This window comes from Corvus moneduloides, chromosome 2 (genome assembly GCF_009650955.1).
Source record: "Corvus moneduloides isolate bCorMon1 chromosome 2, bCorMon1.pri, whole genome shotgun sequence".
In the NCBI taxonomy this organism is placed as follows: domain Eukaryota; kingdom Metazoa; phylum Chordata; class Aves; order Passeriformes; family Corvidae; genus Corvus; species Corvus moneduloides.
The window spans coordinates 74,506,028-74,578,116 of NC_045477.1; the positions used below are offsets into that span (position 1 = coordinate 74,506,028).

Below are 72,089 nucleotides of genomic sequence, written 5' to 3' on the forward strand. Positions count from 1 at the left end.
ACATTTTTCCCATAGATTTTCAGCACAAACAGGATATCTATCTTTTGGAATAGCTGGACAGGAAGATGAATTAGTGCTGTGTGAAGTGCTAATGAACAGCAAACATAAAAAGGAAACTGACAGTCAGTGGAAATGGCAAGAAACCCCTACATAAATATAGGAGTGATGTTCTAAGATTTTTATAATCTGCTGAGATTCTACACCTCTATCTACATTACAATTTTTTTCTCTTCAGACACATTTTTCCTGAAAATTGGAATTTGAAGTGCCTCTGCAGTTCTTTTTTTTCCACCTGTCACAAAAAGTGAATCATGGCTGAATTAGATGTATTCTTTGGTCATAGAGATCACAGATAAATATATCAGACAATTGGGGTTTGTGTCCAAAAATATCCCAGCAGGGTAGCACATCAGAGAAACACACTAAACCTTCTCCATGAGTTTCAGAATGGATATATGAGAAAAAGTCTAGAAAATTGGAAAATTCAACATTCTAAAGAAATAGATAAATATCTTTAATAGAGAAATTTAAGGTCCAGACTGTGCCTATCATATATAGTCACACAAGAGAAAATACAACAGAATATAGTATAAAATAAAGAAAATATGAAAATGTGAATCTAGTGATATAAGAACTCAGCTTCAGCAGCAAGTGTAATGTTGTCAGATATCCCACAAGAAATGGTGTAGCACTCTGACTTGACACAAGTCAGCCAACTGAGTCAGAAAATAAAGCCAGTGAGATAAAACCAGGATTGATACTTCTACATTATTATATAATTTTCTTTTTATATGAATTATTATGATTATTATTATTATTATTATTATATTTTGCACTGGTTTCACCTTGTCCTGGGTAAAAAAAATCATTAAGGTATATTTAAATTAAATCCTTGATATAATTCCAGTTAGCTTACAGACATTATTGTGTTGTTCAGAGAAGCATGTATTTCTTAGAGATGATTATACAAACTGACCTTAATGAATTTCTCTCTATCCAAGCAGACTTATGCTACAATGATAAAAAGTTAATGGTAAGAGTATAATCATTAGCAAAAACTGTGGATATTTGTCTAAAGCACAAACTAGGAAAATAAAAGAGAAATGAATTCCTAAGTTCCTACATAGCCTAATATAATAGGATTTGGAGCCATATAGCTGTGCTCTGTATACCAATGAATCTATATATACTATTTCTGTGTATGAAGCACCACAAGGTTCATGGTTTTGTAAGAGTATTCAGTAGACCAAATCTAAGTGTTCATTGTAGACAATGGATTCAATTGTTATTCAGAAAATATGAACTTTTTTAAAAGTATTGAGATTATTTTTTTCCACTAAAACATTTAATCTCTATAAAAACTATTCCAATAGCAGAAAGAGGATCAAAATCAAGGATTATTTCCTTCACTTTTATTTATAATACAGAGGGAGAGAAGAACTAGAGGAAACTATTTCCTTCCCTTAGCAGATTTCATAATTAAAAATACTTACTTGGCCTTGCAAGGCAAATTGGCTTGTATCTTACAAGTCAAAGCTGTAATGCTTTAAAAAATGGTACAGGTTCCATCTGTGGTTTTGATTTTCTCTCTTCTAAAAAAATCTGTTGTGACTTCAATTTAGAATGTTGCCTTGCAATTTTATCACAAAATATTCACACAAAGCAGTCCTGTGTGTCAGTTAATTTATGCATACAGATGCTCGTGCATGCACACACACATACACACACATACACTGAGGCACATATTTTATACACTTCATCACATCTACAAGATAGGAATAAGAATTAATTTTGGCAATTATTTATCCCAAAGTGTAGGCTCAGACTTGTCACATATGGGATTTTGCATGTCTTCTTGGCTAGTGTCTTTCATGGCCAAAGCATTAATTTTCTATTCAACACTCAGCAATCAACAGGTTAGGGGAAGATTAAAAATAATGTTGTGAAAGGTGATTTTTAATCTTGTGTTTGGAAGATGAATTAATTTTACTGAAACTTCCACTTAAGAGAAAAGCATAGCACAGGTTTAATGAGTTCAATGTGTTGATGCATTGGGGATGCATTGCTTTCGTTTCGTAACTCTGATACCCCTTTGATGTATTATATGACCTGCAGAACTGACTTGCTGTTCTCCAGAATGTTTTATAATTAGAGAATATCCTCTATTTCAGGCTCACTGTTCTGGCAGTTGTACAGCATGTGTATGAGTGACACGTACACACATTTTTCATGGAGCTTAATAGACAAAAATATCAAAGCTTCATGCATGCATTCATGTGACTCAGGTGCAATCACCCATAACCATTTCCCACTTTGTGGTTTGTCATTGTTTCTGCCCTTCTTTTCACCTCTTATGAGATTAGATTCCATTTTACTCTCTTTAGTTCATCTTTCATACTCTAGATGTTCACTTCCTTTAATTACTATTATGGTGACACAACCATTTATTTTTCTTTTCAGCAGTAATTGGTCTCTATTACATTATAATTTTTCATTGGCTAAATCCACCTGTTTTATTAGACCTGTTTTATTTATTACAGTGAACTGATTTAACATCAGTGGAACACATTTAATACCAAGAAAAAAATATCTCCAGTGCTGGAAGCCAACATTTAAGATTTAGACATAAAAATCCTACAGCTGGGCACCTCCCTTACCCACTAAATTGATAAAGCTGCATTTAAACCTCGGAAACTGTGTACACGACAGATTGTTGCTATGGTAGTAATGCTATTCTTTCTCATCAAACCTTTCCCTTGAGTACTAGGTTGCACTTTGTTTGCAGTTTCTTCTATTTCTTTGTCAATTCTTGGCATTATGCAACAGTAAAAAAGAATTTTAATCAAGTTTTCCCACTGAATGGAATAGGGATGTATGTATTCTATATTGTAATTCTATTAGCAATTCTATTGACAATGAAAATTTCTGCATGTTTGTTCCTTGAATGTTAAAGCATTTTTCAACTCTCCCATGGTATTTTTTCCCCAGAAGACCAAAAATATTTTTTTTTTTCTAATTTGCAAATCAATCCCAAACTGGCAACACTGGGAAATCACAGAGCATGCCACAAATACAGATGGGGAGAGCTATTACAGAATGTTATAATCACAGACACCACCTTCCCAACTCCTTTCCTTTTTCTTCTATCATTTGAGTACAGAAGCCTCATCCTAAAGTAACACCAACATACTGTTTAAGTGTTTTTAAATGTAGGTTTTAAATGTAGTAATATTACTTAGGTGTCTATCCTCACTGAGTGCTTTCCAGATAAATACAAATCTTCATGAGGGGTAGTCACACAGGTGCAATAGACCACAACTGCCTTGCACATGCGTGTGACTTTGAGGCACAAGATAGGATTGCAGTTATCCATAGCAGGACATGAGTTTTCCCTTTCTAAGAGTTGATCACCATGATCTTTAGTGATCAAAGTCAAGAAATCCAGGAGAAGTAAATTTTAGTGGGATTTTTTTAGAAAATCAGCATAAATGGCATAAACTGAGCATTCACATAACATAATAACTCCTTCTAAATTACTCTGAAGAGTATCTTAAAGATACATTGCCTTTCATACAATAAATAGCTTATTAATGAACAACATTTTTAAAAAAATAGATACATTAAAGAAATATGATGACATTTTTGATAGGTTGACTAAAAAAACAGTCTCTCAGGCTATGTGTGCATAACCATCTGCAGGTCTTTTTCAAAAAGATTAGTCATAAGCAATTATCTGAAAAGCCTGACACTATAAAAAGTGTGTATGAATGTTTCTTCAAGTTTCACTCACAGTATGCTAAGTATCCTTATGTTGTCAAACCTTCATGGACTATCATGGTGATGCTCTCAGCTAACTGAAAATCTCAAAATCATTGTATTTTTCTAAAATTTTTCTTCTGAATTTCTTTTTTTGCTGATTTTTCTGCATTTGTCATGAACTGCTTTTTAATTCCTCTTCATCCAGATTTCCAGATTTCATCAAGAATGAAGTTCGTTTTCTTTTTCTTTCTTTCTTTTTCTTTCTTTCTCTTTCTTTCTTTCTTTCTTTCTTTCTTTCTTTCTCTTTCTTTCTTTCTCTTTCTTTCTTTCTTTCTTTTTCTTTCTTTCTTTCTTTCTTTTTCTTTCTTTCTTTCTTTTTCTTTCTTTCTTTCTTTTTCTTTCTTTCTTTCTTTCTTTTCTTTTTCTTTCTTTCTTTTTCTTTCTTTCTTTCTTCCTTTTCTTTTTCTTTCTTTCTTTTTCTTTCTTTCTTTCTCTCTTTCTCTTTCTCTTTCTCTTTCTCTTTCTCTTTCTCTTTCTCTCTTTTCCTTCCTTCCTTCCTTCCTTCCTTCCTTCCTTCCTTCCTTCCTTCCTTCCTTCCTTCCTTCCTTCCTTCCTTCCTTCCTTCCTTCCTTCTCGTTCTTTTGTTCTTTCTTTCTCTCTTCATGTTCAGTAGATATCAAAGCCAAAGAAATTTGAAAAAAATAAAGGAAATCTAATGATATTCTGCTTCTTTCACTTCTCAGGATTTAAGCCCAGATCCAACCACCTGGGAATATTAATTTCTTGTTTTCCTGTTATTGCAAAGATGAATATCAGTTATTAAATTATTAACTTAATTAAATCATTGGCTGCCTACAGGTCTGGATATACTGCACTATTTAGTTTGTGCTGTGCATACTTTTAACCTCTTCTCCAAAGTCACTTTAGGAAAACCATCCCCCTACGTAGGTGACAAAAATTTTATACTACTGAAATGGCATAAGAATTAAAATATTTACATATATATTTTACCTAGATTAGTAGTTTTTAAATTATTTTAGGTTTTTTATAGCTTTCACGTGACCCCCCCCCAACTTTTTTAACTTAGGGCATTTGCTGTAACTGTCCTGCAAGCAAAGAAAACAACCAGCCAAGACTCATGGTTATAGTGGAACACAATAATTCTTCCCATTTTTCCAGATGCAAAATGTAGAGTATACAGCAAAATCTCCTTCATTCATAAATCATACTTTTGGTTTGTTTCCATTCATTTTTCACACCAATGCATTTATTTTATTTAAAGCTATTACACAAGATAGCTGTCCGCTACTTCTAACTTAGGACAATGAAATGTAAAAATTTCTTTCAGTTCATCATACTATAACAATGGTAGCACATCTTTTAATGAATTAATTATGACACTGAAGACACTTAAAATGGGTACCACTTATACAGTTCTATCTTCTTTACACAGTCTTCTTGCATGCTTGAGTCATACTACATTATTCAGATGATAGTAAAGCCACTTTTTGCCATTTCTCCTTTTTAAATTATTGGTTTTGCCCATGAGCATTTTAAACATTTTTGAATGGTAGTCCTCTTGGGGGTATTCTAACTTTTTTTTTTTTTTTTTTTGCATTGAAAATTCAGCATTTTTTGTACCTCTGTTATTTCTATGAAGTCACCAATGTAACCAAGACATCAGGTTAAATTATCGATATATAGTTCAATGAACATCATCAACTATAAAACCAAGTTTACATTTGAGACGAGAGTGAAGATCCACTATTTTAAAAATAACATTACTTTCAGTTTCTTCTATTTTAGTGAAACTACTACATTGTCTCCTAGAAACAAAGCTCAAAACACTGAAATATCTTGCAAGCATTTTGTTAATTTCAGTAACAATATAAATTTGCAAAACCAATAATTTCCATGTGAATGTTTTTTTGCTTTCTGCTCCCTAGAATTTTGACACAAACTTTTAAAAGGATCGTTCCTCAAGTGTGTTGTTTTTGACATTTTCACTTCTATTCAAAGTGGTTTTTTTGAAAATGCTGACTGTTTCAACATTTTGACACAATGTATACACATTTACAGAGCCTTTTTTTATTCCTCTGGACGATGACCCACTCTTTCTTATAATTAATCTGTAAGGATCCTTAGGAGTGTTATTAAAGACTTCTGCTGATTTTGATCAGTCACTTAAATATATTAAAAAATAAAATAACTGGGTTTTTTTTTTTTCCATTTTTGTATATTAATTACAAGCTTCCTCCTCTTGAAGTAAATACTAAAGTACCTTCTGAATTTCTGGCAAACTTCTATCATACATAATTGAATTTAAAATGATGGGCTGATTGAGACACATTTCACATTACATTACAAAATGTACTCACTTCCCACATAATTCTACACAGTCATTCTTCCCATTGTAAATATTAGATTTCATTTTATCCTTAGTATATTTTAGCATGAGGCTCACAGTCTTCACTCTTTTATGGGTGTGTTACAGAGCTTCATAGTAATTCTTTCCTTTTTTGTATTTTATGAACAATTTGTCCTTGTTCAAGTAGTAGGAGATACAGCAAATTTCAGAAAGCAGAACAAACAAGGGGAACTCTAAGAGGGGAATCCAAGGACCCCCTGCTTCAAACTTTCACTGTATAGACTGACTATCGCATATCCACTAGTCTATCAAACTTCCATCTCTATCAAACTTCCATCTCTAGCAGCAGTTTTCAGGGGTTTTTCTCACTCAGATATGCACCACTATCACAAAATAGAAACTATTTTGTACTGGCAGCATCAAATTTACATCACGTGTATGGACAAAGTAAAACATACTTTGAGGCCCACATTTGCCTTCAAATCAAGAAGTGAAACCCCATCTCCTGATTCTTTTGTGAAATAGATCAGGAAATAGTGGATCCCTTTCTTATGACAACTTTTATTCTTGTTTTATAGAAAGGCTAAAGTGCACATTCATTATGAACATACCTTGGACTATGACCAAGTCAGTTGTTACTCTGGGCAAATTACATAGTCTGAATTACATCTGCTTTTCAATAGACAACATGTTTCCCAAATCCTATATCAGGCATTCGTATCAATATTTTCCATGGATACATTCTTTTAATAGCCTTTTGGTCAGTGGTCTGTTGACTTTTTTTTTTTTTTGCTTGTTTGTTTGCTTGGTTTTGTTTTTGTTTTTTACTTTCAGAATGTTTACTACTCATCCAGTTAAATATAAATATAAAATATTTTTTATCAAGATAACTGTAATTTTTTTGCCACATAACAAATTTATTTGCATATGTCCAGCGTATCTGAAGTATTAATGCCTTTCTTATTCCTTCTAACCTACTACTTCACTTCTTCTGAAGTACATATTAAGAATATTAAGAAATTAATGATTATTGACCTTGCTTCTGCTGCCCACAGAATTTTTTCCCCCACTGACAGTTTTTGCTGCCCTTATCTATAATTTAAGCTACACCTACAGAAAAGATATTGAATTATAAAATCACAGAAAAAAAACTGTTTGAAGGGGTCTACTGAAGGTAGTCCTCTCTTTGAACCTCCTGCTCAAAACCCAGCTAACATTAAGATTAAATCAGACTACTAAAAATCTTATCTATCTGTACGCTGAACACCTCCAAAGATGAAAATTCCACAGTATCTCTAGACAAACCATTCCACTGCTTAACCTTTTTATTGTGTTTTTTTGCTCTGTTACCCCCACCCTTTTATTTTATCACTTTCCCTTTGTATACCTTGTGGTCTTTGTCCCTCGTTCTTTCACTGTGCACCCCCAAAACGAGTCCAACACTGTTTTCTGTAACCTCTAAGTAGTACAAGACTATTATTAAATCACCCTTTAAATATCTTTTCCTCAAGCTGTTCAGCCACCCCTCATGTCCAGTGCTCTTTAGTGGCTCTTCAGTGGCTCTTCACTGTACTATCTCAGTTTGCCACTAACTTTGAGGCTTCAAATGTGACACAAAGCATAAATGTATTTCTTTTCTGCTTTGTTTGGTTTTCTATTTATGTTTTTCAGTTCAGATTCAGTTTAAACATTTAGTTTATCTTTCCTTTATAACATCTTTGCATGTTTCTCAGTCTTTCTTGTCACCACTTATACAGAATAACTGTTATAAACATACAAGCTTAATAAGTTGTATCATAGAATCATAGAATCATGGCTTGTGTAGGAAGGGACCTTTAAAAATCACCTAGTCAAACCCTCTCTGCCTTGGGCAGGGAGACCTTATACCTGACCAAGTTGCTCAAAGCCCCATCCCACCTGACCTTGAACAAATCCAGTGATGGGGCATCCACAGCTTCTCTGGGCAATCTACAGTTTGCTCAGTTCCACTGTCTCACCACAGTCTTCCTTTAAAAATTTTCTTCCATGTAACCAATCAAAATCAAACTTCTTTCAGTTTAAATTCCCTTGTCCTGTCACTATTGACCTTAGTAAAAAATTCTTTCTCATTTTTTCTTATAAATTCTCTTCCAGTATTGAAAGACTACAGTGAGGTGTCCCTGGACCCTCCTCCAGGTTAAACACCTCCAACTCTCTCAGCCTTTCTTCCTAGGATATGTGCTCCAGCCCTCTGATGATATTTATGGCCCTCCTCTCAACCTTCTGTAACAAGCCCATATATTTTTTGTACTGGGGGCCCCTGAACTGAATGAAGTCCTGTGGGTGGGGTCTCATCCTGTGGCTGGAGTAGAGGAGGAGGCCCTCAAACTGCTGGCCACTCTTCTGATGCAGCCCTGGATAGGATTGCCAGTGCTTCTGGGAATGGAAAGATGTTGTGCAACAGTTATTATTTGGGAAAAAAACCTAACTTATATTTATCAAGGGAATTTTTAATGACATGCCATCATTCCAAATTAAGTGTGATAGGCTGACTAGACAGTTTAAAGCAAAAACTCTTTGGGAAGAAAAAAAGGGCTAATCAAAAAACAATGTAGACTCAAATCTGGAAAGTCTTCTGATTCTTCAAATTCTTCTTTCCTAGATTCTCAGCTTTAACAACAAGGTCTTCCAAACCAGGAATTATGGCAATATGTGAAATAGAAGTTTGAGGTTTTACAGTTCTTTAGTTGGAAAGTGTCTAGAATTTTGGTTTTTATTGTAGTTTAACTGAAACATGGTCTAATTCCTCAGCAGGGAATATGAGGTAAAAGATAAGAAGCAGAACCATCACAGTCTTTCCAATTTCTTTTCTGACAGCTGCATTTCAGAAGGCAAATAGCAAGCACATATAATTCTTGAAAAAAAACTCTTCTATCCACTTATTTTTGTAATGGGGATCTGGACATAGTTGTACTGCTGCCTTACCTGAAATAGTCTGTGAGCAGTACCTGGAAAAGTCTCTGATTGCTCTCTTTTGATTTCTGGCTCTGCAGGTCTCTCTGAACAATTTTGCTTGCTTTTATATCTCAGCCTCAGCCACAACCTCAGGAAATCTCATAAACAGTAAAATCATATTCTAAGAGGTATAAAGAAAGCAGTGGGTTTTGACATCACTGTAGGAGTCCTCATGCAATATTTTTATTGCTTCTTCATCCTCATTGGTTCTTCTACCATTCTTGCTACCAGACAGAAGCTATCACTAGCACAAGTCTTTCTTCTCAGGTGTTATGCGTCCCTGACTGGCACTAACCTCCTTCAAGGGCGCATCTCACACCCACTCACCCCACCAACTCCTGGCTGCCCCTGGGGGTCAAGTGGGAGTGGTGGAAGTTTTCCCACCAGCCACATGACAGAAAGAGTTATTGTTCCCCCTCAGTCTCTCCAGCTACTGTCCCTGAGTAAGCAGCAGCTCCATCTGGGTGGGCAACAGTCACATGAGGACTGGGGGAACACACTCTAGTCATCTACAACCACCTCCAACTGGCCAGACTGCCCCAGCCAACTAAGAGAGGCTTCTTCTGCTTCTGCCAGGGCTGTTCTGAAGCCAGGGACTCCCAGGGACAGGGGACAGTATAAAATAAGTCCACACATATCTGTATACATAAAATATGCTCCAAGATAGAAGAATAATTTTAATGCCATAGTGTTTTAATTAGAAGCTACACACAGGCTGAACTGCTGGATCAGCCCTAGGACTTGTCAGTTTAGGATTTTTAAGCACCTGTAGTAACGCTTATTTCAGAGAGCATTACATGAGGCGTGTTGTAATCCCACATGAGACTTGCCAAAAGCTTGTCACTTTTCCTATTAAATTTCAAGTATAACATCTTCATTTTGCAAAGGGCCTAGGCATGGTACTGAGTCCACCAGAGTGTGTTATACCCCTACAATTAAAGTACACTATTTATTTCAGTATGTGAAACAGAAAAAGAGCTTGCAGCTTGTTTTCTGCTTAATTTTGTGAAGCAAAGGGAGGGAAAGCATTTGGAACCAGGACAGTGTTTTTATTTTTCAAATACTCATCCTGAATTTCCCAAGATGGGGGGGAGTGCATAGATAATCAGTTTCTTACCAAACCATGGACTTATTTTCCTTCAGTTCTGCCTTTAAGAAATCATAAGCCTTTAAGGTTTATATGCAGAAACACAATTTTCATAAAACAATGGTAATTGAAGCAAATTACATCATTAGTCTACATTCATCACCATAATATCTGACAAAGAAATAATTACTTTTATGTGGAGGTTCTAAGTAATGTTATTGACTTAATTATGTCAAAGCATCCTTGTGAGTAGTATTTTAGAAAATAAAGTAAATCACTTTTCCAAAAAGCCATGTTTTAATGACATCAGAAAATGAGCTTAGAATGTAACATCTGAGGCTTCAGAAGCTGCAATTTGTATTAATACTAATAGCACTAGTGCAGGTAGAAAGGCACTAACAGAACATTAAATATTCAAAAATGTTACTACATTTTTGAAAGAAAAGAAGATTTTTCCCTAGTGTTTGTTATATGCTTGTTTCTGGACTTTAAACTATTCAGTGTACTTGCCTATTTGCCTTTTATTTTTGTTTCATTGTGTTTTCTTTGTATGGAAAAAGAAATATTTCAAAATAAACATTCTATGGCTGAATTCTTAGCAGTTATAGAACATGTCAGAATGCACATTTTTATTCTTGTGTACTCTACTAAAGTGAAAGGGGGAAATGTTTTAATTTAATATAAGTAGAAGGTAATCAAAACATTTTTGATTCTTTGGTTATTTTTTATTTCTAAGGATCTCTTTGGAACTCTTACTCAAGGAAGATAGTAGACTAGGTGGAAGTCCCCTGTGGCTAGCATCCAGAACCTGAAAACTTTCTCTTGACAAGACCTTTGTAGGTGCTTACAGTGACATATGGAGTACACTCTTAAAACAAAACTACAGATAAAGGTAAGGAGGGCAGAATTTTACTGACATTGTGTAGCTAACAGTCTACTAAAGAAATGTGTTGAATGGAGCATAGAATAAGGTGATTCAGTTTGTTTCTCACCTTGAAAAACAAAAATGTCAAATAAAATAGCCACACTAGTTAGTTTTGGGGGAAAAAGGACCTCACTGGAAGTCCTACATGCTTTCTACTGAAACTAAATTGCTGTACAGCAAAATCCAGAGACAAAAGAAATAGATAAAAGGCATGATCTAGTAGTTATGTTATTCCACTCCAGTGGAAGAGGAAGACTTTGACTTCTCCAGCAGATTCTCTAGGGTTACTTTGTAGGGTTTTATTCCTCTTTAATTTTTGTTTTCATCCAGTTATTGCTTTATGTAAAATGCACTAATATTCTGAACAACATTATACTAACATCTGAAAACAGGTTTTGTTTCTTGTTATGAGATTGTGAACCTAGTACCTACAAGCTCAAGAATCCTCTCAACACTTGAAAACTGAGAAGGTTAATATCCTGCTGTTCTCATACTGAAATGAATATCTCAGTGAAATAGAGAACAGAATTTTAACATAAATAATTTTTTTTTAGTTAATGGATTGATAGTTCACCTACCACTGGAACAATTATGCAATTATTGCTCAAATTAACACTCAGAAAGCTATCACCCTGTTGGTTACACAGAGGAACTAATATTAAAGCTTCAAGGAATTCTAGCAACAAAATTTTCTTTTTGTTTTAAAAATAGAAAGATAAAAATGAAACAAGAAAAAAGCCAGAAGAGAATATCCTTCTTCTTCCCCTTCTGTCAATTATTTCAACATTGAAATATGCTGACAAGCAGATGACTTTAAAAGATTAAATTTCATGTAGGTAAATTATGTGTTTAAAGTCATAATTTACCAGAATTTTATTAGTATTAGTTTTATATCCTGAGAAATAAGATATTTTATGAGAAATGGAATACAATTTTATCTAAACGTTCCATAATTGGTCTAGAAATTCAACACTGAGTTAACTAATAAATAGTAGTTGAAATCTGATCCAATGTACACCATATTGCGTGGACCTGAGAACAAAAATTATTAATGAATATCCATGTATGTAAAAAGATCTCAGCTCTATGGTTCATCTAAAAAACAAAATAAACCTAAACCAAGTAACCCAAACTGATGAAACCCACAAAAACCAAGCAAACAAACAAAAACCCATCAAACCCAAGCCTGGTCAAGAATCACTATTTCTTCTTCATAAAATCTTCAAAAAAGATCAGGATTTCAAAAGAAGAAATGGGAGAGTGGTAAGGAAATATTTTATTTTAATGGTTGTCTTGCTTTCTCCCTATCCACATCTATTTTAAATAACAATAAAATAAATAAATTTCTCCCAGTATTTGGTAAACAGTCTCCAGTCTTTATTTCAGCCCAGAAGATTTTTCGTCCTATTTTCTGTCCCAGTCTCCCTAAAGGAGGGGAGTGAATGAATGCCTGGGTTGGTGTTTGGCTGTTAGTCAAGGCTAATGCATCAAAACAATAAAAATATTCTACTGAAATAGTCTTACAAGACAGGCTTAAACTTCTGCAGAATCAGTCACCACTGAGAGAAACACTGTTTAACCAAAAAATGGAAGTATTTGTCTCAGAATTAGTAAGAATTATACAACGTTTTACATTTTCCCTTATGATGACTCTGACTTTGATATATAACCCAAGTTCTGGAAACAGCAGAATTGAAAATACTTGCAGTGAATTATCGTCAATGACTGGCTTATTTCCAGAGAATGCATTACCACTGAAGTGATTTACCAATGTCTTTCACTACATATTACAACTACCTATCATTCATTTTTGCATTTGTAGCTGGAGACAGTTGTCACTGCCTCCTTCATATAGGTACAAACACACGCACAAACACATTATTGTAGCCTCTTTCTCTCATTGCCTGACTGTACTATTCATTTTTCTTCAGTGACATACAAGATATCTGCACAGGGGTTAAAAATGTAATAAATAATTAGGGGTTCTGTCACAGTTTTAGGTACCTCAAAGAGTCTAGAATGATACTCATAGTCTTAGCATATGAAGTTGAATTTATCTCTGGTATTTCTTTTGGTTTAGGGAAAGTAAGTGTAAATTCTCCTGTCTTATGTTACTGGGTTTTCAGTAATAAACTTTACCAGTTAGGTGGATTTTGAATTCCACACCACAACCACAATGAACACTCCCCACTACACTCTCTAAATGTGAGAAAGGAGAGTTAGTTCTTAGAAAGTGTTTTCTTTTAGGTGAAGTCACAAAAAACTCTGTTGAAGACCTGTATCTCCATGTCACATAAAGCTGTCCTGGTATTTCCAATAAACTCCAAAAAGAGACACATGCAAGAGACTGAAGAATTCCCAGTATGTTAAATATTTTAAATCTCTTTATCTGGAGGTGAAGAGTACAATGGCAAGCCAATTCCCACTCCAGGACTGCTGTTCAAGACCTGTTATTTCAGTGCTTGGCTAAATCTTTAAGTTTCACTCTGCTATAGAGAGGAATGGGAGCAGAGATTTGCTTTGAATTTACTCTTCAAAATTTGTCCAAAAATAAAAATGAAATCTGAAATATTTCAAATTTTGGGACTGTGAGAATGACTTTAGTTCACGCTCTACACGCACCAGAAGGAACAACTTGAATTGTCAGTGGATAAATATTGATTTTTACTACGATTATATTAATGACTTCAGTTAATATGAAAGCAGTTATAATTCAGAAATATTTTATATTTATCAGTTGTCCATTTCTATAGCATAAAACCAGATTAAATTAGTTAAAGTCTATGTTTTTCTTGACTAAAAATACTGCCAAACTGGGCCAAAAGGAAAATTATACATTTAACTGCTTATAAATAAACCACAATTTGTGATGAAATTTGAAAGTTTCTGACATAGTAGCCTGTTGAATTTGAAAAAATTACAGAGGCTGCAAACATTGCTATTCATTAAGTCCTACTGGTGGGTTCACAGTTACTCACATATCCAACTGTATTGTTTTCAATGCTGATAGTTCACAGTGGGTTTTCTTAATAGAAAAAAAAAAAATTAGATGTTAAACACCACCAGACAAAACACACATAAATAGTTAAATAACATAAAACTGACAAAAAATACATTATATATAAATATTTACCTGTAAATGTTAAAGCATTTACATATCTGTCACAGTGTTTTAAAAGAGATAAAATAGTCTGGTTTGAAACTTAAATAGTGTCAGCTATATTCAAGAACAACTCTGTGAGAGGACTAATGAGAAAAGGGCATCTGAGGATAGTAAAGAACTGTATTTGAAGCTAAAAATGTCAAGCCTAAGTGCTTATAAATTCATATTTAGACATCAGACATGAAGAACCACACCCTTATACTGTTCATCAACCACAAGCTTCCATGCAGATAATGAAAGGAAAAGGCCAGACTTTCAAAAATTACCATACAAAGCAAATCTTCTTGAGATCTCATAGGAATTTTTAGTGTAGAGACAGTTGATTTTTCATTAAAGTAGGTGCTCTTCCATTTTGCCTTTTACTAAACAGTACCGAGTTGAGCAAATGTGATAGACATAATCTTGTATGTTATGATGATTTAGAGGATATGTCTCATCTTTGTGTGTCCAGAAAACTGCCTGAATCAATGGCACACAAGGCCCTGCTTTCTCTCTGGCACAAGGGATACACGTAAGCAGTCCAGCCCAGACTCAGCAACAGAAGCAAAGAGAGCAATCAAGTGTGTCAATGAAGCATGATGCATGATGTTGACTCAGATTCAAAACACAGGTAGTCTGGAGAGTATGGCACTGCTGTGAGTCTCATTACACTACTCCCTAAATAATAAGTTCTGATACATTGCTAAATTCCTATAGATATGCTGCATTTAATTGGGAAGTTAGCTTTGTCAGCTTTACTAAGAAATCTTCATAAGAGGCCATAACATTTTAATACAGTTTTAAGATCTGATGGCTAAATTAATTATCTTGGGTTTGGAAAAAAAGTATTTCAAATCTCTGTAATGTGTATCTGTAGACAATTTGAATATAAAAATATCACACTTGCAATATCAATCAGCTTCAAATACATTTTGGGAGGGAAACTGAGTGCTGTGGGTTAGAAATGGTACTTCCCATTTTAACGCTCCCACTGAGATTTTCCAAATCACATCGTTGCTCTCTTGCTCCACCTCCCCCTCCCTCTTCCCCCTGGAGTGGGCTGGAGAGGAGAACTGGAGACAGAAAAGATAAAGATCATGGGCTGAAATAAGAAAAATTTACAGGAAACAGAACAGGATAAGAAGACAAACAGTGTCAGCAAAATTATTAAGAACAAAAGTGTACAAAAGAGAGAGTGTGATTCACATGGAAGATGCTCTCCCACAGTGCCCAACCTGACCACAGCCACACTACCCCAGCTGCTACCCCAGCTTGGAACCAGCATTCCCCAAACGCTCCATCAGGGTCAGAGCTGGCATTACCCCACCACTCCCTCTGCCACATTTATTCAACCGCAAGGAAACGCTTTTCCCCAGAAAGGACTCCCTTCCCCCTTGCCCCTGGCAATGATATGAGATGACACAGAATAACGTCTTGATCCTAGCTATTTTCCTGAGAAAAACAGCTTGTTTGTGATTATGGTTGTGTAACAATTTCTGCAGCTGGATACACACCCAGACTTTAGCTATTTGCCCTCTTCAACAGGACAGGATGAGAAAATTGGAAGAAAAAACTAAGGGGTCAAAATAAACATAGGCAGACTGCTTATTATTTACCATAAAAGACAAAACAAGCTCAGCTTGGGAAAAATTTATTTAATTTATTGTCAAGTAAAGTAGATTCAGGTAATGGGAAACAAAGGGTTCAAGTAATGGGAAACTCCCCAGAGTGGTCAAGGTGGGATGGGTGATTAAGTGTCATGAGCCCATATCAGCTCCTCTCTGCCTCTCATTCTTCCTCACAGTTTTCTCCTGCTTCAACGTGGGCTCTTTCACAGACTCAATTCCATTGCAGATCTATCAGGAACTGTCTGTCCCTGGCATTGGGCTGCTCCAACCTCTTCATACAAAGACCACCGCTGCAGCATCTCTGCTACCAAAACTTTGTCATGTACACCAAATATAGTGACAAAGCAGCATTGGGAGAACCCATTTCAACACCTGAATAAGGACCACTTATGTTCTTTCTGATTTTTTAAGAGAAAATCAAAATGTCATTGTCATTCTGATATCAGAAAGAATAGTTTTCACCAAGTGTCACTAAGAACATATATATGTACAAATGCATGTTGGCCAAACAGTCCTAATTTATTGAAAGACAGACTAGCATTACCCTTTCTGGCAATGTGAGAGTTTACATGAAGAGAAAGACAACACATCTTATTCCCTTCAAAAAAGAATTCTTCACTTAATCTGCATCTGCTCCAGAGGTATACGCTAGGAATTTCATCCTCCAGATGGGAATTGACAAATAAGCTTGTACAAATGATAGTATATCTGACTTTTCTTACCCGTCAATCTTAGAATGCCATCAAAGACTCTACAATGGAAGTACACATCTCACTCCTCTCACTGCAAAAATTTTATGACTTTTTCAGATTTAAATATCTAACTTTGATGCCTAAAGGAAGACAGATTATGTGTTTTATTCCTTGGATAAATTCTACAAGTAATGAAAAAAACCCCTTAGTTTTTGTGAAGTGCTATCATAAAGAAGGTTTTAGTTATCCAAAAAGCATCCACGTGTGCCTTTTCCAGTCTCTCTGTTACTGTGAAGGGATATGCTCAAGCCATGTAATACTTAGGGACACAGACTTCAGCTGTTAAAGAAGCCACAAGACACACACAAAAAGGGACCTATCTTAATCTCAGTGATGGTTTCAGTCCCTAGATGAGAGCTTCACTAAAAATGCATTTGTAATCATTTTTTCTTTTCATAACAAAACCAGATACTTGGTAGCTCTATGTGACTCATAATCTAAATACATCAAAGGGCAAGAATGACATTTTCTTACTGAGCTGAGGTTTTACACTATGACTCCAACAAGGAGTTTGGTGGAAGAATGAGATAAAAGAATTTGCTTTTCTTCACAGTGTCTAGCTACTTCGGCATATAAATTCTATAATTAAATCAATGCAGGGGATAAGGCAAAAAAGTGAGGTTAAATGTATAAGAATTGTAATGTAACTCTTTTCCACATTATGAGGAACTTGCTTTCCTTGAATGAAAAACTACGTTATACATGAAAATAAAATACCTCTGTTGTGGGAATTTTGAGCTAAACTTTATTTGCTCTAAAGAACACCAAGCTGAGGGATGCAGCTGATGCACTAGATGGAGGAAATGCCTTCCAGAGGGACCTTGACAGGCTTGAGGAGTGCATCCAGGTGAACCTCATGAAATTAACAGGGCAATGTGCAAAGTCCTGCCCAGAGAAGCTGTGGGTGCCAAATCCTTGCAAGTGTTCAAGGCCAGCTTGAAAAACGTTTTGAGCACCCTAATCTCATGGAAGGTACCCCTGCCCATGTAATCTGGTTTGAACTAGATGATACTTAAAGATCTATTCCAATTCAAATCATGCTATGATTCTAGAATTCTAAGTTGTTCTCTACTCTGATCCTTTGCTACCAAGGATAAGTCTCCCTTGCTCCAGACTTTTTTCTCTGGTGTCCAGGACTTGGGATTCCTGAACAGAAAAAAAAAGAAAATAACTTGTTACTCCTTGGAATAAGGAGGATACAAGAGATTTTAAGACAAATGTGACATCAGAAAGTAACAAAAGACAGAGGAGGGACAGGTATAAATGAAACTAAATGTACGAAAAGAAAAAGGAGGAGGTAAGATGAATTTCAATTATTTTACAAGGCAAACACTCTGAAAAACTGTGTTTCGAACCTGTTTTGCAATCTTTAAAAGAGATACCGTTTTATTTTTCTGTAAGATTTGCTTTCCCTTGTCCACAGACAGCTATCTGTATGTAATGATTTTCAGGGCTGAAAAACATTCCAGGTTTTATTTAAACAGATTTGACAATTGAAATTGTACAGATCAGGTGTGTATTTATCTAATACTACTAAGAATAACTTCACATTTTGGGAAAGTGAGAATCACAGAACCTCGGAATAATTTAGATTGAAAAAGACCTCTAAGATCATCAAGTCCAACCCTTGACTGGACACTACTTTGTCAACTAGACCATGGTGCTAAGTATCACACCCAGACTTTTCCTAAACTTTTCCAGGGAAGGTGACTTATCCAGGGATGGTGACTCCACCAGCTCCCTGGGCAGTTCATTCCCATGTTTAACAACCCCTTCCATGAAGGAATCCCTCCTGATGTCCAACCTGAATCTCCTCTGGCACAGCTTGACACTGTCTTCTTGTCCTGTCACTGGTTGCGGGGGGGAAGAGACTGATCCCCTCCTTGCTGCAATCTTCTTTCAGGAGAGAGGTAAGGTCATCCCTGAGCCTCCTCTTCTTGAGGTTAAACAACCTCAGCTCCCTCAGCTGCTTCTCATAAGACTTGTGCTCTAGAGCCTTCACCAGCCTTGTTGCCCATCTCTGGACAAATGAGTTATTACAGATTTCTTTGGCACCTAGATCACCAAGACCAGTGCTGTTTTAACTGTGGAAGCTGCAGATATTTCACTGTTCTGAGATAATATTTAAATACACAATAGAAGTACCTTCAGAATGTGAAAAAATATTAGGAAATGAATAAAGATTTGTTAACTCAAACATTATTTGTAAAACCGGAACCAAACATTTACCTTACAACTCCAACTGACACAGTTTAAGCTGTGGATATGGGTATTTGAAGTACATATGTAAAAATCTTTAGAGAACCCACAGAGTTTGAACAAATTTATTATTGAAAGCCAAGCAGAAAGACTGCAGTAAGCTGAAAAAAAAAAAAAAGAAAAACGAAGTGTTAAAAGATACACTTTCTTTGTCTTGAGTGACTGCAGCTATAATAGAATAGAGGTGTTAACCTTTGGCTTGCATTTCCCACGTCTATTTTTGAGTTTGATTAAAGCATGAAAATAGAACATTGCAGATTAATAATAGAAGGTTGGTTGAATTTTATTTTGGTTTATTATATATATAAACAAATAGACATGAACATATAATAATTACATAGATATATTTGACTAAGAATGGAAAGGGAAATGAAAAGAAGAGAAAGAAAAAAATAGTTGAAGGCAAAAATAGAGGGGGAAAAAGTAGGCTAAGAGTTTAATCTCCTGTTCTGTTTTGTTTCCGTTTGTATAATGAAGAGGTGAACCATTAGGCAGTATCAGGTATATAAAAACATCTGCTGGCCATTGTCACATGTCTGGTTCTTTCACTTCTCTGGAGCTGGTCTCCATATCTTGCATTCACCCAGATCTGAACCAAAACATTTGACCTGAAGACAGAATAAAATGATAGCCATGCATAGAAGTTTAAGAAATTCAGATTGCAGAGGATAATTAAATTTGTTGGAGTTTGCAAGGTTAATGATCACCTTTCTTTCCATGAAGGCATTGTACTCCATACACCTGAGGTAATTCTGATTCTAATAGCATGGAATGAAGACACTCAATAGTTATGGGGAGACAAGTAAATCAGTAACTTTCAGTGACCTTGTTTTCAATGCTTGTATGCATCTCAGATGAGGAAAAAGCAATCATTCCCCTACTGGGCCTGAAAAGGGAACATGCTGTGAAGTTTTTCAAGAAGAAAGTGAACAGTACTTAATATGAGAGTGGTCAAATGCTGGAACAGGTTGCCAAGAGAAATTGTGGGATGTTTATACTCAATAGTCAAAAATGTACTGCATACAGTTCAAAGCAATCTGCTTGATCTGCTCTGCACAGAAGATGCATTTACAAACTAAATGACCTCTGGAGGTTACTTCTAAACTTCATGATTCTGTGATTCTGTGAACAATTTGTATACCTCTACCATTCCTTTATGACAGGATAAAGATGACCTAAAGTTATCCAAGCATCCCCTGGATAGTTCCAGTGTTAGATCTTGCTGTATTATACATCTTCAAAACTCACAGCTCAGTCCTAATTTTGGCCCATTTTAATGTTTGTTGCTTATTTGTTGGGTTTTGTTGTTGTTGCTCTTTTGCTTTGTTTTGTTTTGTTATTGTCATGTCAAAGATTCTGATTCTGAGTCATATGACAAGCTACTGGAAAATGAAGGTATATTGCCTAAAAATATGCTTTGAAAGACGTACCCCTCTGGAGTTCAGCTATTAAAACTAGGACACCTGAACCATTAATATCTCAGAAACATCTGGGGGTTTGATGATTATAAGTTTTTCTTAGCATCATGTAAAACATGTGGCTTGTCTTGATTTGAACTGATTGTTTTTAGTTGTCAGATTACACAGATAGGAGATGCAATCTTCTGAAATATTTATGCCACTTCAAAATATTAACACTTCTGCTGATATCCACAATATGTTATCCTTAAAACCATAATAGATAAATGCAATGAAATTCTACACATGTCAAATTATTTTATACCCTGGATTTGGGCTGCCTGATTCTTATAAAGTTAACTTTCATGAAAAAAAAAAAATCGTTATAACTGCCAGGATTTTTTTTAGAATTTCTCTCATTGCAGAAAAGGTTTGAGAAGTGATTTCCAAAGGCAGTAGTGGCAGCTGAATGTCTTCTTACCAGGAAGTGTTAATGGGAAACATTTTACTAAGGCCATGAAGTGGTACAAGTGCAGACTGGATAAACAGCAAAAAGTATTAAAATATATGACACTGGTCATACTTTGTAAATTATTTTCTTCAGACTATAAAAATTAAATGTCCATGCAACATGGATTTAAAGACATGAATTAAAAAAATAAAGCATTTGTTTAACAGTAAAAGAGCTGTATTTCTAAATTTCTGTTTAATTCTAATGAGCTTCAGGTGTTGGGTTCTGCTCAGTAGTAACTGTATTTACCTGCTGATACTCAAATGTCTTTACATATCTATACCTAAGTGTCTTTATATGAGCCAGGTGTCTGAATTTAGACTACAGTCAATGGAAATCTAAGCAGGAGAGTCAGGGATACCTAGAGACCAGATCAGCTCATCTCAGGTTGCATACCAGGGGTTTGATTCTGTTGCCTACACATGAGAATCTAATACTGTTTGAGCTGTTGCAGAATATTCTGCCCACCTGCAGCCAGTGCAGGTTTTCTGTAGCTCTTGTGTGATGCCATTCCACTTTGAGAGAGACCTAACCAGTGTTAAATGAACCTGGTTTAATACAGTTGTCTGCTGTTAGGCTTTTGTATCAAATACTTCAGTTTATCATATTAGGTCTGCTTTTACAGCAAGCTGACATGTAACAAGATCTTGAAGATATTGATGTATGCAAATATATAATAAATTTATACTGTGATGATGATCTCTCTAGAGGCATAAAAGAGTCTTTTGTTTTATAAAATCCTACTGCTGTTCTAAAATCTTTTTAAAGCCTGGAATCTTTTTGAATTAATTTTTTGTTTTAAAAAGTTACTTCATAGTTTTTAATACATTTTACATTATATCACTCTTTTTTTAGATATAATTGCACTTTCTCAGAAATCACATGAATGTACACACATCAGAAATCGCATAATGCTTTCAAAAATTATTTTGGGCAGTCCATTATAGTACCTTGACTCGTATCTCCTGCTGGGAAATGTACTTGTCATTGTGGAATTAAAAAAGTTATTATCTATTTTCTAGTATGGCTCTGTATGGACTTTAGGAATTGAAGCATAGCTATAATATCTTGTTTACAATTCTATTCTTAAACTTCGCTTTAGCTAACTAGGAAAAAGTAGTAATCGCTTAATGTTGAGCAGATCTAAATAATTTGTATCTGCAGCTTTCTACCCAGCAGCAAAACTCAGGAAAAACCCTGAAAACAATTCAAGCAATTGTGCATCTGCCAATTCAAGCAATTGGGATGATGCACAATTCAAGCAATTGTGCATCATCCCAATCTCCTTAACATTGGGAAGTTAAGGAGAAGCTAGTAGAGTACTATCTTTATGCACACTGGTCTATTAGGACTTCTGTATTGTGATGGGTTGATCCCGTCTGGACACCAGGCGTCCACCAAAGTCACTCTGTCACTCTCCTCCTCAACTGGACAGGGACAAGGAATTGTAATGAAAACCTAATGAGTCAAGGTAAAGATGGGGAGTGATCACTCACCAGTTAACATCATAGGCAAAACAGATTCAACTTGGGGGATTTGGATTAATTTATTACCAATAAAATCAGAGTAGCATAGTAAGAAATAAACCCCAAATCCTAAAACACCTACTCCCACCTGTCCCTTCTTCCCAGTCTCCGCTTTTCTGCCGAGTTCTCTACCTCCCTCCCCACAGCACTTCAAGGACAGGGAATGGGGGTTGCAGTCAGTTCATGACATATCCCCACTACTTCTTCCTCAAGCACACGTGCACCAAGGCTCACTGCATCACTCTTCTCCTTTGTGGGTTTTCAGAGAACAGAATGGAACTGGAGAAGTTCTTGGACTGGCTGTGGCTCATGCCTTTACCTCCTTTCAAGCCTGTACTGAACTACTGCTGGGTTGGTTAAGGGGTTGAGTGCATCCATCACAGACACCTAAGACATTTGAGACATCCACACTGAACTGGAATATATGTCCAAGGATGTCACTAAAATGAAACACAACACCTGTATTAAGGCACTGGAATCACATTTTTTGAGATGCCTTTCTTACACAAGCAGCATTCACATTTTACTAAGGCCTCTATTTTTCTGCTTGTAAATATTCGGATTTTATTTTTACCATCTACACTTTCACTAGCTTCTATTCATGTCAGAACAATAGCTGCACTAAAAAACCACCCAGAATAACCCCAAGGACCTCAAGAACTGAGCCTTCAATAGCAATGATATAAGCTGAAAGAGCACAAGAAAGAGACAATATGAATTTTGTATGAGTCCTGAAGAGTTGTCACAGAAAACAGATAGCTAGGGACTAGTAGCAGATTATACATATTTGGGCAAAAATCAAATTCTGGACATGGATATATTCTCCCTAAAATCTAACAGTCTATCACAATGCATGTTGTTCAACCAGAACTTTTCTCAAGTGTTTTTACATTATATTTGGTTATCATCAGCTGTGAGTATAGAAGATGTTTGTTGTTGTTATTTTTCTTTGCCAAAATATGTCCCTGGAGTTATCTTACCATAACTTTCCAACTATTAAAAACACTTTATTTTCACACTGCCATAGAACAGATAACTTTTATTATCTTCTTTGCACACTTCTTACTTCCGTCTCTAATAAATCTCATTGATTTTCAGGTCCCTTCTTCCAGACAGCCCTAGTCTCTCTCCCTTCCACTTTTTTGTATTAAACTGCAGTTTTCTCTAGGTAATCTGAGAGACTCTGCAACTGACAACTATTTTTCCTTACTCAGGCCTGTTATAGTTTATGGGTGGGATTCATCTTCTGATCTGTTTCTATCAAATGAAGAGAGGTGAGAATTAGTTTAATTCTTTTAGCTACGGGGTAATGTGCAAGTTCATGCTGAGCTAGAGGCGAATTGAAGATTTCTTCTTAAAGAATTCCTAAAAAAGAAAGTTCTTTCCACCCTGTAGAGATAGTAGAACCTTTTATTCCCAGGCCTGCAGCTGACTCCACAGCAAATCATTTGGTTAATTTTATTCAGATTCATATTTCCAGCTGTTTGACCAGATATCTTAAATCATGCAGACCTATATTCAATGTCTATATTTCGTATCTATTTATGTCTTTCAATGCATGTGACAAATTAATTGTTCATGCAATACATTCATATAGCAATGAATTCCTTTTATTGCAGGAATCACAATCATTAATCCTTTAAAAATTATGAAAATCTATTTAAAAGTAACCCTTGTTACTATTTGTGTTTTCTCCCGTTACACACTGTAAAAGCTAGGCTTCCGTATATTGCAGAGAATTACTAGGTATTCTTCAGTTTCAAGCAAAACACATTCATTCTATCCATTCATTCCTTTATAGATATTTTCCTTTACCTTACATAGTCTATAACCTTTGCTGAATTTATAGGTAGCAACCTTATCCCTTCTTTGCCTTTGTGTCACCAGACTAACCAAGCCTAGTGCTTCCATCTCTTCTCATATAATAGACTTCCAATTTTCTACATTATCACAGAAGCTCTCTCCATCTGTCAGTTTGAATTCATCTCCTTTCAATATGAATGACCAGACCATATATTTCAGAGACCATCTCACCAGAATTTTGTATAATGGAACTAATATTGTCCTAACTCAGCTGACAAATCCTAGGACACCATCTGCATTATTCACAACTGTGACATATCGGTACCTCATAGGACTGAATATGACACAGCTCCTTCAATGAGCCTGATTTTCTGCCCTCAGGTTTTGTCAGTGATTTTCTTAGTAGTTTCCCATTACAAACCACAACATTTTGTACTATCAAATATTGTATTATTATGTCTATCTCTTTGGTACCATAATTCACCCAATTTTTCTCCTGTGAGTATGAACAGACAATTTAAAAAAAAAATCAAATTAAAGTTGTGAAGCTACCGGTCTGTCAGCTAGAACTGATTCATCAGTTACTCACCAGTTAGTGAAATGTACACATCTGTACAAGTAACTTTCTGCAACACAAAGAATATCTTAGCCAAAATTGGCATTGAAAGTCAAAGTAACAGATTTTATTTTATAGAACAGAAGAGCAAACACTTTTGGAAGAAGATGTTTCCTTCTTTGTTTGTATTTTCTTCAATGACTTCATTCTGATTACTTTTACTCATTTAAGCAGTATATGTGTGGAATGAATCTTCATTATCTCCAGGATTACAATGATTTTTGCCTTTGCAACTTTGGTAAAATTCCTCAAGGTGTTCCGGATTCATATGTAAAATCATTACGTAAGAGTATTGCTGAACTAACCCTTGAGAAACATTATTATTTCATCTTTCATCACGTTTAATATCAATATTTCTGCTGTCTTCTCCCCTTTAATTAGAACCTTGATAATTTTGTAGTTCTAGTAATTTTTCTTTTCTCATCTGACCTGTAGTTTTCTACATGGTACTCTATCAAGTGCTTTGTTGAAGTGGAGACAGATGCATGCTTTGCATTTCATTCCTCTCATAGATTCAAGCCCATGCACTCTATATGAAATACATGTGATATTCATATATATACATATAAATATATATATCATCAAGTAATCAGAAACCCCCTAAATTTTCTTTAAAACCCTTTTAATATTTTATAATTTTTCTTACATTACAATTTGTCCTATGCTTGGTATATTCAGATGACCAGACACATATGCCTGCAGTAGTACATATAATTTTTCTTCAGTATAAATAATACATTAAATATTTATCACTCCCATAGCAGAAACTATTTTTTTTTTGTTGGTTTGAATTAGGATGCCTTATAATTACCCCTTTGAAAATTATCTAAATACATAAATGTTCCCCTTACATTTCTTTCCCAGAACAACCTATTTTAGAAGACTCACTGTTTACTAAGGCCTCTATATAACAGAAAATAATGTTGATTTGCAGTAATTAGGTTGTTGTCCTTTAACTTATTTCAGATAAATCCCAAACTTTACTAATTTTTCCAGGACAGCTGTAGAAAGACATGGAAAGACTAGGGTATTAACATTCCCAAGTAATTTTGGGTGCTCAGAAAAAGTAAACAATCATTATGGCTTCCAATTTCACAATTAGCTCTGAGTAAAGGATATTATAGAAGTTTCAGAGAAGAGGCAGATACTGAACACAGCACATACTTCTCTCTCAAGATTTGAAATGTCTGAAAGCTGTCCTATCACTTTTCATTAAGACATTGCGTATAAAGTTCCAAGACACATTAAAGACACATTAAAATAAAGATGTATGAAAAACCTCCATGTTCTCTTGGAGCTTAGAAAGGTTTTGGTATTTCAAGACTATTCTTTCAAAGGGTACTGAAGTAATTTTTTCATAGTCCTTTATTAGGACAAGATATTAGAATTGCTTTAAACTAAGCAGCTGTTGAATATAAAAAGGAAAATATTTTAAAAAATTTCTCTTTGTTCTGAGACTGGGATTAGAAGAGACATTTTGAAAAGTGATGACAGGTTTTGAATGAAGGGACCTGGCTGGTTCTGGAAGAAGTAGCTTGACAGGTAAAGGCTGGAAGATTTTTATGAGATCTGAGAGAGATTCTCAGGCTAAAATTAATGAATAGGTAAAAGCTGTGCATGCAGCATGTCAGGCTCCTCCTATTAGGTGAAATATCTGTGCCTCACTTTATGACTCTGTCTGTTCAAAACACACATAACTTATGCATAGTCACATGCACAGACTGAGTACCACCAACCTCTGAAGGTAAAAGAAATTGACTATAGTCACGGCATGGAGTGTCACAGTGTGCCTCTCTCCCTTGCCCCTTGCTTAAGCCATAATCACCAGTGGAGTTTTGACAGCCACATCCAGCTTGCTGGGGACTTTGGGGGACAGACGGCAACATGGTGCACTAGGGCCGTCTAGAACAGTGACTCAGACCTCTTGGTAATACACAAGTAAGTCAATCATGTTACTTTGAAAATAGTGACCCACCCAGGGCCTGCTGAGCTCCCCTGCAATAGCAGTGAGCTTCGCACTAGGACCTCACCTTGAGCCAGGATGCCTCCCAGGGTTACTCTAGAGGCTGAGAAATTCCTTGTTACAACAGATGCTTGGTAAGTGATTAATAGTGTACCAAAATTTGAAATCTTAGCTAAGTGATATGTTGGATTCATTGTGCGTATAGAATCCTTTAGACACAAACTGTTGACCAAGTCTGGGACTAAGTGTGAATCTAGATGCACCTAGACTCCTCTCTGATAAGGAAAGGGTGGGTTCTTTCTGAGCCTCATGACTCAACAGAAGGTTGTCCCTGACATCTTTATCTGACCCTGTCCTCTATGCAGTAAATGACCAAATGTATCTTCCCATCCAATCTTGTTAAACCACTGTTGCATTTATTATTGAATTTTCATAATTAACTCACTACTTTATTAAAGTATATTGTTTCTTCTCTCTTACTAGTGAAGCATATCATTCCATTTGCAACAGTTTATCAGGACCTTTATAGGTATGCTTATCCATATAGTTATAAATGTTCAAACCACATTAGATCACTTAATATTTTGAACTGAACACTTTTAACTTATCAGTGACAGCAGTGAACTGTGCTGTAAGATCCGCAGACTGTTAAAGAAATGTTTACTCTGAAAAGATTTATGCTTGCAACATAGAAGATGCTAAGACTAAATTCAGCATGCTAGAGCAATAGCCTATTAAACATTGCAGAGTTTGAGAAGATTGCATTTGCAGGGAAAACTTTGCCTCACGACTTTGAATATTTATGGCAATCATTCATAAAGCCATGTGCATATTAAATTTGACTGTTCCTTGAAATATTTCAAAGATGCGTTAGTTTCAATTACAATGAACTGAGCACCAGTGATAGTCAAAAAGGTTTTTCTAGACATCATTTTATAAGAAATCAAACAAACAAACAAAAGTATTTTCTACTAGTTTGTTAATTTTGTTGTATCACATAGTATACAATGAGTGTCGGGAATATCAACATGACTTGAGGTGCAATGCCAGAATATTTTACATTGTGGCAAGTTATGTAAAACTTGTTACATACACTGATAATAGGAAAATCATACCAAATTTAAATAGGTTCAGGTTAATTCATAAGAGAATTCTTGGTGCTTTTTTCGTCAGGATATGGACAAAGAGGTGAAAGGTTCTTGTAAATAAATGCTATATTTTCTCTATGAATAAAATTCTAATTATAGAAATGTTTTTATAAATATATCTCTACATTATGTCTTTTTTATAATAATTTCTTCAGCTGGATTTTATTCTCTTAGTTATTTAACAATGAAATTATTGTCACGCAGACATGATATTAGAAGAGGTATGATATACAACAACAATAAAATTTAGAAAATAAATCTGCTGATGTTAATCCTTTGTCAAGTCTTATGAATAGTAACACTTAAATTGCATTTCTGATGCTTTTGAGTAACCATAAATTCTTACATAAATCATATAACTTATGAAAATTTTGAAATACATGGAAATATGACTGCATTTGCACACAGAGGCCAGTACAGCTGTTATCTGTGCCCATGAATTACAGGCACTTCATTCTGAAAAACAGGCACTTAAAAAATTCCCTTAAGAAGCAATTTTAATGGCATCCTATTCCCATCAGCCTGGAAATTGCTTTCTATCTTTTTATGATATAAAAAAAAATATGCAGATTTGTTCATTTTTCACCTCTTCATAAGTAATTGGAAAAGTCCTTTGTCTCTAGACCTACACCTTACCATCTGTTACTTTATTTTACATAAAAACCATCATGTTAAGGTAATTAAATAATTTGGCTTTCTACAAGCATTTGTAGCATTTGTTTAAAGGCTTTCTGTTCTGTCTTAAATGTCAGAAGACAATTCTGCCAGAATAAAAAGAGGAAAAAAGATCTCAAAACATCATTTGTCAGGAAGGGTTCCACTTGGCTCAGTAGTATTTCAGCCTCCATATACCACTGCTCTTATAACCTTACCAGTCTCCACTATGCAAATCTTGGTTCTTCTAACATTAAGTTCCATTCTACTGAGCCAACAGTGTGACTTGGCCACCAGAAGGGTCAGCTGTGTCCTGGGGTGCATCATGCACAGCATCACTAGTTGGTCAAGGGAGGTGATTTTCCTGATCCACTCTGTGCTGCTGTAGCCTCACCTCAAGTCCTTGCGTGTAGTTTTAGGTGCCACAATATAAGAAAGATTTACAACTATTAGAGAGTGTCCAAAGGAGGGCCACAAGGATGGTGAAGGGCCTAGAGGGGAAGGCATAAGAGGAGTGGCTTAGGTTGCTTGGTCTGTTCAGCCTGGAGAAGAGGAAAGACTTCATTATCTACAGTTTCTGCACAAGGGGAAGGTACTGATCTCTTCTCTCTTATGACCAGTGACAGGACCCAAGGTAAAGGCATGAAGCTGTGTCAGAGGAGGTTTAGGTTTGATATTAGGAAAAAGTTCATCATCCAGAGGGTAGCTGGGCACTGTAACAGGCTCTCCAGGGAAGTGGTCACGGCACCAAACCTGACAGAGCTAAAGAAACATTTGCACTATCCTGTCAGGCACATGGTGTTATTCTTGGGGCTGTCTGTTGTCCTGGTTCTGGCCAGGATAGGGTTAATTTCTGCAGTAGCCAGAAGGAGGCATGGCTAGGACATGGAGGTTATTCTGTACCACCTCATGTCATTGCCAGAGGCAGGGGGAAGGGAGGCCCTTCCGGGGACAAGGGGTTCCTTTGAGTTGGGTAAATGTGGCAGAGGGAACACTGGTTCCAAGAAATCACATGTGAATCTTGTACACTTAGTTATTTATAGTGCTGCTATTACTATTAATTTTCTTATCTCATTGCTGTTTCCAGTAAATTGTTCTTTTCTCAGCCTGTGATCTTGCCTTTTGTGTCTCCAACTCTCCTTAAGGGGAGGGCTAGCAGGGAGTAAGTGAGTGGCACATAGGTTTCAATAGGAACACTAAACTGGGGAATACCATTCCCTAAACCATGACACCGGTACAGGGCTAGAAATTGGATTTTGGTGATCCTTGTGAGTACCCTTCCAAATCAGGATACTCTATATTCTACTTTTTCATCATCTTTTGAGTTATCAGCTCTGCTGACATGGAAACATTGAAGAGAGTTTAGGAAGAACAACAGGGAGCTATTTTAACAGGGAATTGCTGAAAAATGCAGGAACAAAAAGACAAGACCAAGATATGGATAAGTCAGGATGAATTTTACCAGTGTCTTAATTGAAGTCTACCTGTCTTGATGTCTTGTTACTAATCTAAATCTGAACAGTTAGAAGGGATTAATCTGGAGAACCAAATACTTCAGCATTAACCTGTAGTACTATGGGAACTATGACAGATAGAAGCATCGTCTGATGGTTAATGCTAAGATATATATAAAGATTCAGACGATTCAGAAGACATGTACTCCAAAATGAGGTCTTTGGAAATGTGCTTTCACTCACCCACAAATTTGAAAATGTAGAACTGCAGGATACCCAGAAATGAAGAAAAATGCCAACTGAAGTTCAGCCACGTCAACAATAAGTAGTACTGCTTTAGAATGGTTCTAAATATTCTTTTAGACTACATCAGAGTATGAATATAAAAAAATAAGTATAATTTCTGTCTGAATTACAATATTTTTGCTGCATGTGACTTAAGCATATCAAATAGCTTCAACATTGTATTTTCAAATGTCTAAAATGTTCCATGGTTTAAACCATTCATTCACGGAAGTAAATAAAATAAAACAAAACAAAAAGTTTTGCACAGTTATATAATTTGTGAGGATTCTATTTTAAAGTCACTGCATGATTTGCTACATTTGGAAATATCCAGAAAAACATAATTTCCATTCAATATTCTAATGTTCCAACTCTAAAGAGGATGCATTATATTTTTTATAAATAACACGGTCAAAAATTAGTCAGACTTTGATGAAGTAACAATCATAGTATTACTTCCATAATAAGGAACCAACTACACATATGTTCTGCTTCTCTTAAGTCCACAATGCTTGAAAACCTGACAAGATCAGAAATGAATAGGACGCAGCAACTTATAAAGAAACTAAACCATTATAGCTAAATTTTGTAAATACTCCAGAGTATGAATGATCAAATCATTTAAGACCAAAAAATTTGTACTTAACCTTAGACAGACACAGAAATTTTTTTTCATTACAAATAGAAAAACTGAGATAATTTTTCCCACATCATCACTGAAAAAAGGACAATGTTTTTTTCCATGTCTGTTCTCTCAAATACATGAAATATAGGCCCTCATGACTAGCCATTTATCTCATGTTTTGAATTTCTGTCTGTTGAAATCTTTGCTCCATCTACTTAGGATTGTTACCATGTAGACAACACAGCAATCCAGTTGACAGGTAGTTAATTGTTCAGGTGTGAGCTTTTACACAAATCCTTTGTGGATTTTTATTTTAATTGAATGAAAATCCAATTAAACCAAAACCAACTGAACAAAACCAAGTAGCTTTAAGCAGCATGAATGCATTAGAATAGTGTAATAATTTTTTTTAACTTTATGAAAGAACTAAATCACATCTAATGAAGGCCCACTTCTTCATACTTTAACAAATAAACTCTCATAAATTTATAATAAACAATTATGTATTAACCATGGACTATACCAGTTATTCTTTTTCATTCAAGATACTGGGGTTTCAAAATACTCTGAAAGGATACAGTAAAACAGAAATTTTATAGATTTTGTTAAAATTCGTGATATGTTTAAATATCAAGTATGCCTCAGAGATGATGTCAACAATGTCACTTCCTTCTGAAATACTTTAATTCAAACCAGGCTCAGCAGCACACTCCTGCACAATCTAAAATAGACTGTTTGGGACTTTATTCCCTAATATTAATTGTAATGCTTACCCTCCCCCTGCTTTCCTATAGTGTTCACTTACTTTGTAGCAAAGCCCTGCATTCTTTTATGGCTTTTGCCATTAGTCGAGAAGTGAATTCTGTGAGAATATCTCTTTTATTCTTATAAAATTTCCCAAAATTACAAGAAAACAAAACAAAACAAACAAATAAGTATAAGCCAATAGGCCAGGTATTCTTTAAAGGTACTTTGTTTTTGACAACTGCACCCTCAGAAACAAGCCTGAAAACTACCTAGAATATACACTTGCAATCTGATTCACTTTTTCTTTGGAGATCAGAACAATTAAGTTTGTCTGAACAGTTTTTGTTCCCCCACACCTTAATGCCTATGAACATAGGGACCACTAGAAGGTCACTGTAGAGACCCTGGGCTTTACGTGAATCACCAGAAAAATTTGACCTTACCAGATAAATAAGAAAAACTCTAGTATGTCCATGCTGAAATATTACTTCAGATAGTCGGCTGAACTATCTGAGAACAAGCACTGTCAGAAGGATAGATCATAGACTCACAGAATCAACTACTTTGGAAAAGACCTTTGAGATCATCAAGTCCAACCTATAGTTTAGCACACTGCCATGTAGGTATTGTTTTATGGCCTTGAACCTTTTAAACACATTGTAGCTTACTCTAGTGACCTTAACCTCATCCTGTGACAATAACTCTGAACCATCCAGGTTTGCAGTCCTTTTCCTTTCATACTATTCACAGATGTATCAGAAACTGTAGGAGTCAATTTTAAGAATTTTAATTCTCTTCTTTTATGAGTAAGCAAAATATATCTCCTTGGGCCTGCTTGAGCTTTTTATCAGACTTCAACAAATTTTATTTTGGAGCTAAGCACTATTTCTTACATATCTTGGTTTTATAAATCCAAATAAACAAAAGAAAAGATAAATGATGTAAACTGACCACTTATGTTATTTTAAACTATTTCATATTAGTTCCTGTTCTCTATTTAGTTTATGTACTTCTGATGGCCTACACTCTCTAATAGCTTAATTTAAATGCTTGTTCAGGAGAAAATCTATAGATTTTTGGGTTAGAAACTGAAAACACACACAAGAGTGTTTACCGTACTCTACATGCATATATTGACACAAGATTGAATGACACTGTTGGGGCTGCCTGAGGCAGCACAGCGTCCAGCTGCAGACGTCCTTGGCATCTGCTGCTGCAGGCAGGGATCAGCTTCAGATAGCAGGGAAAGCTGTCAACTGCAACAGGCAGGGGTTGGCTGCAGCAAGGAGGGAAAGCTGTCAGCTGCAGCTTGCAGGGAAAGTTGGCTCCTTCTCGAGGAGCGAGCCCCAAACAAAGGTGGTGTAAAAGCGTCGGCAGAGGCAAAGGATGAGAGAGGGGTCTCTGTGTAGGTTCCATCTGGTTTACTGCTGGCAGAAAATCCAGGGACAAAGACCAGGGAAAAGTGGAAAGCACAGCATTTTATATGGAAGTGGAACAAAGGGAAACAACCAATGGGGATCGACTGAAGAGGCGGAGATAACAGGGGAATAACCAATGGGGATAACTTAGGGGAGGGAATTACATGAGTAGACCAATGGGGCATCGAAGAAGGGAGAACTAATACATAAGCAACTAGGGGAAATACATAAACATGAACTTACACATAAAACAGAATGGCGAACTCCTGAACCAATAAACTTAAAACATGTAAACTAAGAACCACTAGGAACATGGGAACTCGCTGTAACCACAGGGTGAGAATCAGACCTCTGTGTTCTGGAGGCCTGTCCACCAGTTCTCTGAATGCTCTATTGCAGTGGCCACTGCCACCTGCACTGCAACAATTGAACACACAATCTGGCCCAAGGACCATGTAGTCCTCCTTGGTGTTGGTAACAAGGAGAATAACTAAACAGCCTTGTAAACCAGATACATGGATAACAGAAACTTCATTTATATTGGTGCTTGGAGATGAGCACGATTTGCTGATAGAAGACATATTTAGACAACATAAATGGATCAGAAATATTAAAGAACTGGTGTGGGTTAGAATGAAGGCAATTCTGTAAAAAGAAACAAAGTTAAGTTTGCTTGTGATTTATTATTACTTGCTGTCAAGAGATTATATTCATTATTTAGAAAATTTTATATCTTATGGTACATGCAACAAATATATGCTAATCAAAGGTATCCATCAAAAACCTGATTACATGCTAGTATATATGATTTAAAAAAAAAATATGCGACAAATTGTCTTGATCTTGAAGATGAATGTGAAAAACTGGCCAATAGAAAATAGCTAGCCTTAAACTGAATGAGTGACTGCTCCTTACATCTTTTCATGTTAAAACAGATTTCAATATGGACTGTAAGATCTCTCATATTAGAAAGCCCAGGTTTTTTGATTTTAAATAGACCTCAAGAAATCCATAAAATATAAGTCCCCCATTCACACTTACCGTAGGGACTCATGATTTTAAGATTGTTTCGTTCCTGCCTAGTATGTGTCAACGACTTAACAAGTTGTTCCATAACTCTTGCAGTTGAAGTTGATTCCATTCAGACAGCATGAAAGATTGATATCTTTGAGGAAGGTGTCTCAAGACAACAGTTTGACTAATGCTGTATTTTCGCTTTGGTTTCAAGTTGTCATTTGTAGAAATCTTAAACATAGTTTGAACAACTGTTTTGTGAACTGTGGGGAGAAAAACAAACTTTCTCCTGCACATGGATAGAGTCCATAAAAACCAGCTTAAGAAATAAATAGTTCTATGTTCAGCTTTCAGATATGACCAGAATCAAGCAATTCTTCATCCAGTCTTTTTTGTTTGTTTGTTTCTGTTGAGCCCAGATCAAAATATTCTGTGGACTATCTAAATTCCCTTCTGAGCCATCAAAAGCTATCCATGAGCTATAACTTAAAATAAATGATAAATATCTGTACAGCTGAACGTTTCCTTTCCCCCTGTTGTGGTTTAGGAAGGGTACTCTCCAATTTAGTGCTCCCACTAAAACCATGCACCCTTTGCTCCCTGCTCTCCTTCCCCCTCCCCTGAGGTGGGCCGGAGAGGAGAACTGGGGGCATAAAAGGTAAATCATGGGTTGAGATAAGAAAAATTTACTGGAAACAACAATGAGATAAGAAAACGAACAGTAACAGCAAAAATATCAATAACAAAGTGTACAAGATTCACATGTGACTGGTTCTTATATTGAATTAGAATAATTATTTGATATACAGCAATATATTTTGATGTGCAGAAACTGATCAGAAAAAGCAAAAATGAATTGGTTTCCTAGCTCAATTCCAGGTCTATATTTACAAGTTCATCCAATTAAAAGACTTCTTGATTGTGAAAATATGGGATTTGGTATCTCACCACAGAAATAATTTGCAAAATGTATTTATGTCACTTAACACCTGTAAGTAGTGTCTGACTTCAAATATTATCAGTAGGATATGTGTATGTGTGTGTGTGTGTGTGTGTCTGCAGTCTGGCTCTCCAAGGCAGGAAGATAATTGCACGTAAAATCTAGACTAATAAGGCTCTTCCAGTTGTATGGGTTTCAGCCTGAGCATGTCACTGCAGGATGGTGCTTATTCCTCAGCAATGGGCTGCAGGAATAAAGAGAAAACTGAAATGGTAGTATGGGGAGTGACATCTGCTGAGTGGGAGGAACTGTTGTATGGCATTGGAGCAACCATCCTGGAAATGGCAAGAAGAAATGTTCATATGCAATGAAAAAAGTTCAGATCATTGTTTTAGTGTTTCCCTTGCTGTCTCTCAAACATGCAACTGGAACTATGTAGATTTTAGTTGAATATTCCTTTCAGTCTTGACAAAGTATTTATACACATGGACACTATATTGAAAATTATGATTAAAAACCAAAAGAAAAACTACTTGAAGAAGTGAAATAACCTTAGTAAAGGAATATTTTTTATGTTTGACTAGGAAACAGAGTTGTAGTAGGTTGCGCCTGGTTGGATGCCAGGTGCCCACCAAAGCTGCACTGTCACTCCCTCTTGTCAGTGGGACAAGGGAGAAAAAATATAATGACAAGCTTGTGGGTCAAGGTGAAGGCAAGGAGAGATCACTCAATCAGTTACCACCACAAGCAAAACAGACTTGACTTGGAGAAATTAGTTTAATTTATTACCAATCAAATCAGAGTAGGATAATGAGAAATAAAATCAAATCTTAAAAACAACTTGCCCCCAACACTTCTCTTCTTCCTGGGCTTAACTTTACTCCCTAATTCTCTACCTCCTCCCCCTCAAGATCACAGGGGAACAGGGAATGGGAGTTGCGGTCAGTTAATCCATCACAGGTTGCGCCTTCCATTCCTTCCTCCTCAGGGGAAGAATCACTCACACTCTTCCTCTGCTCTGTTAGGGGGGTCCTATCCACCCATGGAGGTTCCTATTCACAGGAAAAAGTCCTCCACAAACTTCCCCAAGGTGGATCCCTTCCATGGGCTGCAGTCCTTCAGGAACAAACTTCTCCAGCATGATCCCCTGCTGTGTCACAAGTCCTGCCAGCAAACCTGCTCCAACCTGGGCTCCTCTCCCCATAGGTCCAAAGGTTACCCCTTTGCTTGCCACAGGGTCACATCCTCTTTTGGGCCTCCATCTTCTCTGGTGTAGGGTCTTTCACGACTACAGGTTTATCTCTGCTCCACCATGGACCTCCAAGGGCAGCAGTGGCACATCTGTTTCACCATGGTCTTGACCATGGGCTGCAGGGGAATCTCAGCTCCAGTGCTTGAAACATCTCCTCTCCTTCCTCCTTCACTGACCTTGGTGTCTGAAGAGTTGTTTCTCTCATGTATTCTCAGTCCTTTTTCTGCAACTGGCTCTTATGCAGCAACTTTTCACCCTTCTTAAATCTGTTATCCCAGAGGTGCTACCACCATTGCTGATGGATTCAGGCTTGACCAGTGGTGAGTCTTTTTTGGAGCTGCCTGGAATTGGTTCCATCAGATACAGGGAAAGCTTCTGACAGCTTCTTACAACAGCCACCCATGTAACTTCCCCATTATCAAAACCTTACCATGCCAACCCGATACAAGAGTATGTAATAGTCTCATGGGAAAAATTATCTTTGTGCATTGAGAATAAGGACTTATGTTTGTATTTATGTGCAAAACAAAACTAGAAAATAATATTATATGAAGTGTCAAACTGAACGGGTTATATTTACTATTTTTATTATGCTTGTATTTTCTGCTTGCAGAACTGTTAGCACCTAACAGATATGCAACATTTTGCATAATGATTTTGGAAAAGTATCCTGTTGCATATATTGATTATTAGATTAATTTAAAGGTATTAATGGAAATCGCTAAAGTGCAAACTGAGAAATACTGCCATCTTATTGTGTCAACATGTTACTTATTTGTACTTAAATGAAATGGACACCCTAACAACTGTGAAAGAACTGTAAATCAAGAACCTCGGTTTATAGTGGATATTTACTATGGTGTCTCTGTTAGATATGAAATGTAGCTCCTCATTTGACTTCCGGCTGATCTGTGATTCCACCAAGCTGAAAACACAGTGTGAACCTCTTCTCCTCTCTTCCAAATCCTGCCTGAACACTTCTATTACATTATCTGCTCCTGTGCTTCTGCAAGGTGTCAAATTACCTTTCTCATCCAAGTAAAGGAAAATCTTGCAAAAACTGGAATTAGCTTTCATATCGACAAAATAAATTATGAAATTCAGTTGTGGCCACATAAAAATAGGCAGATGTGAGTGGATGGTAAACAGGATTGGTCTCAGCAGCAGGCAGTGGGCCTAAATGATTGAGCCAGTTATAGATGGAGTATTATTAAATGGGAAATGAAAATTAATTTCACCAGATTGCTGAAGAGCTGGGTTATAAAAGTCAAAAGGAAGAGGGTTTGAGGACATACTCTTCCTCTAGTTCTCTCTTTTTCAATTAAATTAGTCTAAAATACCACTTGTTTAACAGGTGAATAAATCCAGTTATTGAAGAAAAAAAAGATAACCTTTTTTTAACTTTTCAGGTAGTCCTAAATACATGTTAATAAAGAAAAAAATGGGTCACATTTCTTATGTGGATGTTAAAAATTACACCTTACTTTTAAAAATCTTGCCTAAATGCTATAAATTCATCCTTTGAATATTGTGTGAGACTCTAAAGAAGGAGGGATTTGTCTTTAAAAAAAAGAGAAATCAACCTAAATGGTTGGGATGAAAATAATTTCTATTAAAAATATATTCATGTGTGTGTGTATGTGTTTATCTGTATCTTGATGTGTGCACCCAATAGACATATATTTGCATATACCATCATTTTCTATATATATAACATGTCTTGTGTTGTTAGTCCCAGTTATTTTGCAAAGCCAGGATCTTGAATGAGGTTGATAAAGGTTCTCAATGAAGTATTTAAAACTGGTACAACTTCGAAAATGAGCTGTAAAGAAATGTCTGTGTGTTCTGTTTCAAAAAAAGCATAGGGAGAATACAAAATGTTCTTGACATTACAGTAGATATAATTAAGAAGGTCTATTTAAAAAAAAAGAGAAAAATGTGTAATTACAAATTTTGAAATTAAAAGCACCTATAAATATCAGCCCACGTGCAAACTGATCTGCAATGGAGCAAGATCTCGGTAAACCCTGGAAGAGCCAAGGATGATGCTTTAAGAAGCTTCTGTGATTAATAGCTAGTGGTAGGAGTGGTTTTAGTAATGAATGAAAGCAACTTCAATTAATTGATTTGTTCTTCCTCTCATTTCCTTTTTCAGGGTAAAGCTCTGTTGTGTTACATCTTGATGAGAGAGCAAAAGCATTGTCTGAAGAATGATTAAATAAGGGCCAATTCTGTTCAAAGATGTCTTGCATCTCCTTGGACTGAAGTCTCTGAAAATGTTTTTCTTGCATCTATATGGTCTTTCTGATTCTGATAATGTAAACTATTTGCCAAAGCATGCAAGTGACTGATTAAGTACTTGTTTAAGTCCTAATTGTTTCAATTACTAAATGAAAGGAAACTAAATGGCTAAAAATATATATTTCTGCATAATAAGAGCACATTACTCATATGGCTAGAATATAAATCACAGGAATAGTCTGTTACTTCTTCCCAGAAAGGATGGAACAGAGCCAGTCTGTCTAACTTAAGTACTTAAACTTAGTTTTGCAGATGTGTCTCTGGAGGACTCAAAGACAACCACATTAATTACTTTTCATATGATGAAAACAGCACTTGAATTAAAAAAAAACAACACAAACAAAAGCAAAAAATCAATCTAAGCATCTGAAGTTTAGGCACAAGTTAATTGTCTAGTTAATTTGATCCATATTTTAATATTTCTTATGTAGCATATTGATAATTGAGTTTTTGCGTAGAGCTAGCCAGTTTATGCTATAAAAACAATATTGTATTTGGAATTAAAAGAAAACAAACAACATCCACACATCCACTAGAATTTACTCCAGAGTTATTTGATTAAATAATAGAGGGAATATTATATTTTTAATTAACTACATTTATGCATGAAATTTCTATAATTTTATTTGAAATCTCCAATGTTATTTGAAGAGGTTCAGTCACTCTGAAAATCAGGCCAGTAACTCAGTAAATGTGATTTACCATGGGTTCAACAGCCTACAGGTATGTCCAGTCTGGTGCTGTGTATTGTGCAGAAATGTCTCAGCTAGTTACAAAGGAGCTAGTTATGAAATAGGAAATGTATCAGCTCTGGGCTAAACACGGCCCTGCTGACCTGACTATACTGTTTATATGCCATGAGTTAGTATCCTTAAATAGTTCTGTGGTAACTCATGCAAACCTACCAACTAATTTGAGCTCGTATGATATCTCCAGCCAGTGCTCCATTTTGTGGTACAAAAACATACAAAACTCAAACATCTGTAAAAACGGGCTTTATAACAACTTTTGCAATAAATAGTTCAAATTTTTCTACAGATTTAATTGAATATATTTATTGTTAGATGTCCTCATTGGTCATAGCACTGCAGAGGTGAAAAACAGGGACAGAACCTTATGTCCTGGACTGGTTTCACTATTGTTGTTTAATTGACAGGAATAAATTCTGTTTTAGATTATCATGGAGGAACTTAGTGTAGTTGAGGTAAAACAGAAAGTGGAATCTGCTTCATAAAATTATTTTTCTGAATCAAGTAGCTGATGACCCTGATTTTTGAGCAACACTACAAGCAAGAGAGCCAGCACACTCAAACTGATTGTCACAAAGCATAGTTGAAATTTTTACTAGCGCTTTGTTTAAACAAGCATAGATGTGTTTCCTTTTTGTGTTTTCTTTCTTAGAGAGTGTTACAAATCTACAAAGCAAGCTGTTTCAAAACAGTTGATTAGAAACAAAGAGTAATTGAGGTTTCTGCACACAAAGAATTTGCTTACAAACACTTTTTCCCATTAATGTTTTTAACAGCATGCTAGGTAATTGTTACTTTTACATATGGCTTGGTTCTGAAGCAATTCCTGAATGGTTCATTTTCTTTTCTCTATTATTAATAGTTTACTATGTCTAGGATAAGTGCTACCTTTTCAAAGACAGCAAAGTAGCTGCCTAATAGCTGAAAAGCAAGGCATCAAGTCCTAAGGCTCTAGTATTTAGGTTCTCTGAATAACTAATAGAGGGAGAGATTCATTCAAAATGCAGTTTTCCTCTGACTAAAATAAGCCTTTAATGGAAAAAACATAATTTCAGATTTTCTAATCTCTGTTCCTGAATGAAAGAGATTTTCTAGATGTCTAGCTTTACTTTCCATCACCATTTTAAGAAAAAAACCCTCATTCTCTGGAAGTTCTTATCAGTCTTTGACTAGAAGGAATCTAATGTTTTATTTATGCAAAGTAAGTCTCTACATAATTCAAGTAGCTGCTCAGTTTAAGATTTTGTTTTAGGCACTACTGGTTGCTGGGTTTAGGACTCTGATGTTCTTTGATGTCCTTTATTTTTTCTTCCTCCTTTACTTAAAATGTAAGTGAAAATTATATTGATAATATTGAGTTCTGTGGGTTTTTTTGAGTTTGGGGATTTGGGGTTTTGTTTGTTTGCTTGTTTAAGTTTAGGTATAATAAGTATATGGAAAACCTGCTTACAGCCTTACTTAGGAGACCCTGGAGGGACACGGCTCTGTGCTTCTACATAAAAGTCTCTTAACCTCACAAGAAGTGAAGAACCATCAAGAACTGTACATATTGGAACACTATTCCTAGAATTCGAGTTAGTATAAAATAAATATCTGTTAACTTAAAATATTTTCATTTACTGCATGTACTGAGCTTTACAATGCACTAATGTACTGGATATGCTAACAGTCAGTCTGCCAATATTTGCCTTACTAAGATTACTAGATTTGCTAGACTAAGCTTATTACACTGTTACCTAGACTTATCTTACTAGATGAATGTTAGAACAAGAAAAGGTCTTTTTGTTTAAAGACTTCCAGACGAAGCTGCAAATCACATAGAGACCCACTCATTAAATAGGTTATCAAGAGCCTTGCAAGAAGAGGAACATATATTGACCTAGAGCTTTTTTTTGTCTGCATTCTGTTTCTGATGATAAATTACTTGTGAATAGAAGGAAATATTTGCTTTCTGAAATGCAAGAGCTCGATGACCTCAGTGAATACTTTCTGTGCAATAGCCGTACAGACTCTAGCAATATAGACCCAGTCATGGATAGTCCTACTGTAAGTATATAATACATTCTGTGGACACCTAGAGACAGAATGGAAGTGCTTCTCTTGTGACATGATGGCTGTGTCAGCACAGAAGTGAACACTGGCATAGCTTACAAGTGTACGGATTTCATAATACTAGTATGAAAATTTAGTACTAGTTTCAGTCTACAATTAAAACAAATTTAACAGAGAATTAAAATTCTAAGCTAAGTATCTAGATTTGCACTATTTTCTGTAGAGATTGGGACCTTGGCTCACCAAACATGGATTTTGAAGGTCTTCTGGTATATCAGAAATATACATGAGCTTAGAAGTTATGATGAAGATGCACAGTAAATCTATATCCTCTCTGAGAAGAATCTGGGAGTCAGGACGGATGGTTTTGTTATATTAAATTCCTCCTGATGTCTATGTTAAGGTTACTGCATTTCACCTTTAAAAGATTCATTGACTGTATTCTTTAGATCACTCTTAATTAAAAAAAAAAAAAAAGATTAAAAAAAGGAAGTTTAATCACCTAGACCACCTGTAGTCACCTAAAATCCAATATTTTCTCTTGAATTGAATCTTATCCCCACAACTTAACTCAGTTGCCTGAACACAAAGAGGTAGAACTGTGTGAGATGTCCCAAGGAGATTTCTCAGCCCACAGCAATTAAGGCAAGAGAAACTTAAGCATAGACACACATTGGCAAAGATCTCTATGTTTCTTTGCAAGGATTCTAGTGGAAGGTCAGTTCTAATCATAACATATAAAAGCCTACATAACAAGAGTACCTGATACGGCTTTATTTCACAGTAAGGGCCCCAGAGGCCAAGAACCAAGCTGATTCTTTTAGACGTTGTATCTGCACTGGCTGTGGAATTGATGATAGTGCCCTCTAAGTCTGTTTGACCCAGAGGGCTGTTTTTTACTGTCTTTAAACTTCTTTTAGCATACCACTGCCTCTTTATCTTCATTAATCAGAAGGAAAGCCTAAAGTGACTTGGTCAGACTAGTCATCTGCACTATAAATAGCTGCATCTAGTCAAGATTTTTTTCATCCTTCAATTCCCTTTATAGTATATATTATCTTCAACAAATTGTTTGTTTCTTCCTAAAATAGGTACCTTATACAGGTCACATGAATTGCTCAAGAGTATTGTTTTTGTCTTGGTTAATGACAAAGTACAGTGAAGAAAGTTATATGAAAGGAAAGAAACTGAAGAATCTGAAAAACAAGGACTGTGATCTGCTCAGTAAAACTTAAAAAAGTGAAAGTTTTTCTAATGTGTTTCAAAAGCTCTTTTCAAACAAGGATTACTAAATGCATCAGAATGGTGAAAGAATCATTCATAGGTTTCATCTGGCAGCCAATGATGACATTAAAAGTGCTATTCACAAAATCAAATCTCTGTGCAACCAATAGTTTAAAACGTCGTTTAGATGGTTTACCTAAAGATAAGACATTTACAGGGGAAGATCTGTGAATGTATTTATATGTAAATGCAATAAGACAAGGATGAAGAGTTATTTATAACCAAAATTTTTAAATTTTACACAAAGTAATGCTCCTAAATCCATTAAAAAAATTATTTTTAGGAGTCTTGAACCTCCAAAACTTGGAATATCCAAGTAAATATGTATTTTCTTGTCTACATTCAAATTATGTTTAAAAGCTTAAATAAGTCTGGGTACCAGCATGTGGATAGTATAAATTGTCATAGCTCTGTAGACATCAGTGCCAGTTTATACTAATTAAAAACTAAAAATTTTTAAGAATACATTTTGAGGGAAAAGAACATATTAATACATTTCATTTCATTAATAAAAGTATTTAAAGGGAGAATTTATAGTAGGCTAGTTGGTGGATGAAGACCAAACTGCAGAAAAATGGAGGATGGGGTGCAGGGCTGAAACATCTAGAGAGAACATGTTAGGAGAGGCTCTCACACTTCCCTGCAGCAATTGTCACAGCTGTAACCATCTCAAGTGACACTACATGAATGCGTATGACCTGGGAAATATGATGGGAGTTCTGGATAGAGCTGGCAAAGAAAAGTCAGGTGGGAAGATGGTGCTGTATACAAAGGAGCAGCACAAATCCACAGTTTTGCTACTGAGTCGATGATGTTTGTTTGAGAATTTATGGGTCAGGATCTTAGGGGAGGCCAGCAAGGAAAGCAGGCTTCTCATGCTTCCCTGCCACTGAGTAGGCTGGGGTTGCACAAGAAGTTTTGAGGGGACAGAGCCAGGACAGCTGAAGCCAACTGACCAGAAGGATATTCCATAACACATGGCATCAGGCTCAGCAATAAATACTGGGGGAAGAAGAAGGAAGGAGGTGACCTTTGATGTGGTTGCGTTTGTTTCCCAAGTAACGTACATGTGACAGAGCCCTCCTTTCCTGGAGATCGTTGACCACCTGCCTGCCCATGGGAAGCAGTGAATTTATTCCTTGTTTTGCTTTACCCATTGAACTGTCTTTATTTCAACTATGGGGTTTTGCATTTTTATCCTTTTGATTCTCTCCCACATCCTGCTGTGGGGGTATGAATAAACAGCTGTGTGGGGCTTAGCAGCCTACTAGGGCTAATCTTGAGCAGCTGACAACATTGTGAAGCTGCTCTCAAAATGGAAAAATGGAAATTTCACATCTATTTTCAATAAAAAAAGGAAGAAAGATCTGGGAAATGAAATTATAATCAGCTTTACCTCATTACCCTGGAAGATTTTTAAGCTAATCCTGCTGTAAGTCATTTACACCTACATGAAGAAGGAGATTGGGAACAGGCAGCATGTATTTACCAAAGCTTCTTTAGCAGCCTGATGGTCTTCACTGGTGAGATGTCTGGCTGTGTGGGTGGGGGGGAGAGCCATGTATGTAAATTACTTTGATTTTAGCAATATTCTCACAGCCAGCCATAATATATTTGCAGCCAAATCTTCTGAAGTTTGACAAAATTTGCAAAGTTATGTCCTTGGAAGGGAATAATCCCATACTGCTGTACAGTCTCAACATTGCCAAATGAGAGAGAGCGGGTTTCCAGGTAATAGTAACCTGGGTATCCTTGTGGCAAATTAAATATAAACCAGCAGAGTAATCCTCATGGGAGAGAAGGCCAATGATATACTGTGCTGCATTAGTAAGCCTGTAGGCAGCTGGTCAAAAATGCTACTCCTTTCTGCTTGGTATTGAGTGTGAAATTGCTTCTCAAGTACTGTGTCCAGTTTTAGACTTCCCTTTACAAGGAATACACTGAGAAACTGCAACAAGTTTGTCTTTAAAATGATTTGGGGATAGGAGCATGATGTACAAGTAGCAGTTTTGCTGAGATCTTCTTGGAGGTGCGCAGTGAAAGCTCAAGAGGGAATGTACACACCAGTGATGAGTGGTTTTGCTTAGGGGTCAGTATTGGGACCAGGCACTCTCAAACATCTTTCTTGGCAACATGAACAGTGGGATTGATTGCACCACCACCAAGTTTGCAGACAATACCAAGCTGTGTGATGTGATCAACACGATGGAGGTAAGGGATGCCATTTAGAGGGACCTCGACAGGCTTGAGAGTTGGCCTGTGCAAATGAATTTCATTTTATGAAGTTCAACATGGCCAAGTGCAAGGCCCTGCACATGGATCAGGGCAACCTGAAGCAAAAATACTTGCTTTTTTTTGGATTGAGAATGGATTGAGAGCAGCTCTAAGGAAAAGGTAATGGGAATGCTGGTGTATGTGAAGCTTGGCGTAAGTCAGAAATACTTGCTTTCGGCCCTGAAAGGAAATTGTATACTGGGCTGCACAAAAAGAAAGGTGATCAGCAGGTCAAGGAAGGTGATTCTGTTCATCTACTCCACTCTGGTGAGACCCCACCTGGAGCACTGCATCCAGCTCTGGGGGCCCTAGCATATGAAGGGTGTGGACCTTCTGGACCAAGTCCAGAGAAGGACCACAAAAATGATCAGAGGGCTGGAGCATCTCTCCGAAGAAGACAAGGTGAGAGAGTTGAGATGGTTCAGTCTAGAGAAAGCTTTGGGAAGACCTTAAGCAGTCTTCCAGCACCTAAAGGGAGCTACAAGAAAGACAGAGAGACTTTTTACTAGGGCATGTAGTGATATGACAAGGTGGAATGGCTTTAAATTGGAAGAAAGTAGGTTTAGATTAGAGAGTAGGAATAGATTCTTTACTGTGAGGGTGGTGAGACACTGGAACAAGTTGCCCAGAAAAGTTGTGGATACCTTATCCCTGGAAGTAGTCAAGGGCAGATTGGATGGGGCTTTGAGAAACATGGTCTAGTGGGTGACATCCTTGCCCATGGCATGAAGTTTGCAACTAGATGATCCTTAAGGTCTCTTCCAACTCAAACCATTCTATCATTCAATTAAGTAATTTTAAGTGAACATACCTGTGTATATTAGTATACTGCAGGTATCCCTATAAGGATAAAATCATGTTACAAATTGAAACAATTTGAAGTAACATCAAGATCAAATTAAAACAATGAGACAATAAGGAGCTAAAACAATAAATTGATGCACATTAACTAGACAAGGCTTTAACAGTTTGACTAAGTTTGCCAGATCAGAAGTAGTTTTTGAGCTCTTCAGAACCTTACAGTAAAAAACAGAGCAATGGACCAGATTTGACAACCAGTGCAATAATGTGTCACAGCAAGGTTTTACAGAAAGAGAAATCATAAGACAGAATGCAATGGTAATAAGACTGTTGTGGTTTTATGCCTAAGTAAGAGAGAAGGAGGAAGCTTTTAAACATACAGTCTTCTGAATGATTCATTCTTTTTTTCTCATTAATTTTTAAAATGAAGAAATGGTAAAAAGTATTTTTTTCTTATGTCCTAAAGGTTTGTTAATTAATATTGGACAGTTGCATCTATTATCAGTGCTTTGGGAAAACCTAAGCAAATATGGCTTATGGTAACAGCCAACAACATGAAAAATACTAATGACAGAAATTAATTGACAGTAAAATTCAGAAATAATAAAATATTGCATATGGTGTCTAATTTAATTTTTTCTTAATATTTCATAAGAATGTTACAATCATAACTATAATCTTTAAATAACATTGGCATTCCCTCAGGATCCCAAACTTTTTCTATCTTTTATAGGCAGAAAATCATAACTAAAAAAATGCTATCTTGTTCATCATAGCTGCTGTTTATATGTCACTGAGAAAGAAAGATTAATGAGCCAATGTGCTTTTATCCAAGAAGCATAATTAGTCTGCTTCACTGAAATGAATAATTAAGAGGGACATTTTAAAAGAAAACAATATGTTAAAGGCTAACTAAAGTTTTGGAACTTATATGGCAAGCCATGCTTTATGTGTTATTGTAAGACATTTAAAGAGTCAGGGTCGCAGTTTTCAGGTCTTGTTCTTTGCAATTGACATAATCTAAAATGCTCTTTTTTTAAGCAGTATTTCTTACCAGAGTTTTAAATGCCCTGTGTTTCTAAGATGAAATGCAAATTCATTTATATTTTGTTTTAGTGTTTTTATCACATTTGTGATTTATGCGATAATTTCTTGTGAACTATAAAAATCTGGATCCAAATTGTACTTCAAATGAGTACGAATGGAAAAAGTTAACATGCCAATAACATTTATATATTGGCAGTTATGCAAATCTTTTTCATATTGCAGCATCTGTGGAAAAGAAAATTAAAACTATTTATTCACATGCACTTTTTCGGGTCTATTTGGTACAATTTTTATAGTTTATAAATCAATGAAGTTGTACACAAATTGTGTGCAAACATTACCTTTCTTCTGTTTCCTTTACACAAAACAAGTAGAACTATTTCTTGATCTATTTATAAGAGAAATACCATTATATTTATTTCTTGTACGTTTTAACTTGGTGAACTGTGAAAGTATATCAATATTTACATAATTGCAGGAGGGGTAGCAGTGTCTTAGCAAGAACAACTGATGGTAGAATATGCAAACTGTAGGCCTTGTCTGTTGGCAGTGAGAGTTAACACAGGTACATAATATGATGGTGATAACTATTTAAAAAGAACTTTGATTTAGAGATGCCTATTTCTGTCTACTGACTATAAACTCTAGTTGACTTAGATTAATTGCCTAATTTTTAGGCAACTAAATGTAGTTGAGATGAACCCTATCTTTTGTGTAAACGATGAGTAGTTTTAGTGAAAATTAAAAAATGTGAAACTGCTAAAATTGAAGCATGGAGATTACTATATCCTGAGGTGCATTAAGCACAGTATAGTAAGTATAGATTAGTATAGATTGTCCCACTGTACTCAACACTGGTGTGTCCTCACCTTGAGTCCTGTGTGCAGTTTTGAGCTCCACATATAAGAAAGGTATAAAGTTACTAGACTGGCTGGAGGGCAGGAAGCATGGTGAGGGGACTAGAGGGAATAATGTATGAGGAGTGGCTGAGGATGCTGTGTTTGGTCAGCTTAGAGAGAGGAGACTGACAGGAAACATTGCTGTCTGCAGCTTTGTCATAAGGAGGAGTGGAGGTCTTCACATGGGAATGGAGATGGAAGTGCTGATCTCCACTTTCTGGTATCCAGGAAAGGATGCAAAGCAATGTCTTAGAGCTATGTCAGGGAAAGTTCGGATTGGATATTCAGAAAAGAATTCTTCACTGATATGGTGTTCAAGCACTGGAAAAGGCTCCCCAAGGAGGTGGTCATGGCTGCAGGCTTCTGATGTTCAAGAAGCATTTGGACAACACTCTTAGATGTTTGGTTTAACCCTTAGGTTGCCCTATGTGGAGTCAGAAGTTGATTCAATGATCCTTGTGGGTCCCTGCCAATTCAGGATATTCTATGATTCAATGAATTATGTGGCATATGTAGGTAGAAAGCATTAACATTTCATAATAGGAACCTATTATGCTATGAAATACTATGCTGTGAAATTGTCAAATTATGCTAGCAATAGAAGAAAACATTTTGCCTTTCTAGAACAAAAACCTGCAAATTTGTTGATATTTAAAAGAACACCTCTTTTATGGGAAATGATCTGAAAAATAGTTATTTGATTTGGAACAAGAACAAATTTTGAAATACTGGTTTCAGCTAAATAAAAAGTAACATCTTGCACAGCTCCAATGATATCTGTGTGTGAAATAAAGGCTAAGTGTAGACATTTAAAAATGTGATTTTTGGCAGTAGAGCAAATAGCGTTTGAAACTATTCCAGTCTGTAAAGGCTTTTTCATGATTACTGGCTACTGGAACATTTCTTAAGATATTTCCAAACTCAGTTACTTACATAAACTGAATATTTAAAGATAACTCTTTACAGCCATTCAAACGATCACTGTAGTAAATATAGAGGATATATCCAATTAATATACATAGGGACAATGTTGATCTTGCTATCAGTATTGAGAAAAGTAAATCCAGGGGAAAGTCAGGAACAAGTGAAAGAAATACTGGTGTGAGACAGTTGAACCATTCTGAGGATATTCTGAATTCTCAATTCGTCAGCTTTAGAAGCTGACAGCTTTCACAGCTGTGGGAGATAAAGGTGAAGTAGAACCATATTTGCCTCCCAGATGAGTTCTCTGCATTTTAGGCCTTACAGAGACACAGTGAATTCTTTTAAGAGGCTGACACACAAAAGCCCAACAGTGCTACAGTGGTGAATGTTTTGTACTGATTGAAAAACTAAACCATGTTGAAATTCCTGTGAGACCAGATGTTTTATTTCAAGGTAGAGTAATTCATAGGAAAAAAAAAAAAATCTCAAAACTCTCCTGCTGAAAAACTAAAACACATCCACTGGCAGGTTTGATCAAGCTCCACTAAAAATTTAAAAAATCCAAACCAAAACAAAAAAAACCCTGTGATGAAGTTCTAGTAGATGCTCATGTCAACTTTCATCCAAATCATTTAATACATAGATATAATTTGATTAGTGTCTTGAACTGTTTTCTTCTTACACCTCTCTCATTAAATAGAGCTTTTCTTTTTTCATTTCTCCTTCATATTATTAGCAAGTGTACAGTTATGCAAACAAATTATTTGGTAAAATAAATCTCATTTATTACCATGTCCTTCAGATCCTTTCCCACTAGTACAGAATGCTCTCTTTGCACTGTGACTGTGCTGGCATTTCACTCCATACCAAGCAGGAGCAGAGAGCTGTATCATTCTAGGGTAGTAAAGACTAGGAGTCCCACAGGAAGTTTGACTTTTGCATCACTGCCAAGATACATTATATTTAAATAATATCTTTCAGAAAAGGACATATAAAATTTCATCCTTTGCTTTGCAAGGTGACAAAGTTTCTGAAAAGGATTCCCAAACAACTGCTCTGGCCCCTCTACCAGTGTTCTTTGATCTTTCTGGCAGAAATTTCTTTTCAAATGGTTTCACCAGGTTTTTCTTTATAAAAAGACAGCTTCCAGAGCTGCCCAAGTTCCTCATATTTTAACCAGTCTTGCATCCTAAAGGCGTGACAGCCCAGTAATGTGTTTTGAAATGAAAATTTGTTTACAATTTTCAAGCGTAGGTAACAAATCAAGCCTAGACTGTATTTTGTCATATTTGTAATGTGCGTGTTGAAATTGAGCTCTCATTTGCAATTCGCAGTTAAGGCTACTCTGAGTCTTTTACATTATTTAGAAGGCTTCGTTGCAAAAAGTAAAATGGAGCAATAATACTTTATGCTTCCTGAGGACCTAAACACAATTGTAAGCTTCTCCAACTCCTTTTTTTTAATTTTGAAGTATCCTTTACCTTTAGGGGGGTGGGAGGGATTCCTGCTTTTATATGCTTTGATGACTTAGAGGATCTATTGCAATAAATCATTCTTTCACCTTTTTTTTTTTTTTTTGCTACTTCCTTTGTCCCTTTTGCCAATTTGTCTTGCTTGGTTTTTTGTTTTGGTTTGTTTTTGTTTTTTTTTTTTTTTGTAGTACGCTTTATTCTTATTTCTATTTTCTACTGAACAACCTATGAGAGAGCTGCTGAAATCTTAACAAAATACTTAAGTTTTATGTCAAAGGACTAAATGATCCACAAATATCACCAAGAAACGAACAGTTAAAAATACATATGATTAAAAGGAGCATTTAAAAACCTTGGGAGCCTCTCTGATCTTAAAAAGAGTGATGTACCTGAAAATAAGATTAATTCACTTGTGAAATGTCAGTACAAGAACTTCAAGAACACAATAATTGAAAGCATGATTAACGTGCCTCAAGGAAGCAATTTGTGAGTTTTTAGAAAAGAGAAAATAATGAATAACTATTCTCTTAAACTGAAAACTGCTAAAAGGAGAGAATTGACACTCTTGATGAAAATGGCATTTTTATTTTTCAGAGTACAGTTTTGAAAGCTCAGCTTTGTCTACAGCAATACTAAAATGTAATGTGATCAGAATCAAGATGAAAGAAGTTTATAAAAAAGGAGAGAATAAATTTGTGATTAAGGCACTAATCCAAGAAATATTTTTATACTGATAGAATTAACTGTTAAAGAAATGTTCTTTATTCTTGTTTCAGTTAATTTTAAAATTATGATAATAAAATATCTCATTCTAAGTTTAAAATCTTCATGACTTTTAAGTATTTCAGATTATTTCAGAATATCACCATAATGTTCTGTTGGGTACTAAATGGTGGGCCTTTTTTATCAAAAAAAAATCTGAAATAAAAGATATATAACAGACTGAGCTAAAGGAAGAAAAAAACTCACCGCTTTGACATATTGTTCCCATCTAATCAAAGACCCTTATGTAGAATTTTCTAAGAAAATTAATGTGTGGATAAATATATATATATTATCTCTCTGAATGTTTTTCTTCATCTTTTCCTTCATCTTTCAACTTTTTCAAATTCCCACTGGTAAACTGAAAATCTTCCCTTATTTTTCTCAGTTTTTCCTTTTCTGCAGTAAGGCAAGTCCTGGACATCACCTCCTTAAACTACCAATGATGTAAATACTTCAATGATGTAGAAGAGAATTGTTGGATTCCTTATTGAAAAAATCAACAAAACAATAACAACAGAGTATGAACTCATCCTTGTACAGAAAGATTAGAGTGAAACAAACAAAAAAGACCAGTATAGGTATGGACATAGTCAAAATCAGGGTTAGATTCTTTACAATATAGACACATATAAGAATAAGGATTCAAGACACATATTGTAATTTTCTTCCTATTCTCTAGCCAACAGGAAGATGGGATAAACTGATAAGTGACTATGAGAACCAGAAAAGTTGAGTTCTTCTTAAAGGCAAAATGGGCGAGCGCCAAGCAACAACATCTAATGGATATCATCAGATGAAGCTTGGTCATAATTCAGTTAACAACAAGGTAGAACCACTGATTTTTTTCATCTCTGCTTCTTCTCTTATGTTCCCCCATGCACACAAATCGTGTATAAGATCCTAGAAAGTAGCTGAATTTTTTTCCTCTCATTTCTGTAGCTACCGTATTTTTCCAGTGAAAGCTATCTGAAATTCTACCTCTAGTCATTCTGAATTTTTGGTTTCTTTTTCCATGTAGCTTGTATTGATCCTCATTTGAGCATTTTTCATGTATTGTTAACTTCCCCCAAATTTGATAGCGTTCCTTCTTGGTCCTTAATTTAAGTTTCATTAATTCTTTCATTTCCTTTGCTCTTTTATTTCCTTAAACAGTTAATTAATACCACCTTGCCCTTTTAACAGATTCTTTTTGAAACATTTCTGTACAAATTCTTCTGAGTTTGTCACAATGACTGTCATTTTCTTGTGTAGCAGACCACCACTTGCGTTCAGAACAGGGCATTTGATCTGAATGAAAGGCACTGAGGGTAAAAGTAAGTTTGGATAGTAGTATGTAATGTGAATTGCCAACTCTAACACATTCAGAATCACTTAAAAGATGGCTGCACTTTGTTACAAAGTTCATGTTCCTTGGCATGTTCTCCTGTACCATTTGCTGCCTTAGCAGTGTCTTGGCTCAGAGCTTTTTACATTACCTACTGATGCTGTAGGCTCTTTTTACTCAGAAAAGTGGTCTGACCTTTCTAGTAAAAATCAGATATGAGGAATTATAAACTTCCCACACAAAAATTGTATTTTGAGATGTATATGAAATATTAAGTAGATAAAGGTGTCCCCATGGGATGTTTTTTGAGGTTTTTTGATGGCACTATTAACCAAAAAGATACCAGAGTTTATCTTCATTTTGAATCCATTCAAATTTAAAAAATTCAAAGCAAATAGTTTATTTTACTACAAAACCTACATTGACATGGCTGGCACATTAAGCTGTCACTGCACCTTTGGGTCAAAATTAGCTGTCTTTGAGTTGACTACAGCCTGTTCATCCCTTTAAAAATTCCAGCAGCTGCAGGACACATTCAAGCAAGTTTGCCAGGCTCTAACATTTCTATCAAAGAGCATCTGGCTTGGTTGGTAAAATAAACTGTTGACTGCACAGTATTTGAAGTACTTGGCTTGAAGTACCTCCCCAGACTTTAAATATCAGTCTGCCTGAAACACTACTGAGATGATCTCAACTACAGCCTTTTCCCTCAGCAATATGCTTCTTTCTCAGCAATATGTTTCTAATTTATCCTTGCCACATTCAAAATAATTGCTACACTGCCTGATTCAAATTTGCCTCAGCTCCTCCCTTCTAGTTTTGAAATCATCACTATCACTCATCTCAGTTCTCCACTTTGAACAGCAGTTCAGTTTATTTTGTAGATAACTGCTTTTTCACTCTCTTGTTAGAATTTGATGGTGACATGCTTCACCAATTGTCTTCACTCAATTTTTTCTTAAAACAGACAGCTTCACTTTGAGAAAAAAGAAGAGTGTAAAGCACAGTTTTTGTCTCCTGAGATAACTGAGATATCTTATCTACTCCTCAATGGTTCCAATGCCTTATCCTTCCTACAGGAACAAACAACTGGGAACTGTGGTTGTTATGAATGTCCCAGCCCTACCAGACTCACATTGTCTTCATACACATCGGGAAAGAAAAGCAAAAATTATCTGTCTACACTACTACTCATTTTAAGAATCTGCTTAATGATTTTGCACACAAGGAACCACTGAGGAAGAAAGACCACAAGGTATATATGCAGATTTTTTCACAATGAAGTCTAAAAACGTGAATCATTTTCACTACAGTAAAAGTTATGGGAACAGTGGAATCAAAGGCCTAATTTAAAAATTTAATACTCTGGATAAATTCAGATGGAGGTATCAATGTTAATAGATGATGCAGTTCTTGCTAGTGACACAAGCTGAGCACATGAACAGGAAACTTAACAGAAGATAGAAACTGAACTTAAAAGACATAATCTTATCTGGCTTGGGAATACTGTTATTGAACAGTAAGTCTAATGTATCTTGCCTTGCAAAAAAGAGAAGATGAATGGAATAACAGAAGAGAGTGCATTACCTCCTACTGTCTAAATTGAGTACAGAAAAATTGGTGAACCTGGGTGTTTGTACTTTATCGTCAAGAAGATGTTGCTCTGGCCTAGACCAGCATAACAGCTTGTAGCTGGAATCACAACTGGGCACTAGATGAAGCAGCCATAGACAGTACACAAAACACAGGGTAATGTCTACTCCTCACACATTGTAAATATCAAAAAGTTATCCAAATACAAAAAAATAAGCCTAGATTTCAGTCACTGAGATTTCAATGATAGTAAGTGGCTGCTATCTAAGGGTAAATATCTCTTTTATGCTATTCTGCTCTTTAGTTTTGTCTGGAAAGATTCAAGGTAAATTAATGGAGATCTTATATCTAAAAGTTAACATGCATGCCTTTCAGGTTTTAATCATTTCAGATTATCATTACATAAAGCAGACTGACAATGTAACACCCTGAAAGGCTGAAATTTTGCTTCAGCCTAAAGTTCTTTGAGATAATACACACTTTTTGCAGCTGCTAGCACTTGAAAAATGCTTTTTACTTACTTCCTCTCTTTCTTTTTCTTTTAATAACAAGCTAGAGACAGACCAATTTCTACACAATATATAACTCAGAACACATTGTGACTACCAATGAGTTTTTTCCTAAGAATATATTTTTCCACCCTGATTGGAACATATAATGCAGAATTTATTCATCACAGTAATTTCTTACAAAACTGATTTTTTTCTTTTTTTTTTTTTTTTTGCTGTTTAAGTAACTTTACAAGCAGCAAAATTTCATCTTTTCTTCTTCAAAAAAAGGGACACGCCATTAGCCTCTGACAGTTTATATTATGAAATATTGTATCACAAAGCAGTCAATAGTGAAGGAGAGAATATCTGTTTTCCTGCACTTAGCTTTTTGGTATTTTTAGGCTACAACCATAGCGAAAAAACTATTATATTATTAATCTTCTAAGTAATGCAGTGTAATAAAATTCAGCATATTAGTCCTATATAAAATTGCACTTTTCATGCTTGTTTGAAGCATTCATTACATGTATGTCGATCTGCTGGTACTCACTTTAAATTTACCAACTTTTTCACTGAAGACCGTATTATTCAATGGTAGGTATCATTGCCACAAAGTGGAATTGTTTTTGCTGTTGATGTTGTGATTATTAGTAGTTTCATGCAGCCATAAATACAGTTTTGTAAAATCCTGTGTCCACCATTGTGCTTTCCAGGCACATAATTTCAACTTAGTTTTGCAAATTTACAAGTATATTAGTTGCACATGCCTAAAACTCATGGAAGAGAAATAAATACCAATTATCTAAAGTCTACTATGGTGAAATGCATAAAATCTATTATGCTGAATGTGATTTCCAAGTTATCATTTAAGTTAAACAAAAGTCTCGTAATATCTTAAATTATAAATTTCTAGGTATGTCTTTGAGAGGGGATGTGAATAAAGATTTTCAGCTCTCATTTCCGACAGTGCAAGGATCCTAAAACTCTGAATTTCCCTAGGTCTCAGGCAGCTATTCAAGCAATTTTCTACTGTGATGCATTGTTTCATTATATATATATACACACACATTTAAACTTTTAAGTAGGTATAACAATAACTTGTAACAGTTTTGGCACTTTTATACTAAATGCCTGCTGTGCATTCATACAGGGGTATCAGATTTTCTAGCACAGACATTTTAGTATTTTACTTCATATTGCCAAACAAGCAGAAAAGTAATCATGACTGATGATGACTGAACAACTAAGATATTCAGTCAAATTAGGATGCAGACTTCTCTAAGATAGTCCTCACTTAAGCATGGAATGTAATTTAAAGGAATTCTCTGATACAATGAGAATATTGTATTTAGAGGTTTTTTGAAAGAAGGAATTAAGGATTACATTTTAATAAAACATTACAGTATTGTGAAAAGAAGTTCTGCAGAGTGAAACTTTTTGATCTCTATAAACAATCTTGTTGCTACTATTTTCAGAATTTTGCTTTTTGGAATAGTAAAAGAAGTGTTCTTTTGGCTTTTTACTTCTGTATGGGGTTGGAGGAGCATAAAAAATGTAAAATTTCTTACAGAACTGAAATCTTTATTCAACTGTCATGTGTTCCCTATATACTTAAATACTCTTAAAATTTTATTTCAGGGAACACTATGTTAATTTCTTAAAACTTTTATCCTGCCAAGTTTTTCAGAACAATCTGTGACAAGCTGAATCACAGTATAATAGAATAATTTAGATTGGAAACAGCTCCTGTAGGTCATCTGGTCCAATCTTATGCTCAAAGCAGGCTGACTTCAAAGTTAGAGTGGGTTGTTCAGTCTTCACTGGCTTGATTTTGAACATCACCAGGGCGGAAATTTCACACAGCCTTCCTGGGTAACAATTTCCAATGTTTTTAACATCGTTTAACTGAGATGAGGTAGTGATATTTTGAGCAGGGGTTTCTTACTACCCCTCTCCTTGCACAAAAGTACATTTAGGTATTCTATTCATAACTTTTCCTCCTCCTAATAGTTTTTTTTCCTGACTCAAATTATTTGTCTTAAACTTATATTACATGCATCCCTAAAACCATATTTCCAATGGCCTCTGTAACCCTAAATCCGTTTTTCTTCAAGCACTTTCTGAGCTTTTTTTCATACACAGCCTTTTGCATTCAGAAATATATCTCAAAAAAAAAGTCTCTTACGCTTCTTCTTAATGCACCATTTTGTTATTCTCTTTTTGAAGCAGTAGCATCTGTGGCACAATTAATAATTCTGAGACCTTTATTCATTTTGCTGAACACAACCACTTCATGTTTTCATATGCCAGAGGTGATCCACCATATTTCTTCCCTATTTCTTTACTTGGATTGTCTCACAGAAGAATCATGAGTTTTCAAGAGCAGGATGAAGTGCATACATAAACAACAGTTTGGTCTTTGAACCCTTGAAGATAAAACCAACAATAAGAAAATACAGTAATTCTTCTTTTAATTTATGCTTCCATCTCTGATGGGCAATAGTACAAAATTAAAGCTGGAAAAGAAATAGCTGTTTACTTCTCCCAGTGCTTGAAACTCAGGTTGGCAATAGAGTTTTAAAGTAAAATAAGGAACACTTTGTACTAGGCTTGCAGTTTTAGTAGCAACTGCAGATAATCATTCCTGCTTCCAGCAGTAGAGCAGCTAGACATGAACAACCAGATAGGAATATGTGAATAACTGAATTTTGATTGCTGACTTGACTGGAAAATTATTGCCATTGAACTGATTTTATTTCCTCAACAACTTCTTTCCAGAATGAATCCCCCCTAGATTTCATTTGTTTGATGTGAAAAATTCTCCTTCACACAAAATAAAACAGTAATTTTGGAAGATTGAGAAACAAGATGATACTAATGCATAAAATAATGTATATTATGTAGGAATATTTTTCATATCTCCTTATGTCAGAACATCCAACAATTGGCTCCTGTTTTACTCTCACGAGGCTATTTGTCAGAATCAATATATATAAGCACATTAAAATGAAGATGCACATCTAACAATTAACCAGCATAAGAAAGTTCCACATATCCTCTATTCCTGACAAAATGCAGGAACTGTCGCTTTGACTTGGTTGTATTTTTAAATTTCATGCTGTGTATGACAGGAAGAGACTTCAAGACTACAAAATTCCTTCATGGGCTTCAAGACTAGAAAATAATTTATCTTTTCTCAGGGCTTTTATGTTTAATGATTTCATTTATATGACTAATACTGTGCTATCATATTTAGGTAGGCATAGGTTTCTTTTCTTTTGGTTTTCTTGCCCCTGAGTGAAGCAATTTAATATGTCAGTGGAGAAGAGTAGGAACCATGCCCTGAAAATGAGGACATGGTAAATGAAAGAACAGTTCATAATATTTCTACAAAAATGTGAAAATGCACACAACTCCATGGCTGATGCCTACAGTTAAACCATGACACTCATCTAAAAGAATTAATCCATAGAAATGAATCTGTTGCAAGAGGCATACAGACAAAGTGATCAAAATGTCTAAAGATCAAAAATCCTTTACAGAGACTAAACTGGTTAACACTTTAAAAAAAAATTATGAATATTCAGAATCTGTTGACTATTTACTTTTTGAGACGTTCTTTTAACTTAAGTCAAGCATGCAAGAAATTCCTGATTTCTAAAAGTATCGACAAGAATTTTTCTGTGTCTTTATGTGAAATATTACTTAAGTTGTGGAGTACAACCACACACTTTAGCTTAGAGTGTCTTAGAGATTGTACTTCATGTTTTCAGATGAGGCAAGATTAATTATTTTATTTTTATTTCCTCTGAGAATTACATCTAATGCTAAAAAAATCCCCAACCAAACACAACGAAAAACCACAGCAAAACCCAACCCATCACATATGCTTCACAGGGCCTTTATACAAAACAAATTTGTTTTCTGATGATTCTTCTTGCTGTGATGATTTTACAGTAGTTACCATAACAGATTTCCTGATCTGAACAAAGCTCTTTTATTCATCCCAAATCTGCTCTCCCTCCCACCCAGCTGAATGATGCAGAATTGTCACTTACAGCCACAAGAAAGAGAAATGCAAGCAGAATGTTGTATGATTTGTTGATTCTGGCTTCTGCTGTCTTCTTGCAGCTGCTGTGGTCTGAAGCGTTGTATGTTTGCTTGAGCTAGGTTTCAGATTAATATTTGCTTGCTTGTAATTTAACAACAACAGCAAAGTTTTAAAAAAAATGTTTGTCAATGATGTATGCCTTCAGGGATGAATGCACTGGAATAATTAACAAAAAAGCAAGACAGTTTCAATAATTAGACATAAGAATCACAGAAAAATATTATATTTCAATATACACTATAAAATATTAACCAGGATATTATAACTCTACATTGACTAGACAAAACAGAAATTAGTTAAAGATTATCAGCTCTTTCTTGCTATCAGACTAGTAAGCAATTTAAAGAAGGTCTAAAGCATACTTGAAAAGGAAAACCTATGTTTCAGAAATTTTCTGTATTCACTCTATTCTTCTTCAGTTAGGAACAGCTGGCTATTTAGCATCATCAAAGGAAGAGAAGAATTAAATCATTGAGAACTTTTGTCAAGTTTCATCTAGCAAGATTTTTGCTTCTACAAGAAATTACTGAGGCAGTTTATGCTTCAGTCATTGGTACATCACATTATGACAATGAACCTGAAAGTTTTAACCCTAAAAACCATAGACTAATCAGTACCTTCTGTCAGGTTGTTTGTTTTTTTTTTTTTTTAATCTATACATAATAAAATGACTTTGATTATGGTCTACCTTTCCTTATATTGTAACTCCTAACATTATAGGATTTGACAAATAGTGATCCTGCACTGTTATTTTACATCACCAGTTAAGAAATCTAACCATATTAAATATGAAATACTATAGCAGCATTTTTCAAAAGTGTCTCTGTAGTATATCTGCTGTCTTCAAAGCTTTGCAAAAAAGCTGTGGTTTAGATGGAGTGGGATCTTGAAAGATTTAACATGACTGCACACTACAGGCAGGCAGGAGGTATACTCCAGCTCTGAATTACGTAAATGAGATCAGGTCTCTTAGGACATCCTTTTTGTTGACTACTGGCACTACACACTTGTAATAGAGAAACAGAAAAGAAGCTTTATTTGGTGTGGCATCCATCTCACATAAATTTTGATATCAGCAATTGTCCTGGATTTGGTTCAGATAGAGTCAGTTTTCGTTATAGTAGCTTTTATGGGGTTGTTTTGGTTTTCCAGTGAAACCTGTTGACAATACAGAGATATTCTTGTTATAACTGAGCAGTGCTTACCCAGAGCCAAGGGGTATTCTGCTTCACACCCCACCTCAGCAGAGAGTAGGCTGGGTGTGCAAAAGAAGATGGGAAGGGAGACAGTCAGGGCAGCCGACCCCAGCTGACCAAATGGATATTCTGTACCATATGGCACCATGTTCAGATAAATCTGGGGGAAGGAGAAAGCAAAGGAGTACATTTGAAATGATGGCATTTTTCTTCTCAAGTACCCATTGAGTGTGATGGAGCCCTGCTTTCCTAGAGATGGCTGAACACCTGCCTGCCCGTGGGAAGTTGTGAATAAATCCTGGTTTTTCTTTCCTTGAGCATGCAACTATTGCTTTACCTGTTGAACTGCCTTTATCTCATCAACCCATGAATTTTCTCACTTTTAACCCTCTCTTTCTCTTTCTCTTCCCCATCCCACTGGAGGGAGAGTGAGCAAGCAGCTGTGTGGGGATGAGTTGCTGGCTGGGGCTAAACCATGACAGCAGTGTAGAAGTCTAAAATTACCCTGGTTGCTATTCTCCGGAGAAACAGACATTTCTAGTGAAGAATTCCTCTGACCTAATTTAGACTATTACAGTAGAATGAATTAAATTTTTCCCCATGTTTTTTCACTTTATAAAGTGATGTCAGAAATACTAGGTCATAGATAAACTGCATAATAAGCATTTAGAGGAAGAGAAAATTAATCCTGCTGAGTTGCAAATTTAAGAAATAAAAATTACAAATAAAGCATGACAAATTACAAATAATCATTCAACTTAAAATTTCACTTCCAGACAGTGCTCTTTGCTCTACATAATTTCCCTTAGTTGTATTGCTAGTGTTAGATTTGGAGACTTGAGGTTCAAAGCAACTTATTTAGCTCTGAATGCCCTCTACCTCTCTATATTCACACACACTCTCCTTATTAAAAAAAAAAAAAAAAAAAAAGGAAATGACCTCTCTTTGGTGTGACATTTTGTATATTTAAAGAGCTTGTCCCCCTCATTTCCACTGGGAAACACAAGAGTAAATTTCCTTATCCACCTAAATTGTCAGCAAGAAAGGTATCTGCATTGTATAATTCAATGAATTTTTTTTCCAATAATTTTCCCTTAATTTACAGTTCTCATTTGGTTAACCCTTAGTCTAACCAGAACTGTTTTTTTCATATTAAAAGTTCCCTGTAAGTCTAAAAAAAGTTTACATTGCCACCTGTAAATATACAGAATTTATAACCTGTATAATAATTTGGCATTAAAAATCATCGCTTCTTCAATTATAAAAAGCAGTTTTATCCCTCATGTTCCTACAACCATCTGACATTCAGGTCACAAATCCTATGCCCTTCTCAGAGGGCAGGAGCCTAGTCTAATACATCCTGCATCATTTATAGGAAATGGATTCCATGTTATTTTTCATATCTGTAGTACTGCTAAACATATAAGACTCCTGATAATAGCTATGCTTGTGGGAAGCACTGTGTCCTTGTAGCACCCTTGAGCAGTGGAATGTATGCAGAATATCAGAGGTTCACATGACTTGGTGTGAGTTTCAGCACCGAGCACTGGCCCAGATTGCTCGGAGAGGTTGTGCAGTCTCCATCCTTGGAGATTTTCAAAAGCTGCCTGGATGTAGTCTGAGGCCTCTGGCTCTAGGTGGCCTTGCTTGAGTAGGGGGTTTGGACAAGACGAACTGTGAAGGTTCTTTCCAAGCTCAAGCATTCAGAACTTTTCCAATTTTTTTTTTTTTTAGTTCAGCCTATGTGAGAAAAAAAATGCCACTTTTATGTAGTCAGACTCTGTTGATTCATACAGAACTTAATTTTTACCAGGCATGGATCATGGGAAGTTAAATGTTCAAGGGATAGAGAAGAAAAGTGAAAAAATGAAACCGAAGTTGAAAAGATTTATCTAGAAGCTAAATACTGAGATGACAAGGACACAAACAGAAGAAGCAATTATTACTTACTGTGTCCATTTACTTTATTCATCACAGCTTTAGGAATGCCATGGAGTTATTAACGATTATGTTACAAAGACACATTGCTGAAAGTTGGTGAATAGCTATAATATAATCCAAAGCACCAAATAACTAATCAGGACACAGCTTTTAAGTGTCAATCATGTCCTAAAGTGGATTACTGTAGCACAATTATGAGTCATTAATTTTGAATTTAAAGATGTAGATGTGAATAATTTAATAGGGTTTATGCATACCTCCTTCTGCTGTGGAAGATAAAAAAAAAAAAAAAAAAAGATAGGGGAAAAGTTGAAAATTGAATTTCTACTTTATTTTTAATAAAATGTTCTTCTTCCTCATTCTTCTTTTGTGCCTTTTTGTTCAATTCTCATATGAATCTGTATGTTCAATGAGAGATAGGAAACTCCAGCAGCTCAGAGAATGCTCACATATTTTGTAACTGAGCTCTTTTTCACTTGCTCAGGACTCTGACTTCTTTCTTTCTTTCTTTCTTTCCAATTTGTGAGTGTTAATGTCCTCCCAAAGAAGAGATTTGTTTGGGATCAATTATGACTTTTATATCTATTTACTGTAAAAAAAAAAAAATTGAAGTGAGAAATACCTCTTTCAAAAAGTTAATTAAATGTTAAAAAAATCCATAAAGTGTACCAGAAAACTTAACATCATTCTTTTTTTGGTAAAAGATACTTTGGGGATTTGCCTTTCACTCCTTTGTCCATCCCTATGGTCCTCCTAAATACTGATGTGTCTCTGTACAGTTCTTCATCTTCTTAAAAAAGAAACCCAGAAGGGTTATTTTTCTATTCATTAGATGCAGTTCACCAGCAGCTGTTTTGAAACTATCCTTGATACTCACAAATATCTCAGAAGAGGAGCTGTCTGCAAAGGCTCGTGTTCTCCCAAGCACTGGGAGAAGGTATAACCAAAACCTGAGAACTTTTCTTGTCAGGATAGGAAAGCCTAAGCATGAGAGAATGGCAGACTTTTCTGATACAGTCACCATGTAAGCAGAAGGACAAAGTTTTTATTTCTTTACCTATTTCTTACACAACTGCTCTTAAGACATATTACCATTTTTGAGGTTATCAATAAGGGTTTCAGTTTACCTTTTAGTTTTACCCTTATCTGGTGTGACGAGCGTGTAATTTCAGGTCGCTGGATGACTCCAAGACATTCTTTATCCAGGATATTTATTTAACCACGCTGCCAGAAACTGGGGCTGTGGGAAACTTAGCAAATGTCCTAGTTCTCCCAGCAGACTAACAGCTCTATCCAAATGTGGACTGTCTTGCTGTTGAGCCACATAAGCTAGAAAGTGAACTATCACTACAAGGGTTTGAGATGCAGAGCTGTCTGCCACAGACTTTGAAGGCAGTCCCTCATGCTGTTCAGACACATGAAGGCTGCAGGGTAAGAGGGAGTCTATTACATTTTGTAAGTACTGTATTATACAGTGTTTTTCTTTACACAGTGTATTTGTTGATGATGATCTATATTGCTTACTGGCTCATTCATTAAACCCTAAATAGCCATTTCAGAATGACTATTCAGAGAGAATCCGATACTAAGTCTAAAGAAATCAATTAAAATCAGGCAACTGCTGGCTGGAGTTGTCGTAAAAACAGAACGGAAGAAAGGTAACGTCAATGGTCTGTAAGAAGACATGTCTGGATTCTGAATACTAGAGGCAGGTATCTAGAGACCATCTTTCAAGAAGAGACAAGGTCAAACACTGAAACTGTTCTAAGATTAGAAAGTAGCAGAATGTAATTTGACGTTATTTATTTGATAAGGTATCAGCTCCTCGGGATATTCTTAACACGAATTACTTGACATCCTCCTATTTCTATCACTCTTTTACTTTGTTACCATTGAAAAATGACCATCTTCATTAATCTAATGCAAATATAGCACTAGCAATACCACTTTAATTTTAAAATATGGTAAAATATTCACAAGCAGTTGATTTAGCCTACAGAGGCTGTTCAAGATTTCTGTGGATAAACTATGTGTTTATATCTCACACTGAGGGACTCATTTGAAATAGATAGTCTGGATAAAATATTTTTATCCCTTTGAATGAATTCATGCACAGATGTTAAGGCAGTTTTTGTTATAATCAGAGCTTCATTTAGAGGAGGTTTGTTTTTGTTTTGTTTTGTTTTGTTTTAATAAGGAACACTTAAGCTTAATTTTTTTTTAAATGAAGTTTCATATATATATATATAAATTTATTTTCCATTTGTTGCTGCCTTGGATGTAGGCATTTGAGCTATTTTACAATATAAAGAAAACATAATTCTCTTTGTACTAAAGTACAAAAACTGCAGTGATATTACTCTTTATAACATGAAATTATATCTTTCCTGGTAAAACAGCATGGTTTTGTACATTAGGTGTTTATTCTGGTAAGCGAAAACTGAATGCAGGATTTATTTGTGACTTTTAGTAAATAATTCACTAATGACTTCTGTACAAGCAAGACAATATTGATTCCCTTTGCGTGATAATGTTCAGCCTAGAAAGATCTTTGAATGACTATCCAACATGTTTAAATGAAAATTAATTGATTGGCAAACTGCTGATAATGAGGGGGGAAAAGAAGAAAGTTAATGAAGACAACAGATCAAGTTGTCAGTTGTAAATGATGTAATATTTTTACTTCAGAATCATATGAAATTGATAGCTAAATGAATATTTGAACACATGACAAGGAAAAATGGGTAACCAGTGATCCAAAGATTAATACCTTAGGAGTCCTTGCATATTGTGACACTCCCAGTCATAGTGCTTGAGGGCATGTGCTTTTGCTTGGCTGTGTTCTTCACAGTTGTGTACAAGAATGACCACAGCTGCTGCCCTAATGGGAGTGTTAAACAACAGCAGAGGGAATGGAATGGATGCTATCTGCTGTTATAAATGAGCACATTATGATAATCCTGATAAAAGAAATAGCACGCAAAAGCAGTATCTTTTGCTGTAAGCTGTGACATGTACTAATTTTTAAGACAGCTATGCAGTTGTAAGGCACAGGGTAACAAGAGAATTATGAGAGCAATGATGATGACATGCGAGATCAAATACTTTTCAACATCACCCACGTGTCAAAATTCTATTGTTGTCTGAACATTTATGTGAACAGAGTTTGAAAATAGAGTAATATTGCCTTGGAAACCAACCAATGCAGGCAAAACTGAAACAGAAATCAGAAAAACCCTTTTACCAAAGCAGAAACCATCAGGGCTTTTTGTCTGAACAATACTTCGGCATTCCTTTTTATTTCAAATTATTGGGGGGGGGGGGGGGGGGGGGGGGGGGGGGGGGGGGGGGGGGGGGAGGGGGAGGGGGGGCAGGAATAAAGACCATGAATGTTGACTGCAAAACACTTTCTGAATTTCATAGTTAGAAATGCAACAGGTTAAGAATAGCAAGCTAGTTCATTTAACTCTGGCTATAAGGGCCTTGGTACATGGCCCATTATCCATCAGTGCCTTATATGGCACACCATCCAGTACTACAGCTACATGAAAAACAAAATTAAAGTGCTCAGCAGAACAATTCACATCTAACATGGTAAATAGAAATCAATGGATACACCAATGATTAAAATGTCAGCTGAACCAGCTACCCTCAAATTAAGATCATTTGGAGAACACAAATTTATGACAGTTAAGATTCCAGCCAAAACTTTGTAGAAAAGGTCAGGTAGTAAAAAAGTACAGAACTTGTCATACCTGTCAAACTGTAGAGAGAACAGAAGTACCTTATACCAGAATGAGACATGGAATTTTGCACCATGTTTCCTGATTTCCCAAGGTTATATCTGAAATAAACGGTATGCCTTGTATCCGTGGGTTACTGAAGTGGGAAGTACTAAAAACTACTTACATGAACTTACATGAACTGGTGTAAAGAAAGTTTACAAAAGTTAACACCCCTGAAAAAACTATTGTCTTTTGTCAAGGTAGCAGATCTGTACAGAATAGATTTCAGTAATCTAGCAAATGTTACATGATAAACATCTCTCTTGCTGCTTTGCAAGAGACAGAGGGATTTTTCTCCCATTGTTACTGCATTTTTATTTGGCTTAAAGAATTACCTGATAAAGATTTAACCTGATTTACTTTGAACAATATGAATGTATTCATGCATAGCAACTGTGTTTCTGTTAAAAAAATGTGATGCATTAAATGGAATTCATTAAATCTGACTGTAAATTTCAGCTGTCTGAGACCATTCATAGGCAATGAGAAGGTGTCACTAATGTCTAAAAATAGATTTTTGCAGAGTCTGTCTCTATTGACATTTTTTCAAAGAAGATAAATCAAAAGTTATTATGATCTGCAATTTGGATTAGGAAATTGTCCCGTTCTGAGACAAATTGGAGAAAAACGTCCGAGATGGAACATCCTCTGTTGGAAGACAGATTTCAGCAGCCCTTCCCCCACCAGGTTTGGAAAGAAATTTTCGCAGAGGGAAGCGAAAAAACTATTTATTTAACAAGAAGGGTGCACCCAGGCACCAAAAAAAGAATGAATAATATTAAATAATAAAACCTCTAGCTGTGGAGAAAACCTGAGTCCTTTCTGTAGGTGTGGCTTTGCTCTCTCCAGAGCTGGGGTGCAGCTTGGGCTCCCCCCGGGCTGTGGTGTGGGACCTCCCGGTGATGTTCTGGTGTTGCTGAACAGTCCAGAAAAAAAGAAGAAGAAGCCAAAGTCCCAGGGAAAAACCTTCTTGCCTCAGCTAGCAGGCTAGCTAAAAAACAAAAAAATTTAACTCTCCGTCTCTCTCCCCTGAGAAAAGAGAGCCGAAAGCTGGGGAAAAGCAGGAAAGTTCCTGTGTGTCCTTGAGCAGAAAACACTCTGAAGAATTCACCTGGCTTCTCCCCCCCCTCTCCTGGACCCAGTTTAAAGACACAGGAAGGCACAGGCTTCATGTCTGGGCATAGAGCAGGCGATAGGGGATACAGCATCGTAAAGTCACCCCAAGACAGAAGTGTGGCTTTCTGAAATTGTCCATATAAATTAATAGTAATCTGATTCTTTAGTTATATTTCTTGAACTGATTCTTAGAAGAAAAACCTTGAAAACTGAGCATCAGCAACATTTTTTTTTTCTTTTGCCTTTACTGATGGATTCACACCTTTTCTGACATTGTGTATTTTTGAGGTTAAAGTATACTTTTGAAAATCCTTTTCCGACCATTTGCTTGAAAAAAAATCTCTTGAAGATTATTTCAGGTCATTGTGTCCACTGTTCAGTTCCAAATATACAGCAGAATACTTGTGTTCTGCCTTCAATATTTAATAGGGAACACAAGAGCAGATCCTTGTTTTTTTAATAGATATTATCTGATTTCTAGATATGTTGCAGTTTTCTTTCATGAAACTTAAGAAGTTTTTGTTTGTTTATTTTTATTTCTCTCTTTGAGTGGTTCCAAATCACATATTTTCTGAAAATACACATAAGCCCAGCTAGGAAGAGCGTTAGCCAAAACTCCTTTTGATTTTCATAACATATATTTATTGTTTCAGATGAAAGTGTTTGAACTTATTTTTGTAGATATCTACTTTCTCTGACAGCTTCCTGCTGCTTGATTGGACACTGACAAGTAACCGAGTGCTCTACTTAGGGCTTTATTTGCATATTTTAATTACAAACACAAAAATACATAAATAGTTTCGTAGAAAATATAGAGCTCTAACATCTAGTGGTTTTAGAAGTAAACAAATTATCTGTTCCTTTTACCAGAACAATTAACCCCTTCATTAAATTTTGTGCATTGCAATTAATTTTTTTTTTTTTTTTTTCTGAAAATGTCACTATGCAATTGGGAAATTAGCTTAAGGGCAGTAACTTGGCAAATAGGGACATAGGAGTGTGGAGTATGACAACATAATTAGTGAATGATAAGCAAGGGTATTTAGTGAGATGGCAGCAAAAGAGATCAAATTCTAAAGATGCTGGACTGTCAGACTAAAAGTATTTGCACAGAAAAATGGGTTAGAACTGGTGTAGTGAATGAAAAGGTGGATCATGTAAACAGGCCAGTGAATACAGGTGATTGTTGCAATAGCTGTTTTTTTTTTTTTTCCTATTGTTCATGGTGAAAATTCCAAGGTCAAGTGAGTGATTACAGCAATCAAAAGCAAAGATAAGATACTGATCTGAATAACATAATTTAGATATAAAAAAGGATTTCTAATCTGGAATGAATTTGAAAATAATTGGGGGAGTGTGCATGCATAGAACGTCTTGATTACTAATTCTGACAATCTAAATTTAAAATATTTAGCAGTTCAATCTAATTCAACTAAAGAAAATGGCCAGTCTTTCTCTGGAACAAAAAAAAAAAAGATCTGCTAGGAATCGACATCATATTGCTGTCTGCATGGATTCCTTCATTGTGCCGATTGATACTGCTCAGGTATATTAGTAAACAGTTTATAAGGCTCTCATACAACATATTTATGCATGAAGAGCTCACAGGGGTAATGAGATTCATTTCACCTCATTTTAAATACCTTAAAATTAGACATGTCTGCTATTCATCTAAATTTCCTTCACAGACATTAAAGAGAGAAACATCTCCATAGATATATTTGTCATGGTTCTAATAGATACCTGTTTAAAAATTCACTCTCTGGATGTCTCACTCCCTTCTTATCATTGATTAAATGGAGAGTATAAACATCTGACTTGGACTACGTGCCCAACTTGAAAATGAGTCGAGTGAGATGGAATGGATGTCATTTACAGTCACTTGTCCCTTTGTGAGCTGAATTTCTCCATGAATCATTCAAATTTACATTGTACTACTCAAGCTTTTACTGTTATGTTAAAAGACTGTTTTGAAAATTCCATGTTGAAACTTTCTTTGTTGCTTTTACCATGAACATGTTCTTTACTTTTTCTTTAATTAGATATTGTTACCAAAAGGGAAGTGTTTTGATCTATTATGTTCTAAATGTAAAACCAGTCAAAATTATATATATTGAGCAGATGAAGCAAAGAAACTTGTCAGTTAGTTTGAGAAGAGAGTTTTCCTTTATAATAAACACTTGATGCGCTTGAGTTCAGAAGTAATGGTAAACGCTTGTGACTAGTATGTGTAGTGTGTGTGCAATTAATACCACAAATAACAAAATTACTTTAAATCTCACAAATAGACACAAACACACATGAATACCAAGATACAATCTTCCTTCTACTCCTCACTTTAAAGTTTTCACTCAAAATTAGAGTAGCAAAAATAAACACCTTAGATTTCAGGAGTACAGATTTCAGCTCCTTGGAGAGTTTTTGTTCAGGGAACTCTTATAAGGACTCCTGTGGGAGTCTGAGCAGGCTGTCTGAAAATTTCTCAGCACCTTTCCTGAAAAAGACAAAGCCATCCATCTCCCTAATGTAGGGAAGAAGTGGAATAGAAATAAACCAGACTTCTTGATAAGTAGATAGCAAACAGAGAGCTCAAATACAAAAAAGAGATGTGATAGATGGGAAAATGGGCACATGCCTAAAGTGGAATAAAAAATGTATTATTTGAGCTTGCAGATATGAAGTTAGGAAGGGGAAATTTCAGCTGGAGCTCAGACTAGAAAGAGAGACTTCTATAGATTGGTTAGTACTGAGTGAAAGCACAAGGAAGACACAGACTGCTGCCGAATGGAGCTGGCAACTTAGTTAGAAATGACACAGAAAAGAAGTACTCAGTCGTGTTTTCACCTCGATCTTTAAGGTTGGTGTCAGCTCTCAAGTCTCTATTCCAAGATGAAATGGAAAAGCAAATGGTGAGTCACTGACAGCAAGGGAGGATTGAGCTAGGGACCATCTGTAGCAATTGTACTGGAAGAGGTTTTTAGGACCTGATGGGATGAATCTGAAGACATCAGAAGATACTAGTGCAAACCTCCTCTGTCAATTTTAGAAGGTAATGGAAATTGAAGAAGATCACAGATAAAAAAATAGTCAAATATGTCCATCAACAACAGCAACAACAACAAAAAAAATCTAGGAAAAACTGACCAGTAGTCATTCCTGGGAAAATAATAGAACTAATCCATGTGGAAAATTTGTCCATACAAATGACAGACAAAAAGATTAGGAAGAGCCAACACAGGTTTACAAAGATTAAATTGTGCGGAGCCAGTCTTACTGCCATCTGTGATGAAATGGCTTCCTTGGTGAATTGAGGAGAGCATTGGATATCCATTTACATTGACTTCTGCAGGATGTCTGACATGATCTCTCACATACTTGTTGAAGCTGATTAGACAGCTGGACAAATCAGTCTGAAGATGGATGGAAAAGTGTCTCAAGTGCTGAACTCAAAAAAGTCATCAATATCTCAAACTGTTAGTTGGTCATGAGTGGATTCCTCAGGGTCTTTAAGAACACCCTGGGTGATGGCACTGACTACCCTATCATCAGCTTTGCAACTGACACCACATTGGGAAAAGAGATAGATAACACTGGATGGAAGAGGTAAAATGCAGAATCCTCAACAGTTGAGAAAATCAGGCCAAAAGAAATTGCATAAGGTTTAACAAAGTAAAATGTGAAATCCTGCAGCCAAGATGGAATAACTCAGTCAGTAATACTGACTGGGGACTGACTGGTTGGGAACTCTGATAGAAAAGATTTGGGGCTGCTGATGGACAGTGAGCTGGACCCAAGCCAGCAGCATGCCTTTGCAGCAATGACAAACCATTTCAGTGATGGCACCAGCAACTGCATCACAAGGAATGTGATTGTTTCACTCCACACAGCACTTTTTAGGCCACATGAGGAATATTGTGCCCAATTTTGGTAACCCCCCCTGAGTAAAACACAGACAGAACAGAGAGGGATCAGAGGAGGAGCCACAAGATGATGGAAGCACTGGAGAATTTGATGTATGAAGAAAAATTAAAGGAACTGGGAGGGAAGAACTAAGGGAAGAAAAGATTCAGGAGGGATCTAATCACAGTTTTCCATCACCTGAATGGTAGTTATAGAGGAGATGGAGGTATTCTTTTCAAAAGGCTGCAAAGTGAACAGAGAAGAGATAATAGGCATGAATCAATTCAGGGGGAATTCCATTTAGATGTAAGGAAAAAAAAATTCCTGAGGACAGTTAAACAACAGACAGGGTGCTCAGACCTTTCCCTTGCTGGAAGCACTGAAGACAGTTTGACAAGGCCACAGTTAGCCTAGACTAAGGCCCTGCTTTCCACAGAGAGTATCCAGAGGTCATTTCCAATCTAGACTCTTACACCATTTTATAATTTTATCTTTCATGCAAAAATGTATTTGATTCATGAAGGACCATCAGTCAAATTAATCTGAATTTTTTATAGAAATAAATTTAAAATCAGCTAGTTTTATTGCATCAAACTCCTCCATGGGTACTCTCATTTACCATTTAAAGGGTCTTAAGTTGATTTTCTGTAATTCAATTTCCTTACAGTCAATTGAAATACTACTATTTTCTCAAAATGTAGGCATGCTCCATTTTTATATGTTTACATTTAAATTTCAAATATGTGCTCAGCATTTTGGTAAATCACATCTAAATAAATAAACACATGTTCAGAAAATTGCAGCTCTCTCTAGTCAGAACATTAAGATACCTCTAATACTCACTCTCTATCCTCAGTGGACAATAAAGGGTTATATCAGTATTGTACCAGTCTGGTCACTTGATGAAAAATCTCAATTGATACATCCTCATTCAGACAGTTATGCTGTACTGGTGCAGATGCCAAGTTATTTGACTAAGAGTCCATCTGCAACAGACACATTATGATTTGGAAACACTGGTGTATTTGGAACCACACAGACGTTAATCATTACAGAAAAATGTTCTTTGCCACCTGAATGCTGAATTCCACTGAACAGCACCATGAGAATAAAAGTGTCTAACGTCAGCCATTAATCATGTCTCAGTCTGTTGAAATGCAGACGCAGCATGGATATTCATACGACTTGCTTCTGTATCAGAAGAAACATGGACATTTAAGAAGGAGTCCTGGGAATGCAGGATAAATGCTGATTTTCACTGATATGTAACCGTAAGGAGAGGAGCAGTGTCACAAGTCTGTCTTCCCTGCAGTAATTTTTAATCTCACAGAAATATCATGTATTGGCCAACTTAATCTACACAGCAGAATACTTGTCCTGCAGAGGTACAAACTGTATCATGTCAGCTTCTTTCATCTTAATTGGTCTCATTTTTTCTGCATGGAAATGAACACTTGAAACTGTACAGTGACCTCTTGAACTCATCTGCAGGCCTATGTGGAATATGAAACCTCACTGTACTTTACGTAATATGACAAAATGACCATGAAAAGAAATGCAAAGCATGCTGTGCCAATGCCATAAAGAAAAAAAAAGTGACTAGAGGTTATCTATTTTTTTCACCATTTAATTCAATTTCTTTGAATTTTGTTTTGGGTTTCAATCCCTGTTTAAAGAATATTTGCACCCTGAAGTAAGAGGTTTACCTTCAAAATAGGGTAATAATGATGCATAAATTGCCTGCTTTGAAGCTTTGTTAAAACCTCTTTGAAACTTGGGGCTAATCTGGATATAGGC

General features: G+C 35.8%; 1 long non-coding RNA gene across 1 annotated transcript; it reads right to left on the bottom strand.

Annotated features, from left to right (window-relative positions):
* Positions 1-15,891: 15,891 nt before the first annotated feature.
* Positions 15,892-58,485, bottom strand: LOC116439922. Its single transcript, XR_004238336.1, has 3 exons — positions 58,302-58,485; positions 18,885-19,015; positions 15,892-17,801 (listed from the first exon to the last, which is right to left on the bottom strand). It is a non-coding gene; the product is annotated as an uncharacterized LOC116439922 (long non-coding RNA).
* Between the last annotated feature and the right edge of the window lie 13,604 nt (positions 58,486-72,089).